Source organism: Malania oleifera, chromosome 3 (assembly GCF_029873635.1).
Source record: "Malania oleifera isolate guangnan ecotype guangnan chromosome 3, ASM2987363v1, whole genome shotgun sequence".
Lineage (NCBI taxonomy): Eukaryota > Viridiplantae > Streptophyta > Magnoliopsida > Santalales > Ximeniaceae > Malania > Malania oleifera.
The window spans coordinates 11,772,985-11,845,073 of NC_080419.1; the positions used below are offsets into that span (position 1 = coordinate 11,772,985).

Below are 72,089 nucleotides of genomic sequence, written 5' to 3' on the forward strand. Positions count from 1 at the left end.
TTGATGACTGAGATAGCATGAAGTTCTAGGGAGCAAGGTCACCTGGTAGTGGATCAGGGCTGCACTATAGAGCAGTTCACTCAGATGAATCCTCCAACCTTTTCAAGAAGGGCAGACCCGATTGTGGCAGAGAACTGGATACAGGAGATTGAAAAGATTCTGACAGTACTACGCTGCACTGATGAGCAAAGAGTTTTGTATGCCACGTTTAGACTGACAAGGGAGGCTAAACATTGGTCGTCTGCAGTGAAGCTTTTGGAGGAGCAGAAACCTGCACCAGTATGTAAAAACCCCAAAAAGAGATATAAAAGATTAGTGACTCACTCGAAAAATGAGCAGTTCAGAAGCTATCTCAAGTATAGGAGTTACGTTGTGTAATATTAAGCCCAAGGGCTATATCGTCTCCTCAGGGAATGCGTTTTAATCTCAAAATTTACGTTCTTCCAATCGAAATTTAAAAGGTACTGAACTCAGTTCAGATTCGGGATTTTCAAAATTGTGGAGACCTGATTTAACAAATTAAATACACACGCAAATTAAAGTCCTAAAACTAGCACGCACTAAATTAAATAACAATAACAGAAATCCTAGTCTACTTAAGGAAACACTGAAACACGCTTAATTAAAGATGACAACTTTGAATAAGGAATTATAACATGCAGGAATGGAAACTCAATCAAACACACACACGCGCGGAATAAAGATCAAATCTTTAACATGAACTAAAAATTACGAACCAAAATCACAATTTACTGAACTTTTATTACGAACCAAGAACTCGAAACAAAGTTTAACTATCAATTGACTTAAATGAAAATAAAACAAAATAAAAACATAAATAAAAGGAACTAAAGGAATGATAAATAAATAAAAGGAGTTAAATTAAATCCATCCAATCTAATAATAACATTAATTAAAAGAAACATAAATAAATAAATATTAAACTCCACTAAACAAATTAAAATAACTTAACACCCATTCAAATAATCTTTCAAAATTCTAACAAACAACTAAATGAGAGAAGAAATATATTATTGCAATTGAAAACAAAAGAAAGAAAAGAAAAGAATAAAGAAGAAAGAGAGAGAGAGAGAGAGGGGCAGCCATGGCAGCAGATGCAGCTGCTGTGTGTGAGTTTGGAGCTGCTGTGTTGCTACTCTGCTGGAGGAGAGCTGGAGCAGGGGAAGCTGGTATGGGGCTGTTGCTATGGCAGCAGCAGAGTGCTCGGCTGGTATTGCTGCTGTGCCGTGAAGCTGCTGCGGCTGTAATGGTGTTTGTTGCGGGGAGTTGCAGAGGGAAGAGGAAGCTGAGTGAGAGAGAGGCTAAAAAACAAAGAGGTTAGAGAAAGAAGAAAAGTAGAGGAAGATAAGGTGAAGGAAAGAAATAACTGAGATGCAGAGAGAAGGAAAGATTGAAAAAAGAAGAAGAACAAAAACATGAAAGAAATAAAAGAAAGAAGGGAAAGGAAGAAGAGAAGGGAGAGGGGGAGACCTCGTGGGCTGCTATGTGTGGGGAAGAAACAGAGGAATAAAAAGGGGAAATTGGGTGCCTTAGGATCCGTGAAGCCACGACCCGACCCGTTTGGAAAGAGTTGACCCGTATTGTTATATTTTTTCATTTTTTTCATTCTCTGTTCATCGCAAATCTGACTCTTTTGGAGCCCGTATCTCATAAAACTCAAAGCACGAAAGTTGTAGATAATCCTTTCCTCTTTCTCTAGAAATTTGAATTGTCTCGATCGGAATTCAGACAGAAAATTTATGCATGAAATACGAACAGGTGTCGGTTTTGGTTCCCGAGAATTTTCCTGCGACAAAAAATTACCAAAACTTCATAAATAATGCAATAAAGTTCAAGAATGATAATTTTGGTACTTTATTAAAATATTAAAAAATTTTAGAAATTTAATTAAAAATATAAATCGTAAAGTTCGGGTTAAGTTGCCCAATTACGCAGTTTTGACGCGTAATCACACCCCCCAACTAACGTTTTGCTAGTCTCTAGCAAATGACGTGAATGAATTTCAGGATGGTGTCTATAACTGCATACTCCGGTGATCATGAAATCAATGCACATGCAACACAAGCATACCATTTCACATACGAGAATACTACTGAATTTCACACAAGCTCGTTCATATTCAATGCACACGACTCCAAAGCACATCACTCATGCAAGTTTCATCGTTTATATGTGATTTTAAAGTAGTATACTCACATGAAGTTAATCAGTGGCACATTCAGAGTTAATGCAATCATATAAGTTTGAGTATAAATAGGTAAACTCTCGAGGTGTGTGTGATGTGTGTGACTCAATACACCTAGGAAGCCAGTGGACACCTACAGAACGGTCGCTTTGACTCGGCCTAACTGGTATACCCTCAAGAACACTCAAAGAATACTCTAGGAATGTGTTAATGATACGGATTTTTATAATGGAAAACCGGCTTAAGGGCTGAGATTTTGATATGATTTGTCGGTGTACGGGCCGAGCTATGTGTATGATTTGCCGGCGTACGAGCTGAGCTATGGATATGATTTGCCAACGTACGAGCTGAGCTATGTATATGATTTCCAGCGTACGAGCCGAGCTATGGATGTGATTTTTCAGTCTACGGGCTGAGCTATGGATATGACTTGCTGGCGTACGGGCTGAGTTATGGTAAAATATGAAATACCGGCGTACGAGCCGATGATTTTCATAATATACGTAAATATGCAAAATGATATGATTGATTTGAAAATTAATGATATGAAATATCCATGTATCACACTTTCAGTATATGTTATATGATATCAGAACTTGGTTGGCTTGGTCTAGGCTAGCATTTGCATGATACCGTTGCTATGTGTCCATGGTCATCATGATCATAATATTTGTGTTAACGCCGCTGTACGGAGTGGTGTGAGATTGGATGGTCGATATGGTTTTTAAGAAGTGTGTGAGCGCCCTTGGTGTACGGAACAGGTCTGGTAGACCCATCAGACTTATAGACTGTACTTTTGACTTGGCAGTGATCGGCCAACCATTGTCAGGTCCCGCTTTCGGGCTACACAACCCAATTATATGGGGGTAATACATGACAATAGCTAGCTAACCTACCAGGATTGTTTTCGTACTATTATTTATATGGGATGAATTATGCTATGGAAACCATTATGTTCTGCTATGTTTGATTATACATGTTTTCCCAGAAATGATGTATATACAGTTTTACTGGTTACGTTTATGATTATATGTATATTACAAAAATTCTTATGTTGTCACACACTAGTGTTAGTTTATTTCCCTTACTAAGAGGTGTCTTACCCCGAATTTTATAAACATTTCAGGAGTCTCTAATAGGAGAGCGGGTAAAGCCCCGCTGATCTAGTACGGTTGATCTGCCCTTCTAGAAAGGTAAGTGTTTTGGTAGGATCAGATATATTTTGTGGGATGGCGCTAAGATATCTTTTGGGTTGTGTACTGTGTATATAAATACAATGGTTGAAGTAACTCTGGTATTGTGATGTATGGTATAATGAGATGTATATGATTGTATGTTTCCTACTGCTTAGGCTTCCGTTATATGTTCTGATATATCCCTGGTACCCACGGGTCCAGGTGAATTATGATCTGCTGGGTTTTGTGATATTGATTCTATTATATTATGGAAAAAAATATGAAAATTAAGCAGGTCGTCACACTTGTACTCATCAAAATCTCAAAGCAATGATGGGTTCTCGAAGATGAATACTCATACTAATCCAAGAACCCTTACTCAACCATGAACTTTAAGTGTTAGTACAATATAATGTAATTTGAACATTCATGGTTGATTCAAAAAGGGGAGAAAAACTTCATCTGCACGTTATTCTAAATTCATTATTCAGTTATTCCTTAAGAGTATTTATGCATACTCCCTTCATGATCTCTCAACTATAAATTAAATCAATTAGAGCTCTTAAATGGCTAAGATGGTTGTGATAGGCACAATCTAGAAGAAGGCACATATTTTAATGAGACTTATGCACAAGTAGTTAAAATGGAAAGTCATTCGAACTTGAATCATTCATAAGAAAAGAAGCAAAATTGACTTGCTACACTAATGGGATATTCTTCGAGACTTTTTGGTCATTTAAGTTTAAGCATTCAAAGTCAAAGCTAAGTTATTGAAAATTTAGAGCACGTGGCTAAGAATTTGAAGCATAAAAGGGTGAAAGAGGAGAACACAATGTAATGATGTTTAGGCTGCTACAGTGAGAGGGGGGCAACAAATTGAATATTCTTATCTCATAAATATTTCAATCTTGTGATACACTTATATGATTTTATAAGAACAGTATTGCAACTCACTATCCATAACTTGCTTAATGCTCACATTTATCTGATGGATGATTAATATATGGTATCATGAAGTGTTATTGACTATATTGAATTGGTTGGATACCATCCGCATGGTTGATGCAGAATGTATCCTATAGAAAATTTTAAGATAGTTGCATGCTACATGAATTAAATGACATCTGCATGGCTAATGCAAACCTTGTGAATACATGCTGGTAGTTGACTAGGGTGTTGCATGTTGAATTGAATGATCAAATATAGAAATACATGCTAACTAGTTGATTGAAATTATGATTCCATAAGACTCTTTTTAAACTCCAATCTCTACAAGACTTATGTATTATCATAATTGTGATGGTTTATGGATTTTTTCTAGCCTTAATATGTTTAACATGTCAACTTGATTTTAAATGGCCAGTTCTACTATTGTTTGTGTACCAAAATGCCAATTTTTTTTCAAACAATCGAAAGACTACTTTTTAAGCCCATTTTTTTGTGTCAAAAAGGGGGAGCTTTTCAAGCTAAGGAATTTTTTTTAATGCTTAAATGCTACTATGGTTAGCTTAGTCCATTTGTTGATGACAAAAAGGGGAGAAAGATCTGAGAAAAATAATTGCAAAATTCAAACCTCTCTTATAACTCTTACCCTGCTTTATAACTCAAATTTGTTGATGATGAGGGAGAAATATCTAAGCAAAATGAAAATTGTGTTAATAATTTTCTCAAGTTGAAAAGTTCAAAAGTCTTCATTGTTTATGTATGTCTAAACTACATTGTAAAATTTTACATTATACATATTATAAAGGGGAACCTTGTCAGGCTAACCTTATTTTGCTCTCGTAAGCAAATTGAAAATTATGTTGAAATTTTATCAACTTGAAAAATTCAAAAGTCTTCATTATTTATGTATGCCTAAAGTACATTGTAAAATTTTACATTATGCATATTGTAAGGGGGAGCCTTATCAGGCTAACCTTATTTTTCTCTCATATTTGTCATTATCATAAAGGGAGAGATTGTTAACTTTTTGAATCTGATCCCTGTTTTGATAATGGCAAATCGTAAGAATCTTATTTGTGCATTTAGTGTATGTTTCATAAGGCACAAATGATCATTGCAATATGAAAGCCATGAGGTTTTTAAGGCTCACTTCACGCATCTTACATGGCAAATTGAAGAGCAAAGAATGAAGATATTTATTATTTTCAGTTGTATTGTATTTAGTTTGAATTGTAAATGCATGTCTTACATGATCTAATGAAACTCAATAACGGCTTTAGATTGACCCTAGGAACAAAACTTTTTCATGAAAAATTCATATATACTTGTCCTAGCATGGGTTAACTCATTAGAGGCTTGTTTAGTAATGAAAAATTGGGGATTTGTCGACTAAATGAATCTTCAAATTTGCTGGAGTAATCCGTTGGTCGGGCCAACTTGGGAACCATCCCAAAACTAGGGTGAGTGAATTATTTGAGCATTTTCAGTATTACCCAGTTTATTTGAAGTCAGATTCTGCATTATATGAGAAAATACTCGGGTTTTGTGAAGTAAAATTAAGATATTATATTTTTAGGTATAGGGTGTTTCGGGACCCTGTGGACAAGGGTTTAGGACCCCAGTGGGTGGTATTTTAGGAACTTAGGTAAAATGATATATGGATTATAATTTAGGATTTGTGCATGTGTGGATTTTGGGAGTATGAATATGATAATTATTTAGGTTAATTCAGTGGTTTGACTTGGAAAATGTACGTGTGATATCTCAGGATGTTGAAATTATGAATGCCGCATACGTGGGATTATAAATAGCAGCTAGTGTTTAGATAGTCATGTAAGAGAAATATGCTATGCTAGGAATTTTAGTATGATAGTCCACAAAAATTATATGTTTTACCAAATTATTATTATTCAGATTATAATATATTTGTATAGCAGAAAATACAGATTTTAGAACAAGTGAATTTATTTATTTAAATTGTGTGGCATGAGTCTACAGCAGACTAGTACAGTATTTATATAGTATACAAATACCATGTTTTACAGTATATTAAGTAGAAAATATCATGGAATAAATATATGTTTTATAAAAGATGATTTTCAGTATACATACAGATATAAATTTTACAGAATATTCAAAATACCATGATTTATCTATTTTCTATGATATAATGATTTACAGTATACGTATAGAAACATATATTTACAGCATATTCAGAATACCATGATTTCAGTCAGATAATCAGATATACTGACATTAAATGTTTAACCAATTATGCAAATTAGCAGATCAGTTTTACAATATTTTAGTTATTATAAAATTATGTTAAAACAGCAATATAAATATATCAGTTACATATGTATATAATATCAAACCCTGATGGACCAAATTCAGTCAGCAGAGCACGGTACCGTAGTTATATTCAGTTTAGAGTGCAACCACACTACTCAGATAGTATGCGGTATTCAGCAGTCGATTGTGTAAAGACCCCGACCTGCCACTTGGGCCCGGAGTGCTACTTTAGTGACGTCAGTGTACCAAATACCTTATTCATCATATATAAAACACCTATATGCAGCGAAAATAAAATATTAAATCCTGAAATTACATTACCAAAGTTCTAACTATCTTTATACACAAATATATTCATTTTCACATAATTACGTCTCATAAAACTAAACAAAAAGAAAATCTCTATCTACACACTACCTACATAAAATTTTCACCTCTAGCCCAGCTCCTCTAGCCCACTAGACCCGATTTATTAGAATTCCTTGAAAAGACAGTTTGTAAAGTAGGGGTGAGGCACAATTCAGTAAGGGAAAAACTAAGTTAATGTCAGTGTATGGCCAACATGCATTTAGTGTATAGAAAATAACCAGTTCACTAAACAAATAATCATATTTATGAAAACATTCTTATTTTATACTCACACACACAATTAACCGAGGATAGGCAAGAGTACCCGCCCATACAAGTAGCTTTCCTCTGCTCTAGTACCATTACTGTTACTAGGGCAATTACTTTTCTCAGTAAGCCCTCGAAGTTATCTTATTAATTATTCGTATTCACATAAATTAACAGATATGCATATAAGACACGCCCTGTGACAAACACGCCATTTACATCCTTATGGCACAGGTTATGCGGCCCGAAGGCTGGACTAATGTCCTGGGTGATCCACCCAGACAATATTCATCTATACTCTCCGCTAACATACTCTGCGGGTACACGCAGCTCCAACTACTGGTTTGATTGCCCTCACCTAGGGGTGCATTCTCCTCACGTAGGCAAATTGGACAAGACCACCCTACACCTCTCAGCACAGGTGTGGGCGCACATGGCCACATAATAAATCTCTAGTAACGGTACCGTGCTCACAATACACTAGTTCCCAGGGTTCCTAAAGCATATCATGCAATTTAGATAATAAAAAATACCATTTAAAATATCATTTTAAATATATTTCTTATTATTCCAAAAACCCGGCCCCTAGCCAAAAATACAATCCGATATATAGCCATTAATTAAAACTCGGCCCTCGGCTGTCAAATAATAATCCTGACCCTTGGCCAATCAAACGATACCCGACCACTGGCTGTTAGTTCAAACCCCTGCATTTCATAAACAGTTCCAATATTTTCACAATTTCCAATATTTTTCACAACCATCCTAGTATTTCTCAAACAATTCATTATTTCAAACTCACAAATCCAGATATATAATAATCCATTCAAATTAAATCATTTGCCACACAATTTTCTACATTTTAACAAATCCATATAAATAAACAAGCATTCCACCGTTCATTTTATTCAAAAATATCATATCGTATATCCTACGTTTGTAAAACCCATTTTGAATAGTTGGTTTCCAAAATAGTATTTAAATTCCCAAATGAATAAATATATATATCAATTTAATTAGTTCAAATTAAATAAAATTCCTAACTTAACTTAATCCCTTTACCTGATTCCTGAAAAAAACATGCTAACACCTCGACCTACGCCCCAGGTATTCAAAAAATCCCTAAACCCTGAAATTCAAATTTCACCATATTATTCGTCATAATTTCTAGAACAACTTTTCCTAAAATTTCCCTAGGTTCCGAATACCCTAAATAGCCTAATAAAAGCCTAAATTATTAAACTTACCCCCGATTTAGGATTGGTACCCCGGAGCTCCAATTCGAAAACTCCGTCTGACTAGATTGTAGAGAATCTCCCCACGAGTCTCCTGGTAATTTCCATTCGTTAATTAGGCTTATAGTTTAATAGAAATTGAGGTAAGTTTGAAATTTGGCCTTACCCCAAGAGATATGCCTACGTTGCTCCTATGACAAATCCGCTTCAGTAGAAATGTTGGTGGCGGCAAGCAGAACCCAACGATATTTTCGGATTTTTGATTGGACAAATAACGGAGACATGATGGAGGAAAGTGGGAGAGAGGGGACGAGGAGACGGAAGGGGGGTCTCTGTCTTTACTTACGCTTGAAGGATTCTGAATGAATCCTTCAGGATATATGTAACGACCCGAAGAATAATAGTATTTTAGTAATAAAGAGGGAGGAAAATGGAAACAGGAACAGAAGAAGACAATAGACTTCGTCGACGACATTGCACTATGGAAGTAAAAATAATTTCAAGAAATTTCCAGACCTCGTCGACAAATGCAGGGGTTCGTCGACGAGGGTTCTTTAAGACCTCATCAACGAGGTCCCGTCTCGTCGATGAGAAAATACCAAGAGAAGAATTTGGGCTACTCTGAATTTCATCGACGAAGGGTAAGGTTCGTCGACGAAATTCCTTAAGGACTCGTCGACGAGATGACGTGGCTCGTTGACGAATCTCACAGTATAAATAGCCTTAAAGTGATTTTAATCGCTGAAATTCAGCCGCAAACCCTCTCCTCTCTCTCTCTCCTACAACCCTTCCCCCTTCTCTCTTCGATTTTGGCCCCGTCAGTCACCGGATCGACGATCTGAGGCCACCACGACGTTCCTAACGAAGTTCTCTTCAAGTCTGCTGGAACGGATCGTTGGTGAAACGAAGTTGGAATTCATCCTAAATCTAAGATAAGGTCTTTTATTCAGTTTTTGGTCTTCTGACAATTGTAGAAAATGATGTAGGCCAAGAAATATTGATGTTTTATTCCGAAAAATGTGATTTTCAGGGTGTTGAGTGGAGAACCTTGCGAGTGTTGGACCCGTTATAGTAGGAGGGTTTAGCAGAAATCAGGTAAGGGAAATATGCTATGCTAGGTTATTTGAGAATGTTTTCAGTATAAAATTATAAATGTTCCATCAGAATATTGTTTATAGCAGATATTTATACAGTTTATCAAATATGATTAATATGTTTTAAAATTACTGTGTGACTTGAGAATATAGACATAGTATAGAAACATGATTTACAATATTTTTCATATATGTGTTTTACAGAATATATAGACAGTGAATGTATTTTATAACAATTATACAAATACCATGATTATACAATTTTACAATACCATGACATACAAATTTACAGTGGATTATAGAAATACAGTTGATATAGACACAGCTTTCTACAATGTCATGATTTATATAGTTATTATAGAATCATGGTAAAACAGATAGTTGTATATAAAGATGTATTATATAGTATCAGACCCTGTTGGACCAAACAGTTACAGATCACGGTATCGTAGCTACATATAGTTTATAGAGTGTAACCACCTATTCAGATAATACGTGGTATAAAGGTCGATCGCATAAAGCCCATGAGTGGACAGGCTCCCCATCAGATATGGGTTGAGGAGGGTTGATCAGAGTATAGAGTATAGTGATTTATTCCTGGTTGTCCAGTCAGGGTAAATCCCGCATACGGACCGCACAACCTTGTCATGAGGGGTTAAATCATGACACACAGTTATCCACAGGGAAGTTTACAGTTATTACTATGTTTATACAGGTTTATAGAAACAGAATATATATATGTAGCAGTATTTTGAGTAGAAACCTAAAGTACAGAAAAGTTAAGCAACAGGTAAAAGATGAAGATTATATTAATGGTATTGTACTTTATAAATTTAGTGATACATGTCTATATATGGTAATAGATTTTCACAGTATTGTAACTCATTCGCCATACACTAGCAATAGCATATTTCGTCTTACTGAGCGTTGGCTCATCCCGTTGCTTTAACATTTTTTAGGTGATCTAGGTAGGCGAGCAGACCAGGCTCGCAGATAGAGGGGCCACAATACTGCCCTAACAGTAGAGAGTGGGTATATTTTTGGGAGTATTTTTGTATAACCCTCACCATTTGAGGATATTTGGGAAACCTGTTAGCACTCTAGTATTGTATATAATTATATATGGGCATGTTATTTGATTTCTGTTTCTCACTGCTTAGGTTGATTGTTGGGTTTAATCCAGTTTGGTATTAGAGTATTATAAATGTTATAGTATAAAAATAAAATAAAAAACCAAGTTAAATAGCAGGTCGTTACAATATATATATATATATTTCATTATAATATTATATTATTTAATTAATAATAATTATTTATTTAATTAAATAATTTTTGATTTAAAATTTAAATTTAATTTAAATTTTTTAATTTATTTTTTAAATTTTTTAAATTTTTATTTTTTATTTTTTTTTAGGATCACTACAGATCGTGCCTACGTTGTGAACATGCTCCCCTTCAGATAAGGGTTGAGGAGGCCGATCTGACTTTCGGAGTTCAGTTGACTTACCCTAGTCGGCCAACCAGGATAGGTCTCGCCTTTGGTTCGCACAACCTTGTCATGAGGGGTTAAATCATGACTTTCAGTTATCCATCCAAGGAAATTTTCTCAGTTATTATATTTATGTATATTCAAATTTACAGAAACCATAGATATACCTATGAATATTAGAAGTATTATGCTTAGAAAATTCAAAAAAACAGATTATGTTAAACAGCTTAGGTATGAACTATATTGAAATGTTTATATGGGTTTCACAGACTCAATTATTTATGATAATTCAAAATTAGTTTTATAATATGTAAACCCACCTGTCATACACTAGTAATAGCATATTTCTTCTTACCGAGCGTTGTCTCATCCTAGTGATTTAATATTTTTTAGGTGATCAAGCTAGGCGAGCAGGTCAGGCTCGCAGGTAGAGGGGACTACAGTACTGCCCTGACTGAAGGGTGAGTATTTTTGGGTAGTTATTTTGAGTAGTCCCTAGGTCCAGATGAGGGTATTTTGAGTACTACTGTGTATACATATTTTGGGAAATATTCTAACACTCTGGTATTGAATATATGGTTATGGTTGTATGCATACTACTTCTCACTGCTTAGGTTGTTTATGGAGTTTCAGATTCCACGGGTCTAATCTGGCCCGTGATATTGGTTTGATTTATATTAAAAGGTATCAGAGCAGTGAAATCTCATAGTATGTAAAAAAAAAAAAATTAGTAAGAAAAAACAGGTCGTTATAGTTTGGTATCAGAACCTAGGTTGTTAGGTTTTATAGACTTTAGAGTGCAACGGAAGCAATACCAGAGTTTATAATAGAATTTAAGGTTTTATTCTGTAGTCTGGGTACATGATTTCCGTGGTGGTTTCTGTATCTTTCCTAGGGTGACGATTTCAGAAAAGTCATAGTAAACTATTTTCGGGTCGTGTGTCTGAGTTATAAGATTTGATTTTGAATTTAGAAGAGGGGGGATAGTTAATAATGAATCTGAGATTTTAGTTGAATGAAATAAATTAGATTTGTATGGGAGTTAGGATCCTTAAATTGTGTTCTTTATTTTTTCAGGATGGACCTAGGGAGTAGTGGTACAAATGCTGGCGGTGATAAAGCATAACCTTCCAGTATAGGAGGTGGAGATATTGATACAGTGTTGTGCAGCGTCACCCAGCAGGTGATGGTTGAGATGCCTAGGAGCTTAGGGGAGCGTAATTGTACGATCGATCATTTTACGTGGATGAAGCCCCCATATTTTTCTGGAGGATCTGACCCAATTATAGCTGAAAATTGGGTTCAGGACATTAAAGAGACGTTGACAGTGTTTCCATGTACAGACGAATAGAAGGTGGCATTTGCGGCGTTTAAACTGACAGGAGAGGCAAAATGCTAGTGGAGATCAATGAGGTTGATTGAGGAGCAGAGGCTAGATCCAGTTCCGGTGACGTGGAGTCGATTTAAGGAGTTGTTCTTCGAGCGATATTTCCCTACTATAGTTCGGAGTGCGAAGACAGTAGAGTTTATGCACTTAGTCCAGGGGAAAATGACAGTATCTCAGTACGCAGCTCGATTTATTGAGTTGTCTCGATTTGCCCCACATTTGGCACTAGACGAGGAGAAGAAGACAAGAGAGTTTGAAGAAGGCCAAAAGCAGAACTTGTTTGAGCAAGTTATTGGTTTCCGGGCTCAAACATTCGCAGAGGTCGTAGATAGGGCTGCGGTTATTGAGAGTGGCATGTAAAGAGACATCGCAGCTCAGAGTCAGAGAAAGAGGCCCACACCTCAGGGTTTTCAGGTAGGTTCCAGTCGAGGCCCATGGAGATGAGACTGTTATAGGGGAGGTCAGAGGCAAACGACAAGACCTCGTGAGAATCAGGGAGTGCAGACCTACCATGTGTGTCAGACATGTGGGAAATGACATCTGGGAGAGTGCCGAGCTGGGAGAGACATTTGTTATCAGTGTGGGAGACCTGACCACATGGCACAAGCATGCCAAAGACTCCCGATCCAGGTTTTAGCTCCCAGACCCTACCGTGGAGGTTATCAGGTGCCTCGTGGAGGTTAGAAGAGGAATATAACTCCGGCGAGGGTATATGTTGACACTAGGAGACATTGAGGCAGCTGGAAACGTCGTCATAGGTATATTTACTACTTTCCCGTATCAAGCTGTTGTTTATTTGATACCGGTGCCACCCATTTTTTTGTCTCAACGGGGTACACTAAGTTAGCTGAGATTGAAGCACAGTTGTTAGATGTTGAATTGGGTGTAGCCATGCCGACTGGATCTACTGTGAGATGTGGGAAGGTACTTAAGAATTTTCCAGTGGCCATCTAAGGGAAAGTATTACCAGCTGATCTTGTGATACTAGACATGCAGGGATTTGATGTAATACTGGGGATGGATTAGCTGGCAGCAAATCACGCCAGTATTGATTGTCATAAGAAAGAAGTAATTTTTAGACCCCCTAGTGAGCAAGAATACAAATTTGAGGGTACGCGTGTGCATGCCTCACCACAGTTGGTATCAGCCATGCAAGTAAGCAGACTACTTCTGGATGGAGGTCAGGGGTTTGTGGCTTTTGTAAAAAAGGTGTTAGGAAATGAATCGAAACTTGGTAGTACGCTAGTGGTAAGGGAATTTCCAGATGTTTTCTTAAAAGAACTACCTGGGTTGCCTCCCGATCGTGAGGTAGATTTTGCTATAGATTTACCTCCAGGGACAACACCGATCTCTAAGGCTCCATATCGTATGGTTCTAGCTGAATTAGGAGAATTAAGGGACCAGTTACAGGATCTATTGAATAAAGGGTTTATCAGACCTAGTGTATCGCCCTGGGGAGCACCAATGCTATTCGTAAAGAAGAAAGACAGGTCTATGAGGATGTGCATAGATTATAGGGAGATAAACAAGGTAACCATTAAGAACAAATATTCTCTACCCTGTATAGATAATTTATTTGATCAGTTTCAGTGTACGCAAGTTTATTCTAAGATTGACCTTAGATCAAGTTATCATCAGGTGAAGGTTAAGGCAGAGGACATATCAAAGATAGCATTTCGAACCAAATACGGGCACTATGAGTTTTTGGTGATGTCATTCGGGTTGACTAATGCACCAGCAATATTTATGGATTTAATGAATCGAGTATTTCATTAATATCTAGATCAGTTCGTGGTGATTTTTATTGATGATATACTGGTCTACTCGAGGAGTTTTGAGAAGCATGAGACACATTTATGGCTGGTACTTAAGACGCTCAGGGAAAAGAAATTATATGCCAAGTTTAGTAAATGTGAATTCTAGTTAGAGAAAGTTACATTTATGGGGCATGTTATATCAGGGGATGAAATTTCAGTGGACCCCAATAAAATAGAGGCAGTGGAAAATTGGGAAAGGCCGAGGAATGTTCAGGAAATTATGAGTTTCTTGGGGCTGGCGAGATATTACCGTCGGTTTGTAGAAGGATTTTCAGGACTATCAAGACCTTTAACGTGACAGACCAGGAATAATATCAGATTTGCATAGGATGATGAATGTGAATAGAGCTTCTAGGAATTAAAACAACGGCTCGTCACTGCACAAGTACTAATGATTTCGTCTAGAGGTGATGGCTATGTAATTTACAGTGATGCATCTTTGAAAGGGTTTGGTTGTGTGTTGATGTAGCATAGTAGGGTTAACTTATGTTTCCCGACAGTTGAAAGAATATGAAAAGAACTACCCTACCCATTATCTGGAGTTGGCTACAGTGATACATGCACTAAAGATTTGGAGACATTATTTGTACAATGAGATATGCAAGATATTCTCTGATCACAAAAGTTTAAAGTATTTCTTCACACAAAAAGAGTTGAATATGCGATAAAGGAGGTGGTTAGAACTTATCAAGGATTACGATTGCACCATCAGCTACCACCTAGGTAAAGCAAATGTGGTGGCTGATGCACTGAACCGTAAATCAGAGGGTACAACGCAGTTAGCAACAGTAATTCAACACCTAATTCAGATGGACTTGGAAATGCTCGACATGGAGTTAGTGGAGGATGACCCTCAGGCATTTATTGCTAGCCTGGTTGTGCAGCCTACGCTATATGAAAAGATTAAAGCAGCTCAGGGAGATGACCCAGAATTAGCAGAGGTAATAGTCAGAGTACAGGATGGTCAAGGAAAGGAATTCAACATTTTTTATGACGGGGCTCTAAGGTTTCACACCAGATTGTGTGTGCCTGTGGATGATATTAAGAGAACGATTCTAGAGGAGGCTCATAGATCTCTATACACAGTTCATCTTGGAAGTACTAAAATGTATAGGGATTTGCGAGAGTATTTCTGGTGGAGTGACATGAAGAGGAAGATTATAAAATTTGTGCAGTAGTGCTTGATGTGCCAACAGGTTAAAGCTGAGCACCAGAAGCCGATAGGACAATTGCAACCACTTTACATCCTTGAGTGGAAGTTGGATCACATATGTAATGCCCTGAACCCTTGAACCCGGGTCTAGTGCATTATACCTGATAAAATCCTGATAATCCATAATCTATAATATACGCAGCGAAAAACATAAACATAATCTTCATATATAATATCATAATACCGTAATACGTAATACCAAAGTTTACTATTCCTATCTAAATTCCATATAATTCATCCATCACTTGCATTTCCATAAATATACATAACTCCCAAAAATATTTCAGTATTTTCACAATCATTCCTTACTTAACATCCTTAAAATATAATGACATAAAACATAAAACATATACTTAAACTTAATACAATCCCATAGTATATAAAAAATATATCCATTCTCTTTTACAATCCTCAAAAGACTATAAACCCTAGAACTCCCTAAGCCTGACCTCGAGGATGTCCTGAAAAAGAAATAATCATATTCGGGTGAAACACATTTCAATAAGAGAAGAAATATACATATTAAAACAGCGTGTGGCTAACATGAGGTATATGGATATCATTTTAAATACATTTACAAATCATTAACGTAACACTGAAAATATTCTCTGAACCTAATCAATTACAAGCAAAGATTTAACCCACGAGATTACCCAAGGATAGAAGTGATTACTCGCTCATACAAGTAGCACCCCTCTGCTCTAATACTTAGGCAACCCTAAGGTCACAACTAAATCATACCAGAGCACTCACCTTAATCAGTAAGTTCTCAAGTGTTAGATTGATCTCGTACTCACACAGTTCAACAATGGTTTACTAGCAAAAACCCTAAGAATAGGAAAATCTACCCACCCATACAAGTAGGGTCCTTCTACCCTAATACGTTATGTAACTACTGTCACATCTGAAGTTACTAGTGCACTCGCCTTACTCAGCAGGCTATCAGGCAAAGAGTACGGCCCGCTCAATCATAACATGTTCTACATATATAAATACTTCTAATATCATAATACATTATTCTTTTTGTCATTATTCAATCATACACATCTGTTCATGTTCATAACTTAAATATTGCATTGCGTTTCACTTTACATAATCTTAAACATTATATTATTCACATTTGTCATTTCATTCCATTGTCATTCCTTTATCATTTTATTGCATTTTCTTTTCTTTCATTCATACTACAACTGATCTTTAGTCATCATCAGTTAGTCTACCGCTCCTTTTAGCTGTCATAAGTTAGTCTACATAAAAATGTGCTAGATCTACTAACATATTTCTTTTCAGTTGTCTTACATTTACATGATTGCATTAACGTACACAAGTAGCATAGTCCATAACATATTTTATCCTTGATGCTTTACTTACTTAGCCTGCGTCTTATACATTTAACATATATTTGTACAGAATTTACATTAACTCATGTCATATAATTTAACAGTAAAATTCATACGTATTCATGTAAAATAGGTCAACCCACATTTAACATTGATATGCTGAAAATACATTTCATTTCTACATAATTCCTCAGAAATTACTTTTCACTTTCATTCGTTTACTTTCACATATATAAGAAATCCTAAACTCAGAAAACATAGTTTTAAATGACTAACATTTTATAATTCACATCAAAACATACATATAATATAACATAATAATTACCTTTAATTTCATAAAATCATATTTAATATATAATTTCCTCTTACCTGACTTCTGAACTACGCTTGTAGAATCCCCGAACTGATACCCACAGTGTTTACTTGGACCCTGAACCAAAAATCCTACTTTAATTAAAATAAATTCCAAATGACTCAAATATTAAGAAAAACACTTATTTAATGCTTCTTAGGCTCCAAATAACAATATTCATTAATAAAATCCAAAAATAATTCACTTACCTTGATTTTGGGATGTTTCCCAAACCTCTCAAACCAACGATAAGCTCTTATAGCCTTATAGAGAATGATCCTACGAACCTCGTGGTAGTTCCGGATCGTCAAACCGGGTCAAATCCAGCTCGAAATCAAAGAAAGAAGGTTGGGAGATCTTTTTAGAGAGAGAGAGAGAGAGAAGAAGGTTCGCAAATTCTCGCTGAAAATGAAAGAAAACTGTATTTATAGGCAGAGCTTCGTCAACGAGAAGATACTTTCGTCGATGAAATTCAGAGTTTCAAAATTACTCTCTCGAGATTCCTTTGTCGACAAGGAACTGGAGTTCATCGACGATCTCTAGAAGGACACTCGTCGACGAGAACAGGACATTCGTCGACGAGACCTGCTATTCCTTCTAAAATCCTTCCTTTTTCCCTTATTACCTATTAATTCATTTCATTTATTGTATTTCCTAATTATTTTAAATTTTCGGGTAATTATAACATATCTATGGATTTTGTTACTAGGTTACCGCCAGCACTGCATGGTTAGAATGTCATCTGGGTAATTATTGATCGACTGATGAAAACAGGTCACGTTTTACCCATTAAAATTAGTTACCCTATTAACAGATTAGCAGAGATCTACATTCAGGAGATTGTTCGATCCCATGGAGTGTCAGTATCTATAGTTTCGGACCGTGACCCATGTTTTACATCACGATTTTAGAGAAGCTTGCAGGAGGCTTTGGGGTCTCAGTTAGCATTTAGTACTGCTTTCCATCCTCAGACAAATGGTTAGGCAGAGAGAATGATCCAGGTGCTTGAGGATATGTTGTGAACGTGTGTATTGGATTTTTGGGGTAGTTGGACCCAGTATTTGCCGCTGGTTGAATTTGCTTACAATAATAGCTATCAGACTAGCATTGACATAACACCTTATGAGGCACTTTATGGTAAGAAGTGTCGTTCTCCTTTATACTGGGATGAGTTAGGAGAAAAGTGAGTTTTGGGGATAGAAATAGTGCAGCAGGTGTACTATAAAGTCCGATTTATTCGAGATAGAATCAGTGCACTACAGAATCGGCAAAAAAGTTACGCAGATACTCGCCTCCAGGAATTGGAATTTGAAGTGGGTGACCATGTGTTTTTGAAAATAACACCACTAAAGGGAATCATGAAATTTGGGAAGAAGGGTAAGTTGAACCCTAAGTTTATTGGTCCATTTGAGATACTTGAGAAGGTTAGGTCAATTGCCTATTGACTAGCTTTACCACCCGTTTTGTTTAAAATACATGACGTATTTTATATTTCTACGTTAAGGAAATACGTCACAAATCCTTTTCATATTATCAGTTATGCAGAATTAGAATTCAGTGATGCTTTGGCATATAAGGAAGCTTCAGTGCAGATCTTAGATAGAAAAAAACAAGAATTGCGTAGTAAGAAGATACCACTAGTAAAAGTTCTGTGGAGAAATCACGCGGTGGAAAAAGTTTCTTGAGAGCTTGATAAGGAAATCAGACAGAAATACCCGCACCTGTTTAGTGGAGTACAGTAGGTATATGTAAGTTTAAATAATGATAGTTTTAATTTAGTTTGTACAGTGTAATTGTAATTTAGAATATATAGGATAGGTAGTGTTTTTAGTTTTGGGAGAATTTTCTTTTATGGTATAATTGTAATCTCCCAGAACTGCTTATGTAACCATGGTATTCCTCTGCTACAAGTGAGGGTAAGTAATAAAATAAGTAGCATATTTTCTTTAAGGGATGGTGAATTGCTCAAATAATAAATTTCGAGGACGAAATTTTATAAGAATGAGAGAATGTAAAGACCCAAAGAATTATGATATTTAAATAATAAAAGAGGAAGGAAAAGAGAATTGTAAAGGGGGTCACAGCAGGTTCTCGTCGACGAACGCAAAGGTTATTAGGATCTTTGACGGGGAAACGTGTCTCAACGATGAGGAGTTACTGAGAGGGCTATTTCGGGGCCTGAAATTCGTCGACGAAGGTTATAAGTTCGCCGACGAACTCCCTTCTTGACCTTGTTGACAAAGGCAAGTGTATAAGTATGCTAAAATTGAATTTCAGCGCAGGAAATTTGCATATGACTCTTTCTCTCTCTAGGTTTTCGTCCCCTTCGCTTTCTCTCCTCGATTCTGGCCCCGTTTTTCACCGGATTGACGATTCGAAACTGTCACGTCACTCTTGGGAAGATTCTCTTCAAATCTACTGGAGTAATCCGTTGGTTAGGCTAACTTGATAACCATCCCAAAATCAGGGTGAGTGGATTTTTTGAGCATTTTCAGTATTACCCACTTCATTTGAAGTCAAATTCTGCCTTATATGAGAAAATATAGGGATTTTTTGAAATAAAATTAAGATATTATATTTTCAGGAATAGAGTGTTTTGGGACCCTGTGGACAAGGGTTGAAGACTCCAGTGGGTGGTATTTCAGGAATTCAGGTAAAATGATATATGAAATATAGTTTAGGATTTGTGCATGTGTGGATTTGGGGAGTATGAATATGATAATTATTTAGGTTAATTCAGTTGTTTGACTTGGAAAATGTACGTGTGATATCTTAGGATGTTGAAATTATGAATTTCGCACACGTGGGATTGTAAATAGTAGCTAGTATTCAGATAGTCATGTAAAGGAAATTTGCTATGTTAGGAATTTTAGTATGATAGTCTGCAGAAATTATATGCTTTATCAGATTATTATTATTCATATTATAATATATTTGTATAGCAAAAAATACAGATTTTAGAACAAGTGAATTTATTTATTTAAATTGTGTGGCATGAGTCTATAGCAAACTAGTACAGCATTTATGCATTATACAAATATCATGTTTTATAGTGTATTAGGCAGAAAATATCATGGAATAAATATATGTTTTATAAAAGATGATTTTCAATATACATACAGATAGAAATTTTACAGAATATTCAGAATACCATGATTTATCTATTTTCCATAATACCATAATTTACAGTATATGTATAGAAACATATATTTACAACATATCCAGAATACCATGATTTCAGTTAGATAATCAGATCAGCCAGTTATGCAGATTAGCAGATTAGTTTTACAATGTTTTAGTTATTATAAAATCATAGTAAAACAGTAATATAAATATATCAGTTACATATGTATATAATATCATACCTTGATGGACCAAATTCAATTAGCAGAGCACGGTACCGTAGTTATAATCAGTTTAGAGTGTAACCACATTACTCAGATAGTATGTGGTATTCAGCCGTCGATCGTGCCTATGTTGTGGACAGGTTTTCCTTTAGATAAGGGTTGAGGAGGCCGATCTGACTTTCTTAGTTCAGTTGACTTACCCTGGTCAGCTAGTCAGGATAGGTCCCGCCTTCGGGTCACACAACCCTGTCATGAGCAATTAAATCATGACTTTTAGTTATCCATCCAGGAAAATTCTCCCAGTTATTATATTTATGTATATTCAAATTTACAGAAACCATAGATATACCTATAAAGTATTATGTTTAGAAAATTCAGAAAAACAAATTATGTTAAACAATTAGGTATAAGTTATATTGAAATGTTTATAAGGATTTCGCGGACTCATTTATTTATGGTAATTCCAAATCAATTTTATAATATGTAAACTCACCTGCCACACACTAGTAATAGCATATTTCATCTTACTGAGTATTGTCTCATCCCAATGATTTAATTTTTTTTAGGTGATCCAGTTAGGCGAGCAGATCAAGCTCGTAGGTAGAGGAGACTACAGTACTGCCTGACGAAAGGGTGAATATTTTTGAGTAATTATTTTGAATAGTCCCTAGGTGCAAATAAGAGTATTTTGAGTACTGTTGTGTATGTATATTTTGAAAAATATTCTTACACTTTGGCATTGAATATATGGTTATGGTTGTATGCATACTACTTCTCGCTGCTTAGGTTGTTTATAGAGTTTCAGATTCCACGGGTCCAATCTGACCCGTGATATTAGTTTGATTTATATTAAAAGGTATCAGAGCAGTGAAATCTCACAGTATGTATAAAAAAAAAATTAGTTAAAAAAAGAAAGTCGTTACATATTGCACTTGAGATTGATTGTAAAATACTGCACTTGTGAAGCCGTAAGATAGAAATATTGTGTATGTATAGTTTCGTGATTATTTGATTAAGCAGAAACTTGAAAGTGATTGTGTATTAAAATTAGGGCAAAAAGTGAACTAAATTTTTTAAATATTCAATTCATCCCCTTGAGAATAGACCATAGCTCACACTGTATAACAACAAATGAATTACAGGACTCGGAATCAAACTCAGAACCTGCGTGCCTGGCTGGCAGACCTTGATGTATATATATACACATTGGGAGAAGCTGCTCGAGAGAGATTCAGTGATTTGATTCAGCACATTTCAACAACACCCGCTGCACAAGCTGGGGAGGTTATGTTACACAACAGCACCTTCGCTTCACTGAGTGGTCTCAAGTCATTCAATTCAGGGCATGTTCATATAACCTTGAGGAACAAATAAAATATATTGCAAGAAGCAAGGGCTGGAACCCTGAAAATCATACTCAAATGGTGCATTGATGACTGCTTTCCTATGAATCATAAGCAATTGTCGGTGCCAGTTCAATAATGGCACCCAACCTTCTCAGAACCATCAAACCAATTATGAAAGCATCATTCCGGCAGTGTAATGATGTGAGTAGAGAGGTTATGAAGCTGTCAGCACGAATGTTGAAATGTCAAACAGAAGCAGTGGCTTCAGTCTTCATTACACATGCATCAGTCCCTGAGCTTGCAGCACATGCATGTAAGGCACTTTCTTGACAATTTGTTCCATCAGAAGCTTGTGAAGGCACATGGGATTTGCTTTTCATCTCAAACACATTCTGGCGATGCAAATCAGAGTTATAAATTGCATCATACTTTAATTTGTGCTATGAAAAGTAGAAACAGAAGTGGCGTTCTGGTTTTCATTTATTTCATCAGCAGAATATTAAATAAGATTCTCTGCATAAGTTTCACCTGGAGAATCCCGGGTGATTTCGACACTAGCAGCTTCAATGTTTCCTTCTGGAGCACCAGCTTCAACTACTGCAGAAGACCGGATAGTGTGTTTAATGGTAGAATCTGGTGCATGTTTTTCCATCTCAAGAACATTGTCATCCACATCAGAGGGAAGGAAAGGCTTTCCTACAGAAACAGATTCAGCAAACTTATCCCTTAACTGAGAACTAGAACATACATTCCCTTCAGCAAGGACTTGGAAGTTATCCCAAGGCGCATCTGAAGAACAACTCATCGGGGATATATCATTTGAGGGAAGATCCACAGCCAACAAACCAGAATCAGCTGCAGCAGCTTTGTGGTTTATCCCATCAGAATCAAGTATGCCATTATCACTGCACAAATGGAGACCATTCGCCACAGATGTATCCACAACAGATTTAGTGGCTAAAGCAGTCGTGGAATCAGCACCAGCAACTTTGTCATTCATCCCATCTACACCAAGCATGCCATTGCCTCCGTGGAGGCATGCAGAGGACTCCACATCAGATTTAGTTGCTACATCAATAGCAGAATCAGTGGCAGCAACTTTGTCATTTATTGCATCTGCATCATGCACGTCATCATCATTGCAAACATGGAGATCATGCCCCACAGAAGAATCCAAATCTGATTTAGTAGCTAAATCGGTCACAGAGTCAGCAGTCCCACCTTTGTCATTTATCCAATCAGTATCATGCAACTTGGCATCATTGCAAACATGGAGGTCATGCTCCACAGAGGAATCCATATCAGATTTCGTTACTAAATCATTCGCACTACAGTAGTTGCCTTTAAATCCAATGGTCCTTGCACCTACAAAAAGAAGATATGGTTGGTGAATCATCATATGGAAACAGAAAGTTGGAAGTTAAATATTATGCATCACGATCTTAAAAACCTGTGCTTGCAGTTATGTTTGCCTCGGTAGTCTCTTGCTCCAATAATTGTTTTTGTAACATATCCATACCAGGGAAGGCTAACATGTTCAAGGACCTCATTTCTTGCTTATGCGATTCTTCAAGAGGATTGAAACCAAAAACTCCAGTCCATGTGTGCATGAGATCGGATATGGCAGGTATAATCAGTCTCTTAACTTTAAGAGAACTGAGAGCCTGAAAACAGGGACAGAAAAAAAATTAGTCACTGGCATTCCAGTATCAGAAGCAGATAAAATAAGGTTCAAGAGAATATCATTTGATAGAAAGAGAAAATCAAAAAGCAGAAGAAGATGCAAAAAAGTAGTAGTCCTCAAACAGAACAACAAAAGAAAAACTACAACTTAATAAAGCATTCCAGTCTCTGGTAACATCTTGAGAACAGCAACCCTCAAAACAGCCAGCACTATAAACCCAAAGAGAAGCCAAGTATCGAAGCCAGTCCCAGATAAATCCAACCGATAATCTCTTCCCTGTAAAAATTCTAGCATTTCTTTCCAGCCATATTCTCCATAGGCCATAACACAGCCCCAAGAGCACATCTCCAGAGACTTAGGCCCGTTTAGTTGTGGAAAACATTTTGCATTTTTTAGTTTTCCAAAGAATTATAAAAATCTCAAAAAAGACCACAGAGTTTTCATTCGAATCTTATGAGAATTTACAAAATCTTCTCAGTGAAATGTGCATAAAAAATAGAAAAAATCCTGAATTAAATCATTATCTTACAATATAGGCCTCAAGAACTTAAAAAAAAATATATGTTTTGAAATCATCATGGAATATGTGTTCTTGGTATCTTGTTCACATTGTCGTTTATAAGTGAATTCACCAAGCAATTTTCAGAGTGTTACCGGTTCAATGGCACAAAAAAGCCGACGACACATCCCCTGGCGCCTATAGATATGGCGGGTTCCAATGAAAGGCATTTCTGCTAGTTGTGTCCCATGGATCCTAGAATAGAAATAAAGAATGTAGCATTTAAAATTTTTGCAATGCTAATAAACTTATTACATCAAGACCCTGCCACCATGAAACTCATCCGTCCTTATAGAACTTAAGAAGTTAGAGGGCATGATAAAATTATAAACAAACTACACAAAAATCATAATGGATAGGGCATGACAGAACATAAAACTATTTAGTCCTTCCTGTAACAGTAAGCTACATAAAATCATAGACAAAACATGCAAAACATTGACACATAGAGTTATAGGGCATGATACCTGATAGATGCAGCAGAGATTATTTCATCACCCTTCTCCAAAATGGCTGTGTAGAAGCCACTATAGTCCAACCGGCTGAAGTTTGATCTACAGAAAAAATGCAGGGAAGAGTAATCAATTATAGACCTGATTCCAGGAAAAGAAAAAAAATAAAAAATTCAGAAAATATAATCATTATGATGGTTGTGTTTAGATAGCTTTTTTCTATTCTGCTTTTAACTTCTAAACAAGTATAGAATGTCATTATTGCACACTGAATGATTGCAGAAGATTGTAATCCTGCACAAATCCATGTATTTCACATATCCACGCTCAACAAATTCATACAATCTGCGAAAAATTGGGAAATTAAATGGGCAAAAATAAAATTTGCCTCCGTGTATATCTATGTGCTCAAAAAGACCACCAAATGGAGGAGAAAATAGCAACAGCCATGTAATAAAGAATATTAAAGCCCAGGTTGTAAGCATGAAGATCCTACAATTTAAGAGTATGGTAAATTATACCTTACCCATATGCATTTGTGTGCACCAAATGAACACCAAATGGTAGGGAAACTAGCAACAAATATATAATGACTAAAAGCCTGGGTGATAAGCATGAAGGCCACAATATAACCAAGAACAGTAAATCATAGCTTACCCGCAATTATAAAGAACATTATGAATCAAATTGATTCCACTCCTACGGTCAAAAATAGGCAAAAAACATTCATCCATAATACTCAGTGCAACAGCCAGCTTAGAGTTGCACTCTACCCTTTGAGGAAAGCCTCTGAGAGATGTATCTGAGTCTGGATCTGTTCGATGAATAAGGGACCATGTAAATCCTGCTTCAAGTTCATGCTTAACACCAAGGAACTTCTGTAAACGCTCATAAAGCTGTAGAGGCAAGAAGAATTTAGAGTCAACTCAATGTCTTCAAAACTAAGATACAAATTAAGATAATTACCCAGGAAAAAAAAGGTACAAATTTGTAGCAGAAAAAAATAGAGAGCCAAGAAAAACACAAACCGAACTAACAAGAAAAGGCAGAAAACAAAACAATCCCTCTCCATTCACATTGAAAAAAAAAAGTATTTCCATTTATGTACTGACATTCCTAGTCTATTGGTATTAGGATGATCGAGACAAAAAGAGATGAATTATGGCCGGAGGGATTCAAAAGAAAGCTCCATGATAATGTTCTGTTTGAATCTTTTAACCAACACTCTGATTATAGTGAGAAAGGAAAACAGAAGCAATAAATTGAAATAGAGTTCTGCAGATTTATACGTCAAAAAATGATGAAAAAAAATTGCAGATCTTAGAATTTAATCATTTATTCATTTTCATTAGATTTAAGTGCACCTTTACAATGCAAAAAGAATTACACACAAAATGAATTTTTTTTTTACAGATTTATGTTAAAGCTATCTTCCATTCTGAGAAAGTTATGGCTATACTCACCATAGGATCAAGGCAGTTGATATTTCCTTGATGAATGAGGAAAACTAAAACCTCACAATAAAAGACCAACTTGCAAGTTGCAACTACACAAGGTTACAATGTCACACTCCAGCTAATGTTACTAGAGACCTAACTTCAGCCATTGAATATTGAAGAGAGAAACCATGTATTGAGATTATTATTCTTATGACTAGATCATAGCTGACAGAATCAGTGTCAAACTTACTAAATTTGCTTTGCCTTTGCAGCAAGTCAAACATCTTCCAACATACGTAACATTGTCAAAAACAAATTATCAGATCAATTAGATACTAGTAAATATGTTTGTGGTGGTAGTGCCAGGTGGCGGCAGCAGCAGAGTGGTGTCACTGATAGTGGCATGGTTGTCAATTGTGATGTAGGTGGTCTTGATGTCATCATGTGTCATGATGGGTGGCACTTGTGAGATGGTAATGGTGGTGGGAAAATGATCACATGGTTGTGGTGATAGTGGTGCTGCCATGCCAGTAGAAGGAAAGTCATGGTGACAATCGAAGAGATGGTGGAAATGGGGAAGCACTGGTGGCATAGTAGAGGTGATGGTTGTAGCATGGACAAGGCAAAAGTAGCCAAAGTGGCATTGGTGGTATGGCGAGGAATGTTTTTTAACTCATTTGTCTGTCTAAGCCCTCAAATTCCATTTCAACCAAATGCAGCTTCTATTAATAAAGCTTCAATTTGCACAACTGAAATGAGGTTCAGCAGCTAGGCCTTCTGAGAAATTAGAATATCTGATAACTAGGAAAATTGTGGACAAAATACCTCTCTACAGTTCTTCCCGCAGAAAGAAGTTGGTAGAGTACTGGAACCCATTGGTACAGCATCATTCTCTGGAATGCATGATTCATGATCTAAAGAAGGCAAAAGCTAGGTTCAGATGAATACACTCAAATGCATTAAAGAAAATAATAGAGGAGAAGCATTATGCTAACAAAAAAGAACTTGAAATATGATCAAGGGGCAGGAGGTACATTTTTTCTGACATAGACTGCACCTTAGCAGTGCACCTACAGTAATATCATTTCCTTGAGAAAAATTCCCATCCAGCACTCCACAAAATTTACATGAACAATTTGGACAGTGCCAATCACCAGGGGAAGGCATCTGCAATGAGAAGAATGATATCAATATTTGAACTGATAAATCTGCAAACAATTATAAAGCAAATTCAATTCTACACTCAAAGAATACAGCAACATATTATCTCAACATGCACAAAAAGGAGATGACCGATAAATCTGCAAACAATTATTAAGCAAATTCAATTCTAAATTCAAAGAATACAGCAACACATTATCTCAACGTGCACAGAATGGAGATGAAAGTTCAGTTTTAGGTTACTTTAATTTCAAATCAAACACAGGGGACTCAATTCTGGAATGAAAACCAAATCCAACTTCTAGCTAATTTAGCTAGAATGCTCAGAATGCAAAGTATTAATTCTCATTATGATGGATGACAAATTAACACACAGACATCAGATGCTAAGTTTGAGTTCCCATAAAACTATAATTTTGCTATTGAATCATTCTGCATGACAGTCTTAGATACACCGCCATACCAACTTTGCAAACAGGTCTTGCATGATTACACAAAACAAGCTGGCTCATAAAAAATTCACACCATAAAAACTTCACAAACAGGCCTTGCATGTGTTAGACGAGTACATTTGTCATTTTGAGCAACAAAGTTATTTGGAAAAGTAAGGCATTAGATCTCTTCCTTCATCTTCATGTAAGTTACCACCAATTGACTTTGTTTTTCCCTTTTTTTTCTACCTTTTATTTGGTTTGTTTTGGGTGGAGCAGAAGCATAGAAAGGGGAGATGAGATAAAAAGTCATCCATCTATATAGTTGATTAGGTTTTAAGGACCGCAAAATATAGAGCAGTCCTTTGCTCAGAAAAGAAAAATCAATCTACAAGAAACATATAGTGCTTACTAAAATCGTTTAAACCCATCCTCTGCATACACCCTATCCCTACCAAAACCACCAAAAAACTCATTCTCATAAACAAATTAAAGCAGTCAATGCATGATCACATCAATTAGTACAAACAAACATTCAATATTCTCTATAACCTGCTATCAATATTCAACGCTTCCAAAATCTGTCACCAAACTCTGGAATTTCTTCCTTCCACAATAACATTTAAGTCTCTTCCCTCTACCCACATTAACATCCTATAACTAATATAAAACAACTAAATAATTGAATTGCACACATGCAAACAAGTTTTTTTTTTTTTTTTTTTTTAAGAATTATAAATTATAAAAAAAAAAATCCAACTGTTCATAAATGTGATGGCACTCTTTTCTCTCTAACAATTTGTGAATATACCTGTATGTGTAAGCAGCTCAGATGAAATGTTGATGGACAACCATCACAACAGATCAAATCACCACCATCTGCACAGATGCCACAGGTATCATCATTTGGATCATCGCCATCAGTGTCTACATGGTGGAAACCGCAACGTTCAGACTCCTCTTGCCGGTTCCATGCTTCTAGCTGGCATTGCAGAAGGGAATCTCCAGATTCCAAAAATATATTTTGGAATGGCTGACGCAATTTGCTTCCAGCATGAATCTCAAACTTGGAGACTGTGAGAATTTTACTGCAGCAACCACAATGAATGCCATCTCTTGTGATCCAGCCCTCCAACATTATTCGTGTGCGTCTGCGATTCATATACTGTACTTTTTCACTCAATTGCACAGTTCCAGAGTCAATCATCCAGGACAGCAGGGTTCGCTTCCCTGTATACGGAACAAAGCCATCAGTTTCCAAATGCTGACCCTTACCAGAACTGCGTACCAACAAAGTACATCTGCCAATTTTTCGACTTTTCCTTCCTAAAAGCACACGAGAATTGGATGCAGAGGAAAGTCTTTCAATCCTATCGTGCTTGGTTGCTCCCTTGTATGTGCTACTGGTTGAATTACTCACATTCACATAATCTATTTCATGTGGTCTACCCTTCAGTGACCGGCCATTGTGCCTTATGAAGGAACTCAATTTCTCTTCGTGGCCACCACTGTCACTGCTCTCTGTATGTTTCTTGGTAGTTGCAGAATTTCTCACAGCCACTCCTTTTGCATTCTCACTCCAACCACCTTCTCTTTGCTTCTTTTTCATTTCTTTCTCTATTTTCTTCCGGGTTTGCCTAGTTAATTTACTGAGTACCTCCTCTGATATTGGAGTGAATGGAGAAGAGTCCCCACTAGGTTTGAAGCTATTGTCCTCAAAATCTAATTGTTTTTGAAGTGCATCATAAGCCTTGATGATGGACCAATAAGCTGTTCCTGTGGGATTAATGTAGACTGCATCTAAATAGTCTCTGTTCCTTCTAGGTCTATAATCAATTGTCCAGCCTGCATTAATAAGCATCTTCCTTATACGCTCTCGTAGCAATTGCTTCTCTGTGCCGCTGCCACGCCTAACTTTTCCTTCCTTGCATCTTGGTGGAGAAAGCTTTGCAGTTTGATGTGTTCTTCCTCCCCCATACCTTGCCCTTGCCGTAGAAACACTGGTGGTTCCCACATTGTCTGATGCCAACCTCAATGATGCATCACTGTCATCTGAATCAGAATCACCTGCCTTACTTTTCTTACTTGGCAATGATTTTCGAACATTCAACTGACCTTTCTCAGTCCTAATGGCAGAGCCGGGTTTCTCGAGAAGCTTTGGTTCTGAGTAAGACGAAGGATGAATCAATAAACCACCTTTGGCAGTATCACCCAAGCTAGAATCTTTTCTGTTTTCTTCAACTTTCCGGCGATCATAACTTTTCGTGGATCCACCCACATTATTCTTTTTATTTACCATCACCTTCAAAACACCATTCTTTCCCTGCAGCCTAATTGCTTCATCTGAAGGAACCCTCAACTTCTCTCTTATCAATGAATCTGGAAGCCGAGCAGCCCCATCCCTCTTCATCTCAAACCTATTCTTATTAGAATACTCAGCTCCCCTATTCCTTTCACCAGATAAGCTGTCACCACTGTCAAAAAAGGAATGCTTTTTCCTGTCAACTCCAGCATGTCTACTAGAACCAGTCTCAAATGCCCGCAGGGCACCACTTCTTGCCATTGATTTTGAACCCAAAAACCTTCTCCCATCGAGTTCATCCTCATCCAAGTCTTCATCCATCATCTCATTTCCATCATACTCGTTAAACTCAAACACATCTAACTTACTTCTCTTAGTTTCCATCCCACCCTCATCATTCCCACAAACTACCCTATTCCGCTTAACATGCTCCAACCTGTTCCTCTTCCGACCAATTTTACTCTCCTCTATAAGACCCTTATCAAAACCAATTGAACCATTATGTACTTGATTCACTCCGTGACCAATGCTTCCACGGAAAGGCTCCAAAAGAAGCTCGTCACTCGATCCTGAATCACTGGGAATCAATCTAGGCCTCTTCTTCTCTTTCTTCGATTCAAAAACCTTCCTGGACCCCGAAGAACCAATCCCACTCACCCCATCCCCTTTCTTCCTAACAATTAAACATCCAGAGGAGTTCCTACTCTTCACTACGGTCCCCGAACGTTCACAAGATCTCGCGCCCTCCTCCATATTCAATAAACCAAAAAACCCTAAATTTCAAACATATCCGTCAAATTCAATTCAAAACTCACCTCAATTCATCGCCAAACTCACCAAAAACCCCGTCCCTTCCTCCATCAATACGAATACCAAACCAAGCATCACCAGATCTGAAACAGAACGAACCAAACCGTACGAAAATCGAAAGACCCAAAATTTGCAGCGAGATTCGCAGATTCTTACCTTCACCCGGAAGCTCCCCGAATCCGTCGCCGGCGCTCAACACGCAAGGTGCTCGCAACCACAGATACAATTTCCGGCGAAGAATCCGAACAGCTGCGAACGAGGATCAAACAGCTCCCGTACGGCGAGACAGGGAGGTAGAGGGGGAGAGAGAGAGAGAGAGAGAGAGATTGTGAGTTGAATTGTAATGTTCCCTTTTAAGTACCCAACCTTTGTGCTCTGTAATTTATTGATATTTTTTCTTTTTTAAAATTTTTTATTTTTTCTTTTTGCCTCTGAAAGTCTTCTTCCCTCCAAATCCTTTCACGGGAGGGGCGGCAGGGTGGTCCAGCACGGCCCTGATATAGCCACGTCAGCATTGGCCCAACCGCGTGGCAGTCCCGTGCAGACGTGGCAAGATCATGGAACCCCCAACCGCAACGGGTACCTGTTTTAACAGTTTCACTGTCCCTCTTATGATGCTCACGTGACTGCGGGAACAAAAAGGGCTGTTACCTAGTGTCGCGCGTGGGAGCACGTGCTAGCGCGTGTGACGCTGTTGTCCTAAACAACAGTATCCCCTGTTTAGATTTTTTATTAGGAAAACTTGGTGTCAATAATGATGTGTTCGGTTTTTGTAGAGTCCCATGCTGGATGTGGTTTGGTTCCTCTGGACATCTGATTAATATGAGAAATACTATGATTTAATATTTAACCCTTTTATTTTTTTTGCTCAGGCCCCCAAAAGACAGTTTTATTTCCCCCTTTTTTCTTTTTTCTTTTTTACATCCACATGCTATGCATATTTTATTTAAACTAATTTTTTGAAAAAAAAAAAATCATAAGAATCGATAAAATGCCTGAAAATATGAGATGTAATTACAAACTTCTTGAGATTTTTTTTAGTTTATATAAATTAATTTTGATGCGTGAAATTAACAACATTAAAATTTATATTTATGTAATAAAAATAAAATTTTGTATTAAATATGTGTGTGTGTGTGTAAGAGAGAGAGAGAGAGAGAGAGAGAGAGAGAGAGAGAGAGAGAGTAATTTTTTTTTTATAGTATCTTAAGTTAATTGAATTTATTTTAGAGTTACAATTAATTTAGTGGATTTAAATATTGTTGTATTTTTAGCATTATAACTTTTACGGGAAGATCTCTTTAATATCGTAACTTACAATTAATTGAAACAATTCAAGTAAAATACAACGTAAAATAAGCCATCAGCTTAATAATGACTTTAAATTTTAGAATTTTATGTGCATTGTTACTTGATCTTTAAATTCATGCCTTGAACTCTAAAGAAAATATTACTTTTCTGAGCTTTATACTCAGGAAGTAATAACATAATGGTAAAATTACTAAAATTGCTTTTTAATCTAGTACTGTTACTGAAATGCATACAGAAATAATATGCTCTGAGACACTTTTTAAGCGTGAAAATTTAACATTTGATCCCTTTGACTAAAATAAACAAATAGTTTTAAAAAATTTAGAAGCAAGAGTCTGCAATTCAATGTCAAATACTTTAATCATACAAAATTCCTACCCATTTGTTATTTATCTTCACTAATTTTAAAAGAAGACGAAGAATTTTTGGTTTTCTTTTCTCTTTCTTCTTTTTTATTTCTCAAAATATAATCAAATATCTCCTATCATACTTTTGAAAAAAATGAGGAATTCTTTAAAAAAAAAAAAAAGAACAATGTTTAATTGCTTAAATAATGCACTTATATTTGTAGTAACTTCAAACTACTCGCAACTAATCACTTCCAAAAATTTTTTTAATAATTTATTAGATTTGTCCAATGCATTGTACTAAAGTAGGACTACAACGTAAATAAAAATTATATATATGTATATATTAAAAAGTAAAGGACACATTAATTCTTCTTTTTGACAAAATATGCGGCGTGTCGTATTAGTGGATTGCAAAATAAGACCTTGTGCCTTAATTCGAACAATGCTTCCACTTAAAAACACTTGTCGGAGCAATGTTCCACTAAATTCAAAAGTTGTTATAAATTGCACATGATGTGTATAGAGACACGGTTGACCTTTTATTTTTAGCATTTACACATGATATTTCATTAAAATTAGTATTATGCCTATTATGTACCCAACTGCTAACTCTCTTATTCTTTCAACTTCACCGTATTATTATTATTATTGTTCAACAACAATTGCCGACATAACATGTGTAATTTTTAGAAACATTTTGAATCCGCAACAGACATAACCCAAATAATATTCTTATCATTAGAGAGAAGACAATTATCCACAAATTTTGTATTAAATTTGGATAAGATATAATATAAGATTGTAATAAAATCTGAATAAATCCACCAAAATCTAAATCTAAAGTTCGAAATTCATACTCTCAGACACAGTTAAGAAGGTCTTTAAGAACCGAACCTCCCAAATATGCCACGGAATTATGATGGTTTATTGCAAATTTCTTATTAAATAAAAGGGCAAGACATTAATTAATTGAAAGAGTTAAAAAGAGTTAGCGGCCAACTCCATCATCATGATTCATAAGCGGAAGAGGTGAATTGTCAATGTGAATAATTGAATTCACATTTTCACCTGAGGTCATGATCCACACATGCTGCAATTTTTTTGGTGGTGAAGAATGAAGAACTGGGTGAGCCCACAGAACTGGAATCCTCCCAGACACACCCACACCCACACCCACAACGCCTTGATCAGTGCAGCACATTGTGCTATTTCTTTTGATTTAAGGGAAACAGGGGAATGTGAAGAATGAGGCCTTTTCCACGCAAATATTGGATCTGGCTCCTCCCCATTTCAAAGCGTATTCTTCTGCTTTGAATCGTTTTAGTATATAATAGTTTCAAAAGAATGATGGACTACCAATTTGTCCCAATAAAGATCACCAGGCCCAAGGTTTTCAAAGTATAGCTCAAAATTTTATAATGCAGTTTTAGTGATTTTATTTTCATAATAAAATGATATTAATATAATTTGAAATGGGAACAATGGTGAATAAAAAAAAAATGAAAAAAACCTTACATGCAGATACCGAGGAAAAAAATTCAAAATCACCGATATATTGGCAGTTAAGAGGGGCATCTAGGGTCAGTTTATGATTTAAGAGACATTCAACCTGTCTTGTAGTCCAAGCAATTATAAATGGCAGCATTGAAAAGATGCTAAAATATGAATCACTAGTACAAATTGCCAGGAAAGATTTACAAGATGAATAAATATTTTGATATCATTCCAATTAGTGATGCAATTGAGTTGATGATTGGTATTAAGTGGAAAAGGGTGGATGAGTGTGAAACCTTTTCAGAAGATCCAAAGGGTTTTGTCAGAACATTAGGGGCCATAAAGCTAGGACAGGAAGCTATTTTCATCCAAAAATCTGACGCAATTCCATGAAGTCAAATTGCCAAAATTGTTTTAACTTTGTCCAGCGATACAATGAAAAATTCCCCACATGATAGGATTACCTCAACTGGTTTAGGTTCAGAATTCAACAATTATACCAGATAATGCTCCTCAATGGAAATTTCAACACTTCATTCTATGCGTAAAATGTGACAAGAAAAATGATAAATGGCTTTAGGGCAGAGCTGTCCTGTGAATCCACAAAATCAGTGCACCTTCTCTAAAATCTCACTTCTTCTTACCCTTGGCAGCATCTCCGGCCTTGGTCTGCACGCATTGAACAGCAACAATTGCATGAGTGGCAAATTATAAAGTATGAAGAAACGGAACTGCAGAAGCAAGCTCCTTTATTACCTTCTTTACACCCCTAATTTTCTTAGCCCTGTTCTTCCTTTCCTTCATCTGCTTCCTTGACTTCTCCACTTTAGTATCCAGTCCGTTCTACAACCACAAGTATTTCACTCAGTAATCACACATTAAAACACATTGCAACCACATCATGACAGAAGCATGCAGATGACTAAGGGAGAATCAAACCAAAAATGTCGTGGAAATCATGCATCTCATTAAAAGAAATGCTATTTCAATTCCTTTGCTTGAGAAATACAATATTCAAATAAAATCATGCATCATGTGGTCCAACTTATTCTCTGTAAGTTCTTGGGTTAAATACTTGAATAAACTGAACTTATATTTTCACCAGAGTCAATAGCTGCAACAAATGGTGCATATACACAACAATAGCTATGATAAATGGTAAAAGCTTGAGAATTGGTCCATGGTATAGCCCGTGGTCTGCAAAAGGAAGTAACACCAGAACGACACTCCACAGAAATGAAAAGAATAAGGAAAAATAAAAATGTTCACAGTTTCATAAGGCATGAGCATACACGGAAGAACTCCATGGAGCTCATGAACCTGTAAAATTGATGAAAAACTAAAAAGAATAATAGTTCACTAGCATCTCCATTATGATTAATGCAATTCGCCTGACAAAAAATTACCAAGGAAAATGAAGGTACTTCAACAACTAGGTTGAATTTACAAGCATATTTAAATGGATCTGTTAAAAAATTAACACAAAATAGTGATTGGTCCACTCAGGCACTCATTCAAGCATAAATAATGCCCCCACAAAGGTGAAAGGCGTGATTACATACTCTGAGAAATACTCAACTTTGAATTATTCAAGTATTTTTTGCAACATCTTGTTAAGGAAGAAAGTGATTCTTAGTTGTTAAGGAGCTAGATCATCAAGAGCCTAGAGAGGGCCTTAGCATAGAGAATAGATCCAGAAGGCTTGCTCTTAAAAAAGATCTCACTGAAGTCATCACTTTGGAGGAAATAGCTTGGAGAGGAAAGTCCAGGTCCCTGTGGTTGAAGGAGGGGAAAAGGAATGCTGGCTTTTTCCACTGAGCTGCTAACGTGCATCGAAGATTCAACATGCTAACAAGAATCGAAGTAGAAGGAGAGATTTTGTGGAGGAAGGGGTATCAAAAGTGGAATTTGCACTTTCTAAAAAAACTTGTATTCTGAGCAAGAGTCCAGGAGATCAAAAGTTGATGCCATTACTTTTAGATATCTAAGCTCTTCCACCCCTCGGTGGCCCAAAAGATGTTCAAAGGAAGAGTTCAAGCCCTCAGGAGTTATAGGGGAAACAAACTCCTAACCCTAATGGTTTCAACATAGCATTCTTCCAAAGTTACTGGGACATCTTCAAACAATACATTATCGATGTTTTCAAGGACTTACACATATCTGGTAGATTCATGTCCAACCATCAACTCAATCTTTGTCTCCTTGATCCCTAAAAATGCAAAAGCCTACAACATCAAAGACTTTCGCTCTATCAGCCTCGTTGACGGCCTTTATAAACTCCTCTCCAAAGTCCTTGTGGCTAGGCTCAAACTAGCAATTTGGAAGTTACAGGGAAACATCAGCATGCTTTTGTTGCACGCAGATGGATCTTGGATGCCTCGTCAATTGTGAACGAGGTGGTTACATTAAAGGTAGTAAAAGAGGCACGACATACAAGCCGGATATGGAGACGGCTTTTGACCATGTGAACTGAATTTTCTACTGTATCCTCAACCTCAGGAGAATGAGCTTTGGGGAAATCTGGTGCAACTAAATTAGTTGTTGTATTCCCACCCCCTCATTCTCAGTGCTCATAAATGGCTGCCCTACAGACTTTTTCATATCTCCACCAGGTCTGAGACAAGGAGACCTCCTTTCCCCCTTCTGCTATAATGGTGATGGAAGCCTTGAGCCTACATAATGCCAACAAGGGGGACTGCTCAACAGTAGGAACAATGAAATTAAGATAGTCACTCATCTTCTTTTTGTAGATGACACTATCACATTCTGCAAAGATGATGATCAATTTATCAACCTTAGATGCATCCTCCTCAAGTTTGAAGCAGTCTCGAGGGTGTTTGTTTTATCCACATGACCTCTAAACATCTGAACTGGTTAAGCATCAAAGTGTTTGGTGGAAGCTCTGAATTTCTTAAATTCCTCTGATTGAATCAAACATGGAAATATGTTTGATTTAGATTTAGAGGTCTCTTTTCCAATTTTATTCCTCTTAAAAAATAAAAAATGACAAAAAGCTCAATACCCAAGTGACTAAAATTAAAATAATAATTTTTTGTACAATAATAAATTATACTGTTTTTATTTATAATTAATATATGACAATAAAATACTATTTATATCAAATTAAAAATTTTAGCTTATGTAATTGCTCATTAATTTTATCAAATATTTATAATCCTAAGCGTTGAGAAGGTTAAAATTGGAAACAACATATATTTAGATATTAAATACCAAACAGTTAAAATAATTTAAATTTTAGATTCAGTGACCAATTCAACTTCAATTCAGAACTGGTTTCTCAAAATCATATTTTAATTCAGTGTTCAACACTAAACACTTAATTTTACCAAACGACCCTTTAGGCCTAAAAGTGAACTTGGCAAAATTGAAATCATTCCAATCAGGGCGGTATGATCATGGGCCTTATCTTGCTGGAATTTTAGGCTACAACCTTGGAGCTTTTCTTATCATTTACATTGGTCTCCCACTAGGAGCCAAGTCCAAAGACGAGATTAGGACCTTAATCAACAAATTCAAAAGAAGGCTGGCAAGTTCGAAAAGGTATTACTTTGTCGAAAGGGAGCAGACTCAAGCTCATCAAGAGCACACTCTCCAATATTCTCGTCTACTTCACGTCTCTTTTTTGCATTCCCAACGTCGTAGCACAAAGGTTGAAACACAGTCTTTTTTTTTCCTTTTTTATTTTTTCATAAAAGAGGGCGGCACCTCCTTTCTTTATTAGAAAACCCTTCACTTATGGCGGAGGAATACTGTGGTTCTAGCAAAGCAAGCTACAAACAGATAAAAACCAAATGTAACGAAAACTAAACGAAGACAAAACGACACATTTATACTCTTAAATTAGGAAGACCAATTTTGTCAAGTCGTATCATGCCTCTAATTAGACGAGGTAAAGAAGCAAACTCTAGATATCTCATAGTGGTGTCTTCCTCTCCCTGACGTGCCAATAAGTCCGCAGCCTTATTTTCTTCTCTGAATTGGTGAGCAATGGTAAAATTAATCATAAAAAGAGCCTCCTAAAATGCTTGGATTCTGGGGGTGAAATACCTCTCAATAAGTGGGATAGATTAGCATCAATGTGTGGCACATGAGCATTATTGTGTTATAAACAAAGCAGCTCTTCCCAAAAATCCCACAAATACCAAACCATGCATCTCCGAGAACGAACCCAATCAACCACTACGTTAGAGTCACATTCAATCTCCACATTCATATAACCCATCTCTTTGCACATCCGCACTCCCTCCATCAGGGCTTTAAGTTCGGCTTTATTATTAGTGTCATAGCCAAAGAAGGAAGAATAAGCACCCAGGAAAGCCCCGCTGCAATCTAGAATCACCCCACCCCCTCCACATGTCCTTGGGTTCCCACGACAACTACCAACTATGTTCAACTTTACGGACCCAACCCGAGTGTTCCCCCGCCTAACAACACAAGGAGTCCGAGCCTTCGGAGTGATAATTGGAATCTCAAGAGCACTTAGTACTTTGCTATCCAGAGTGGAAAGGGATCCTTTGGATCTCATATTCTCCGAAATCCTCCAAAGCCAAACCTTGATTGCCAACCAAACTCCTTCAGCCGATTCCTTAGCACCTTCCATTCGGACTGTACATCGACACACCCAAAGTCTCCAAGTTATTAAACTCAGCACGATACCAATGTTACACCCCTCTGATTCAATTTCTTAACATAAGTAAACCATTGTTGTACACAACAAATCCAAGAAACTACAATCGTGCAAGGAATCCCCAAGGCTGTAGCGGCAAAATTCCAAACCTTCACAGCAATCTCGCTCGAACAAAGCACATGATTCAAGGTTTCTGTTTGCCCCAGCTTGCAACAGTTACACCGAAAAGCAAGAGCAATTCCCAAGGATTGAACTTTCTCATCCAACGGCAAGTAGTCAAAACGAGCTTTCCAAGCACATATGCTAACCTTCTTTGGCAAGAGATTGTGCCACAACCAATCCATATCCCTTACATGTGGCCCTTCGACTCTAATTAAATCCCATGCACTTGACGACGTAAAGCTTCCTTTATCATTGAGTTTCCAAATTTGAATATCCTCACTTGGTCTCCCACAAACAATATTCTGTATGACTTTTTCGGCTTTGTCATTACCAAACAACTCCACTAAGTGTTGCCTATCCCAGGCACCATCCACCCACACATCTTTAATATTAAGCAGAGGGTATTGAATATTATTAAATTGCAAACAAAGTGGAGGCCACTAGCCAACCAATTATCAAACCAAAATGAACCCTTGCCATTCTTTACCTTCAGCTGCATGTTCTCCGTCACTTGAGGTAAAACCCGCATGACTGATTTTCAAAACCGAGAACTCGAGTCTTTAGAAACCACCATGGAGATATGTCCTTGTTTCACATATTTAGCATGGAAGAATTTTGTCCAAAGATTATCCAAAGTCATGAGCCTCCATGCAAATTTCATATGTAGAGATTTTTGAACTTCACCAAAATCAAGAACACCTAATCCACCCTCCCTAGTGAACATGGAAGATTTCTTAGGGAATATGGCCAAGAACTTTAAATATCATCCTATTAGATAGGGAGTAGTCAAACAAACCATGCAAAAGGGAGTCTTAGGCCTTAGGTCCTTTCTCAAATTCAATAAGGCTCTTTTGGGAAAGTGGCTTTGGAAATTTATAATTGAGGAGGGGCATTTCTGGAGAGACATCATCGTCAATAAAAACAGCCTCCATGACAATGGATGGATTTCAAAAGAGGTGAATGAATCCCATGGCACGGGTATTTGGAGATACATCATGAAAGGATGGAGCAACTTCTTCCCTCTCATTTTCTTTCAAGTGGGAAATCTATCTTTGGCATGATATTTGGTGAGGTGAATCTCAGCTCAGCACCAAATACCCCTCTATCTTCAAACTAGCCTGCAACAAAGATGCCCTTATTAGCCAACACCTGAAGCTCTCTAGTCAGGGGATTTTCTGGAATATTCCTTTGATTGGGAATGCTTTAGACCGCAAGATGGATACTCTTACAGAATTCTACAGTTGCCTTTATAAATTTCAATGCTAGGTCACCTCCAATAAGCCCAAGTGGGAACAAAGATTGAAATTTCAGGGCCACTTCTTACTACAATGACCTCAGATCCCTGGCAAAGTGCAGTATTAATTTCCTTTGGCTTCTCATTTGGAAAACAGCAGCCCCCTCAAACGTCACTTCTTTCACATGGTAGGCAACTCTTGGCAAGATCCTTACCCTTGATAACCTTCAGAAAAAGGGTTTACCGCTTGTGCTAGGTTCTCTTTATGCTTTGAGCAAGCTGAAATGGTTGAGCACATCCTTCTGCATTATCCTTAGACCAGAAATTTCCAGAGCTTGGCCATTTTCATGGTCACGCAGATAAGGGTCACTGCAGCTACACTGGAGGGTGAAGTTATGGGCTTGGGCAGGGATGCGAGTAAATAAGTTCAGAAGGAAATCCCTTTCCCTCATCCCCCTTGCTGTTTTCTGGATGGTCTGGAAGGAAAGGAACAATAAAGCTTTCAAAGGAACAATTTCCCCTCTGCAGGTTGTCAACGATCGTTGGTTAGCTATGATTTCTAATTACCACAGAAAAAGATGATTGGGATGGACATCTATGTAATCTTTGATTTACTTGACACCTTATAATATATTGTCTTCGTTTTTCCCGTTGTACTTAAATGACATCTTCTTGATGCTTTTTTTCTTTATTAATAAATTGTCCAATTGCTGATTTTAAATTTTATATTAAAAAAAAGTGTCACATTCAATTCATTTTGCCCTCCAAATATGGTCGGAATAAACAACCTGGAGGAATATTCCTCAAAAACTCCAAATAATCTCATAATATTAAGTTTAAGAACTTTCCAATGCAAACTTTAAACCTACAAAAATTTAAGCTCCCAATTGGGAAACTTTTCCACACAGTTACATCAATCAAATGTTTGAAGTGTATGCTTCAATAAAATAATGATTTTTTGTAGGAATATTGCAGAAAATCTAGTCATAATGCTTTATTGAATTAGAATTTAATTTAAAACGAAAACTAGAGAAGCAAAAGTATCTGCCCCTGCCTGAAAAGCATCTCCATTCTCACTGGAAAGTGCATATTGCACTTTTCTTCCACATCCGTTGCCTGTAATGCCAGAGCATCATCCTTCCTTTCTATTAAATCAAATTTTCTTTCAGTTCATTCCAAAGAGTCACTAATTTTAGATGGGAAGATGGGAAGCAAATGGAGTTCCAATCTCAGGAGAACAATAGGGGCTAGCAGTGACAACAATAAATAGAAGCACCCCCTCAACTACAGCTTCCTTCTTCCTGAGTCCCCCAGTTTCGGTTTTCTTACAGCTCAAATGATTCAAATACGCACTATCATAAACATTCCATAACACAATCCAGTCCAATACTATTATCAAAATAAAGTTTGAAACTTCAAGATTTTGGTTAACTCATGATGTAGGTTAAAGCAGCCTCTTGTGCCTCACTATGCTGCCTATATGGGTCAAAAGAAATGGAGTCAAGTATAGTAGGGTTCTGGTCAGAATGTGCCACATAACAATCAAGTTAGTGTACATATCAAACCCATTCGCTGTTTCCTGCAGACTAAAATCTATGCAACCATGTGGTTTAACACATGATGGCAAAATCAGATCTGCCTCACAATACTCGAAAGGAAATTAGCTTTGAGCTGCCTTTCTTCTTTTGAAAATTTCATTTCCATACAAAAGCATTGAACAATAATCCAATCAAACCATAGGTGGAGCATCCTATAGTCGCTTGTTCAATGTTTCCCTCCAAAAGTCCATGGTTTGAATAAACAATCAAGCAGAATATTCCTTAAAAATCTCCAATAAATAATATCCCATAGTGTGAGCATTAAAAGCTTTCCAAAAAACCTTTTAAGCCTGTAAAAAATTAAGCCCAAACTGGGAAAGCTTCCCAAAAGAATATAGGCGCTTAAATTCAAAAGTTAAATTGTTCTGATAGAGTTTTGGAATCTGGAAGAAGGAATGACGAATGATACCTTGACAGTGCTTGTTCCAGGCACAAGACTGGAAACAAATCAAGGTTCAATAGCACCACCCACAAAGGTGGTGGCTTTATCATGTTTGGAGAAATAATAATTGTAAAATAGTTGGTGACAACAGTGGACATAAAACATTGGTAAGACCCGTAACATTATTGAAATTGTGTCAAAGGGCTCAAAACACAATCTTGGACATGCTAGTATGAATTCGCTTGCTAAACTTTCTATAACAGATCTTGTAAATTGTTTGAATTAAATTTGATAAAAACAAAATTTGTGATGCATGTCTAAAGGAAAACAAACAAAATCAAGTATTACTTACCAACTATTACAATCACTTGATTTGGATTTGTTTGGTCCTATTTAAACTTATAGCTTGGGTGATAAACATTATGATTTGGTGATTGTTGATAATTTCTCATCCTTTACTTGGACATTTTTTTCCGCTAATAAGGCTAATACTTACTCCTCCATTAAATTTTGGCACAAGACATAAATAAGTACTAATATAATATGCCTAAGAAGTAATCTTGATAAAGAATTTGAAAATAAAGATTTTATAAACTTTTGTGATGAACATGAAAGTATGAAGCATGGATTTTCTCCTCCTAGAACTCCTCAACAAAACAATTTTATAGAAAGAAATAATAGCACTTTGTGTGAAATGGGTATGCTACAATCAATGATTACGTGTTGCCAAAATATTTTTGGATTATGGTTAAGGGTTGACAAAAATGTTGCATGCTAAGTTCTTAATCATGCCTTTGATTAGACCGTTCGTCATAAAACTCCTTATAAGGATTGTGAAGAGATAAAAAAACCTTTAATTATCATTTTCATGTGTTTGGTTGCAAGTGTTATATTTTAAATAATAAATATCATTTACATAAATTGACTCAAAAACTTATATGAAGGAATTTAGAGAGGTTTAAGGTCTCAATGAATTCATCTCTCTAGATTGACTGATTTCCTATCTTGGTATCCTTCTCAAATGCAACCCTAATTTTGTGACCTTTCGAGATCTTGTGATTACGAAGGTCAGTGTGAGGCTGGAAGGGACGAAGAGGGCAACTTATCTCCTTGTGATCGTATTCCACTCATTTTTTCCTCCCTCTCCAACATTCCTATTTATTTCTCATATCTTCTTAGAGTTCTACATGCGTTCCTAGGGTTCTTAAAAGGCTGATCCATGACTTTCTTTGGTTTCGTTTTGGAGAGTATTAAGAGGGATCACCTGGTTAGTTAGGAGACTAGGAGGTTCCTCTTGGAAGTTAATGTCATATGGCACAAGATGAGTATGAGGCCCATCAGAATATGTGGCCACTAGAGGAAGTGCATGGTTTATCATGCAAGCCCCTAGAAATTTGTTTCCTAGATTGCTCATCTATTCTTTCATCTCATCCATTTCAGAGTTGGAGGATTCATTTGGGAGGATCCTTGGGCAGGTGAGAGATCATTGGAGTTGATGGTGCCTCGTTGTTTTAAGATTTCCATGCTTCACAATGTACCTAACACTCTTTCTTTTCTTCAAAGGGCTCTCTTTCTTGGGTCCATTTTTTTAGGAATCTCAATGAAAGAGGTTGATGAATTCAACACCATGGTTCACATTCTAAAGTCTTTTGTTCCTTCAAATAAGGATGATGATAGAGTTAAGAATAGTGTATTCTTCAAGTCCTTTTTTCTACTAAATCCTTTTTCATTCACCTCTTTAAAACGCCTTCCCCCAATCATTCTCCCAAGAATTTTCCTTGCAAAGATTCCTGTTAAGATTGGGAAGTTTATTTGGATTGTGTCTTCCCATAGGCTTAATATGCATGACCTATTACTGTTTTGAAGATCCTATAAGGGCCTTGGTGTATCGTGAGTAATGAAACAAACACACACCTTTCCCTTCATCACCTAGATAACCATCTTTGGAGTGTTCTCTCTTGTTTGGGTGAAGCATTGGTGGCTTCACAGATTGTTAGGGATTTCTTGCAAATGAGCTATAAGGATTTTGGCAAAATAAAAAAGGGAAGAGCATTTCGGAAATGCATGATTTTACCACCTTGTAAGCCCTTTGGATTGAGAGAATTTTGAAGCCTTTAAGAACCACACAATTTCCCCTCATTTGTTGGATAGAGCAGTGTTTCTTGTATTTTCGGGTTTTTTGAGGGATTTCCTTGCCTGCCTGACCTACAAAGGAATTGGAAGCAGCTCTTTTGTAACTGCTTATAACTTTGCTTTTGTTTTTTTTTTTTTTGACATCTTGTTCTCTCCTTTGTTCTTCTATAAAAAAATTTTCTTTATCCAAAAAAAAAAACTGAAGAAACTTCTCTTGGATATTCCATGAAAATTAAGGGCCTATTTGGTATCCTTGTTGCTTCCTATTTTCTATTTCCGTTTCTTCACAGTAAAGAAACAGATTATAAAAACGAGTTTGTTTATGTTGTCAGTTTTATTTTTCTATTATCGGTTTTCAGTTGTTTTCCAAAAAACTGAAAACCAAATTTTACGATTTTCAGTTGTTTTGACAATCTATTGTCAGAAATTTTAATATCCAGAAAGAGTTTTTTTGGATTAAATTATTCATTTTATAAACTTTTAAATTAAAATCAAAATTAAATGATCATATGAGTTTGAATATAATTAAAATAAAAATACAAATATATTTCAAATCATAATAATAAAGCCAATTATAAATACTTTTACTATTTTTCAATTGTCATGTCTAATATAATTTTTATGGTGAAGTAAAATTTGAAAGTAGAACAATAACATAAAATAATTATAATAAACTTTATTTTTATTATAGTAATTTTTTAATTTATATTATTTTAATCATATTTTTATAATATTACTTGATTTCAAGATGAAAATAACCATTTTTAAATTAATTTTTTAATTTATATTAGTTTTACAAATGTTAACCAAATAGGTTGCCGGTTTCTAGTTTTTTGTTTTTGTTTTTGGTTTTTGGTTTTCATTTCTCTAATTTTTGACAGTGATACCAAATGGTCCCTAAGCATTTAGATTTTAGAGTATTTAACAAAAGTCATGCTAGTGAAGGGGAGCTTAGATGCAACTGTAAGGTCGTCACCATGTGATCTGGAGGTCACGGGTTTGAGGTGTGAAAACAGCCTCTTGCAAAAATGCAAGGTAAGACTGCATTCTATAGACACATTGTGGTCCGCCCCTTCTGTGCACCGTGCTGCCCTTTTTTTTTCTTTTTAACAAAAGCCATGCTAGTACAAAAATTAATGAATGTTATACTTGATGAAAGTAACCTTTCTCCAAGAAGGGAAAAGAATCATGATGATTTTCTAGGTGAAAATCAAGTATTGAAATGACCAAGAATGAAAAAAGAAGCATCAATAGCGTTAGGAAAGAACCAAAAAGTAAAATGAGTTAAAGTTCTGTAAGAAATTGTTGGTTACGAAGGAAATGATTTTGATGAGCATGTAGCTTAGTCTTGGCATTTTTATGAAAATTAAACAAGGCAAAGTTGTTGAATGAATTTTACTCCAAATGAGTCTTTTGTGTCAGGAATGCCCCCTGCTATGGTTGCACAGGTCTGAGGAAGGGGATTTCACCCCCCCCCCTCCTCCATCTTCAAATTATTATTATTGAGAGAGAGAGAGAGAGAGAGAGAGACATGCATGGATCCCAAGGCTACTGCATAGGCAGGTCTAATAGAGAGTCGCCTTCCTTTGACAAAGTAATGAACGTTGCAACACTTTGTGAAGTTTAGTTAATTAAAACAATTGAAAGTTTATGGCCCCAATGACTCATTCAAGAATTAAGGAAACAATGACGAAATTTAACCCTGCATCTATGCTAAAAATGTGAAGTCATGTTTTGAATTTTGAGCATTGCAGCAGCACCCGTGGTCAGCAGACTGCATGACAAAAATGAGCACCAAATGACCCAAAAGTTTAAAATAAAATAGACCTTGGGTCGATATAAGCCACTACCCCACTAATTATTCATTATTCTCATCCTAGGAAGCATCAGCACTCCAAGAAACTCAAAGTGTCAGTGTCTGATCCATGGTGGAAACTGACACTTGTTCAATACGGTCTGACACTTGAAGGCTTGCCAAAAATTTAATTTTCCAACACAGCCTGTCAAACTTTTGGACACAGCCCTAACACTACGTAAGACTGTCCAATACGCCTTCTGTACTTTTCTTATATATTTTTGCTAAGTTAATACTTGTTCTTGATTGATGTTTTTTTTTTTATTGTATTCTAATTTTTTGGTGTTTTTTCATTCATGACACTCATTAATATGTTATAAATCTAATAGTACTTTTATAGAAGTGGCGTCAATACATGCAACAAAACTAGACAATTTTTTTTGTTGAATGTAACTTAATAATGCCTATAATTCAACAAATTCATTGTAGATTTGCTTTACCACAGTATTTTACATCTAAAAGGAAAAAATAAGTACTAAATATATATATATATATATTTTAAAATTAACTAATTGAGGCATCTGTATGTCCCATCCTTGCTTTTTGAAAACTGTTGTGTCATCACATTGGATGTGCCTGTGACCCGCGTTAGTATCAATGCTTCTTAGTTCTCATCCCTTTTACATGTGGGACATTTTACCATTCACACACCCACATTCTGATAGTTTCTTGTACAATTAGTAAGAAATCACGATATCACTGCAACAAACAACAGAAGCAAGCTTGCAAACCATCAAACACATAGGTAACAAACTCCTAGAATATGGCCCTGTCTTCCAAGCAATGTAGCAACAGTTTAAATAAATGAGATGTTCAAATTCCAACTAAAATCTAGCTATCCAGACTGATTGTATAAAGCAAAAGAATAGCAATAGTCAAGCCAGTGTTACCCTGATGAGCCTGTACTTGGGCTCGTACTTCTTCGCATTCTCAACTGAATCGTAAATCAGCCCAAACCCAGTCGACTTCCCGCCTCCAAAATGAGTTCTGAACTTGAATACAAATATGGCATTCGGATCTCTCACTTCGTACATACTCGCCAATTTCTCCTTCAGCTCAGCCTTTTTCGAAGCAAGTGTGCAATTAAATAAAAAAAAAACACACACACAAAATAAATAACACAAATTTCGAAACAAATCCTCGTGCAATTTGCTTCATAAATCGACAAATATAAAAATGGAGAAATGAGAGAGAATTTTACTTTGGAAACATTAGCTCTTCCTGGATGCAGAACGTCAATTACCTGTGAACAAACCAAGCAGTACAGTGCATGAAAATATAAATGAAATTAACAAGATGAAATTAGAACAATAGAACGGAAACTCACGAACTGCTTCCTGGACAAAAGCCTGTTGGTCATGAACTTCCTTGTGCGAATCGTCACAGCCTTGCTTTCCGCCATTGTTCTGAGAACAAACTCAAAATTCAACAAAACGCAAAAGAGAACGAATATGAGGCCTGCACAGCAAGAGGGGAAATCGAAGCTGAACGTTGCTCTGATTCCTTCAGTCCTCTCTCTCTCTCTCTCGGGTGCCGCTGTGTCGAGTTTCGGGTTTAGGGTGCGGCTGTTTTCCAGTTTAGGGTTTAGGTTGCGGCTCTCTCTCTCTCTCTCTCTCTCTCTAGTAGGGAAGGAACTGATGAAGAAATAGAATTAAGATAAAAATAAAATAATTTTAAATTACAATCGCTTTCATAATGAAATTAAAAATTAGTTATTCTTTGTAAATGTCGTTATTACAAAATTATTTAATTTTATAATTATGATTTGTATTTTATAATAGTGATTATTACTAGTGTTAGTATTTTTGTTTTTTTAATTACTTTTAATAATTATTATCCTTAAAGTAATTATTATTATTTTATTATTCTTGTTATTATTATTTTTATAAATATTTTTGTTATTATAATTATTATTAGTTGTTATTATTTTTTTAAATTATTTTAAAAATAATTATTATCCTTAAAATTACTAATATTATTATTATTGTCATTTTATTATATTATTGATATTGTTGTTGTTATTATTTTTATAGTAACAGATATTATTGTTATTTAATTATAATTAATTGTTATTATTTTTATAATAATAGTTTGCATTATTATTTGTTTTTTATTATAATTATTTTTTATTATTTTTATAATCGAAACTATAATTAGTGTAATTATTTTTAATTGTTATTACTTATTTTTTTTAATATTTATATCATAATTATCTTGGCATTTTTATATTATTAGGATCCTATTGTTATTTTTATTTTATAATAACAAATAATTATTGTAATTATTATTAGTTATTACCATTTTTTAATTATTTTACTTATTATTATTTTTACCTTTTTATTAATATTATTTTTTTATCATTTGTACAATAATAAATAGTATTGTAATTACAATTATTATTAGTTGTTATTATTTTTTGTAATATTTTATTATAAAATTAGTCCAACAAAAATATTTATTTAGAATTTAAAAAATTGAAAACAGATACACAACACTTGCTCCAATCTTGGTTGATTAATCTAATCGAAACATAATATATAAAAAATCCCCCTAACTTGACAATACACCCACAAAACCAACAACCTTCCCGTGCTCAACTAAGTGTGACTTCAATAATTTTTCAAGACTGGTTCAATTGGTGCAAATTTGTCAACATTACTTCCCCACAATTGAAGAATTGAGGTTTCACAAGAGAAGACATCTCTTTATAGTTTTCACAACTAGATAAGTATTGGATTTCAATAACAAAAAATTCAATATTATTGTAAAGATTGTGGCTCGCAAGTTTCAAACTTAGTGTGGGTAAATAAAGTGGTGCTTTACAAGTATTTGTGTACATGTGTGTGTGAATTTTTATAATGGTAGTCAATTGTGTTAGTATATCTCCTAGTTAACTTAACTGCCAAATCTTCATGATTAAGGCAAATTTCCATGATTTGTATAATTACTGAGTCCTTTACTTATAAAAGGATGGTACTTGTATAGTTTAACATACAAAAAAAAAATATACAGAGGTTTTAGTTTTAACATGTATAGAGCCCTGGATCTTAACCTATTTTTTTCTTTTCTTTTCTCCTTCTTTGCCGTCGCCGTCGTCCTTCTTCCGCTCGGCTAGTCTCAGTTGCAGCTCCGGCATACGCTCAGCTTGTCTCTAGTTTCCACTTGGCTTGTCTCTAGTTTCTGCTCGGCTCGTCTGAACCCAATCGCGGCTCGCCTCTGTTCATCAATCTCCAGCGTCGTCTCAGTTCTCAGCTGTCTCGTGGACCCTGCTGCTGCAACTCTCGGTGGCCTTCTTGATTTTTCCAGCGACGTTTATCACCATTGTCACTCCGCATCGTCTTCATCCCTTAGCGTCGTCTTTGTCCTCTTCTCACCGAACGCACGCATCAGTCACTTGTCCGGTCGTCCCTCGTCTTGTCTGGCGTCGCCTCCGTCCTGCTCTGTTCCTCAGCGCCACAGTTCCTGGCCTAAACCTATGGGGCTTCTTCATGCCGCCAGTGGCTAGAGACGATTTCCGCACGACCTTCATCATCTAGGGATCCATTAGCTCTGTCGGGACAATATTAAGCATTGTTCTCCATCTTCGGACACGTGGAGCCTTCCCTTCGGTCGATTTCCTCGTCGTTTGCTTTGTTCAGGCCATCTCCGGAACAAAATTGAAGGATTGATGCTAGCCTAACACTGATTCAAGACTTTATTATTTTTTTTACTGCGATTCCAATTTTAAATATTGTCCCTACATTTTTTTTCTACATGGCCATCATGTACGAGATATAGATAGCTCTTCGCAGCAAGTTGCCTCACCTCTGACCAGTTCCGTATTGGGCTCTCTACGGCAGCGTTCTTTCTCTGAGACGCACCAGTTTTGCTCTACACTGGTCAGTATTATTGTAGTAATTCGAAAAAAAAAAAATTAATTAATTAAAATTATTAAATCAATTAATTAGTTAAATATTAATAAATTAATGTATTAAATAAATAAATAAAAAAGAATAGTATGAAAGAAAAAAATATTAATTGGAATAAAAATATACGTAAAGATATATATATATATACCTAAAGCTTCTTAAGGAAGCAACCTTACAATCCAATTTCAAAATTGGACTTACACTGCGCCTCACTCAGTCTCTAATATTTCTCACACCACTCCTCTGTTCCCATCTCTCTCTCCCGTCATTTCTCGATAGATATTTGGCCAATCGGGAAACGGAAGGTACTGTTGGGTTCCTAACTCCGCCACCGATATTTCTACTAGAGCAAATTTATTGTGGGAGCGGCGTAAGTACCATTCCTGAGGTAAGATAATTTTTTTCCAATTTCTCAATTTCTCTTTAAATATGCCACTAAATTGACGATCGGACACCACCACGTGGTCCTAGTCGCGATTGTCATCATTTTGGAGTAAGTAAATTTTCAATTTGGATTTTCTAGGCACCACTCCAAAGTAAGAGTGGGATTTGAGGAATTAAGTAAAATTAATTATATTTGAGGGTATAACTATTTATTTGGAATTTATGGTCCTAGAAAATATTAAAATAGTATTTTATTTATGATTAATTTAATGAAACTAGAATTTTTTATTCAGGGTTCGGGTGAGCGCCACAATTATTTTTCGGCATCCTATTGACGTAGTTCAGGAAGTCAGGTAAGGAAAAATTATATATTAAATCAAATTTTATGAAATAAAAGATAATGAATTATGTTATACTTATATATATGTTTTGGTATAGATTTTAAAATGACAACCATGTAAATTATGTTTTTTGAGCCTAGAACCGCTTATTTAGCTATGTATATGTGAAAATGGACGGATGAAAGTGAAATGTATTTTCTAGAAAATTATATAAGAAATGGAAATTATATTTTCAGTATTCAAATGCTAAATGTAAGTTGGCTTATTTTACAAGGCATATGTATGAATTTTATTATTAAATTGTGTGGCACGAGTAAATGTAAGCTCTGTGCAAATATATGTTAAATGTATGAGATGCAGGTTAAGTAAGTAATGCATTGAGAATGAAATATGATATGAACTATACTGTTTGTGTATGATAATGCAACCATGTAAATGTAAGATAGCTAAACAAAATCGTGTTAGCAGATTCTAGCGCATTTTTATATGGACTAACTGATGAAAACTAAAAGAAGATGTGTTTGAGATGTGTTAGTAGATTCTAGTGCATTTCTATGTGGACTAACTAATGACGACTAAAGAGCAGTTGTAGTACGAGTGAATGAAATGAAAATGGAATGAAATGACAATGGAATGAAATGTGAAATGTGAACAATGTAAATAGAAAAGAGTCATTTAAAGAAATGAAATGTTAAAGTTATGAACATGAACAGATGTGAATGGTTGAATAATGACAGAAAGAATTATGTATTATGATATTAGAAGTATTTATGCTAATAGAATATGTTACAACTGGGGCCATACTCTTGCCCAAGGGCTTGCTAAGAAAGACGAGTGCGCTAGTAGTATCAGATGTAACAGTACGCTACATAACGCACTAGGGTAGAGAGAACCTACTTATATGGGCAAGTAGATTTCCTTATCCTTGGGGCCATTGCTGGTAAACCTTTGTTTGAACTGTGTGAGTACGAGATCAATCTAACATTAGAGGGCTTACCGAGTAAGGTGAGTGCCCTGATATGCTTCAATAATGACGTTCGGGTTACTAAATGTGTCAGAGCAGAGGGGTGCTACTTGTATGGGCGGGTAATCACCCATATCTTTGGGTAATCTCGTGGGTTAAATCTTTTACATGTAATTGATTAGGTTTAGAGAATGATTTCAGAAATTATGTTAACGATTTTCAAATGTTAAATACTATGTTGTATTCCTCCCACACAATTTATTTTCCATATATATATATGTAACGTCCCTCAATTTCTTAACATAAATTATCACATAATAAATAAAATGGTCAACCCGAACCTGTGGGTAGCGGGGACACCTGTCAAACACAGCGAAAAACCTAGCAGCAGTAAACATAAAATCTCAAACATCCAATCATAAAATATAATACCAGAACTTTCTATAACATCAAAATACTGTTATGATATACAACCTCCAAAAGTCAAAATAACACTAGGATTAAATAAAAAAAAACTCCCGATCCTAGTTCAATGCTTACCCTTCTAGTAGGGAAGCTCCAATCACTCAATGGCGGCTATAGCCCGCCGGTCTCATTGGATTTCCTGAAAATCATTTAATGTTCGGGGGTGAGACACTTCTCAGTAAGGGAAAGTAAATTAAATACAGCTGTGTGGCAACATGAATATTTAATGCATTTATACGTATACAGTACATTTCATAATTCTATAAACATCATCATATCGTACTGGGTAAACATATATTTTCACATCTGTTAATAAATCATAACATACATAAAATCATCTATTATAACTGTAGTACTGAAAACAAACTCAGGATGAATAGCTAGCTGGTGTCATATATTACCCCCCATGACGGGTTGTGCAGCCCGAAGGCGGGACCCGACAATGGCTAGCTGACCACTGCCGAATCAAATATGTTTGTAAGTACGATGAGCCTGCCACACCCTGGTTCGGACTGCCAGGTGGACGTCCACACTCTACTGAAAGCCACATCGACTATCCATCTCCCATCCCCTCGTGGGATGGTTAGCACTAATCTGACGTAGATATCTGATCTACACATATAGCTACGGTACCGAGCCCCTGAACTAAACTAAACTAACATCCTAGTGGTGATAACATATAATACATGATCATATATATAACATCATTATGGCCTCGTGCCGAAAATATAGTAATTACGGCCTCGTGCCGAAAACATAAATACATGACCTCGCGCCAATAACATAAATACGGTCTCATGCCGATAACATAAATATATGATCTCATGCCAAAATTGTTTCAGGTATATATATTCTGAAAATACATCATTTATCATATAATCGTCAAAACCATCACAACATAATTCATCTTTTCATAATACCTGAAAACATGTTTCGTTCGTAAAATTTTTCAAATCATAATACATTCCACGTAAAATAATATTCATGCCACACATGTGCTGTAAAAAAAAAAGTATATTCTAAAATTATGAATTCCTTACATCTCATACATACATATACATTTTAATCATCATAGAAGTATTTTTCCAATCGTACATTTCATTCGTAATACATAATATAACATATGTTTTTCTGAAAATAAATTTACTCATAATCAATAATAATTTGTATGAAAAATTATTGTTTTAGTTTATTTCCTTACCTGGCTACTGAGAAATTCATTAGGACCCAAAATTTCATACCATTGGCGCCCGAAATTAACTCCTGCAATTTACATTTTCCTCAAATTAATTAATCTATTTCTCCAAAATAATACTCATTTAGTCTTCCCTAGGCTCCATATACCTCAAATTAATATTTAAACTATTATTTAACATCCCCACGTAATTTTCTAAATTTTACTTACGGGTCCCAAAATTACACCTGCGGCGCTCACCCAGGCCCTAAATTCCAGAAATCCTACTTCAGTCCTAGATGCTTAATATTTTAGCATTTTTAAATTAATGCTAATTAATTAAAAATAAGCCCCTTAATAATCGCCGCACCCCAAATTTGGGGTTTTAGCCCGACACCCCCACGAGAATTCCCTTCCACTAGACTTATAGAGAATCATCCCTAGATTCTCGTGGTGGTGTCCGTTCGTCAATTGGGCTTATATTTTGTAAGAAATTAAAGAAAAAAGGAAAAATGACTTAATACGCCTACGCCGCTCCTACCACCGATCCGCTCTGGTAGAATGATGACAACGGCGAATGGAGACCAGTGGTATTTTTGGATTTTCAATCGGGCGAAAATTCATCATGAAATCGAGGAGAGAGGGAGAGAGAAAGCTGCATTGCAGCAAATAAAGAAAAGTAAAGAAAAGTAAAGAAGAAGAAGAAGAAGAAGAAGAAGAATGAATGGATTTTTATAAAAAGGTCTCCTGAAACTTCTTTAAGCTTTAGGAGATAATTCTAATAATAATAATAATAATAATAATAATAATAATAATAATATATTTAATTAATATTAATAATAATATATTTTATTAATAAAATAAAATTAATTTTAATTAATTTTTTTTCTTTTTCTTTTAAATCTGATTAATTAATTAATTAATTATTATTCTTTATTTATTTATTTTTTATTTTTTGAAATTAATCCACTAATATTTTATATCTTTTTTTGGGATTTTTACAATATATATATATATATATATATTAATTATATTCTCAAAGTAACCAGTTTAAACTTTAATAAAAATCCTACTATAATAAATTCCCCTTACCTGTTCTTCTAAATTACGCCTACAAAAACCCCGAAACGACGCTGACGGTATTCACCCGAACCCTAATTCAAAAAACTCGAATTTATCAACCCAAACTTCAACAAAATGCTATTTTATCACTCCCTAGACCCTATATATTCCATATTAACAATCTAAAATATCCTATTTACCCTGATTTTGGGATGATTCCTAAACTCCTCAAACTGAAATTTTGTTTCAGTTAAGTTGTAGAGAATCTCCCCAGGATCAACATGGTAGCTTCTGATCGTCAAACCGAAGAGAAATGGGGTCGGAATCGTAGAGATAAGGCAAAGAGACCGAATTTTAGAGAGAGAGAGACAGAAGAGAAATGTATTCTTCGCTGAAATTTTGATTTTTGCCTATTTATAGGCAACTTGCCACGTGGCCTCGTCGACGAGACATTTGGACTCGTCGAAGAGCCCAAGAACACCGTTCGTGGATGAAATTGGGAGCTCGTCAATGAAATTCGGAAATATAAAAACCTCTCTTGGCAAGTCCTCATCAACGAGACATGCATACTCGGCGACGAGGCTCAAAAAATTGCTCGTCGACGAGAAAATCAAGTTCGTCGGAGAGTGTCTGCTTGTTACCCTTGTTAAATTCCTTGTCCTTTTCTTTGATTTCCCTTTTTTTTAAAGTTCGGGTTAATAAAAACAAGGGTTCACAAATTATAACAAGGATTTAAACATAAGTGCTAAAATTAACAAGAGAATTATTTGGATGACTTGACGTTGTTCCACACGTAGTTAGATCACACCGTAAATCCTTTGTACAAGCTTTGAAACACTAAGACAAATGCAGCTATGGAATGTTGGGGATGTGACCGTGTGGGTGTATGTTGGTGGTGGCCGTGTGGTGTTAATGGAGGTCGCGATAGTGTTAGATAGAGGAGGGAATGATGGAGTTGCTGAATAGATTAGTGGTCTCTCACTACTTGATCTCTAGAGAGAATGTTGTAGCCTCACACTACTCACTTACAAGGAGAGGAACAAACTTAACAAGCTCAAGAAAATAAATATGTCTTCTATATTCAACTTCAACTTCATGTCTTTGTTCTTACAATAAGAAGACTATTTATAGGCATTGCCTAGGAGACAAAACATTAAACACTCTCAACAACTTTCAACAACAACTCTTTCAACAACTCTCAATAACTCTCAACGTAACACAATTAATACTTACTAAAAAACAAGGAACTCCGGCTCATAGGCACACAACTCAAGCTTAGTTGTCTTACACTATTACAATTCAAATTTGAAACTTAAACATGTGCCAAAAAGGAAGGCCAAATTCATGTGGGGTGTAATGCCCCGATTTTCATACCAATTTTTTTCATTAAATAACAATATTCAAATCACACATCGGCCACGTCAGAATCTTTGATACCGTATTAGCATCACTTGACCCGAAGTGGGATACCGGGTAATCAGTCAAACTTATATAACAATCCTATCAGCGGAAGTCAATATACAAATCATCCAGAATACAAATAACTAGAGTACTAAACATCCACACACACACACACACACATATATATATATATATATATATATATATATATATATCTAACACACTCCTAAAAATCAATCAAAACTCTAGGGGATAACATACATCCCTAGGTCAAGCACTCACCTTGGCTATCAGGGTACCAACTCCCCTCCATCTCGGAGCTCTATCATCTGGTCTTTCTCGATTTCCTGAAGTATTTAAATGATTGGGTGAGACACATCTCAATAATACGAAATAAATTATTTACAGTGTATGGTAGTATGAGTTTCATTATATCATAACATATATTCATTTTAGTGATAAAACATTTTGAGAAAAATATACCAAATCTGCATTTATAGTCATATAGATATAAAACACAAACTTTTATAAACTTTATTCCATTTTCAAATTCATTCACACGTAACCCACTTTTACCAGCGAAGTTCCCGAGAATAGGGGAGATTACACGCTCATACATGTAGCTCCCATTTGCTATGATATCGTTTGTATTCTTGCCCAAATAACTCGGGTTCGGGTACAACTGATACTTATCAGGGCACTTACCTTACTCAGTAAGCCCTCAGGCGAAGTATTTTACTTCGATTTAATTATTTATGTTATTAACTCAAGCTCTTTTATTTCCCATTTTCATCATTCTTTCATTTCCCATTTACATCTCACCATCCAACCCATAAGTGTCCTCGGTAACCAGTGCATATCGCGTCTGTAACTTATGGCTACTCTGAGGATATTTCTCCACACCATGCTTCACCCCATGGTCGAGGTTATGCTACCCTAAAAATATTCTCCACGCTATGTTTCCTGTAACGACCTGAAAAATTTTAACTATTAAAATAATAAAAGAAAAATAAATAAAAATAAGAAATCAAAGAAAGGGAAAAGGAATTTAAAAAGGGTAACAAGCAGGTACTCGTCGACGAACTTGTTTTTCTCGTCGACGAGCGATTTTCTGAGTCTCGTCGCCGAGTATGCATGTCTTGTCAATGAGGACTTACTGAGAAAGGTTTTGATATTTATGAATTTCATCGACGAGCTCTCGTTTTTGTCCACGAACGATGTTCTTGGGCTCGTCGACGAGTCCAGATGTCTTGTCGACGAGGCCACGTGGCAAGTTGCCTATAAATAGGCAAAAATCAAAATTTCAGCTAAGGAATTCATTTCTCTCTCTAAAATTCGGCCCCTCTGCCTTTTCTCTACGATTCCAACCCTATTTCTCCTCGGTTCAATGATCAGAAGCTACTACGTTGATCCTGGGGAGATTCTCTACAACTTAGCTGGAACATAATTTCAGTTTGAGGAGTTTGGGAATCATCCCAAAATCAGGGTAAGTAGAATATTTTAAGTCCTATTGTTAATATGGAATGTATAAGGCCTAGGGAGCGATAAAATAACATTTTGTTGAAGTTTGGGTTGATAAACTCGGGTTTTTGAATTAGGGTTCGGGTGAGTATTGTCGGCATTGTTTCGGGGTTTTCGCAGGCATAATTTAGAAGAACAAGTAAGGGGAACTAATTATAGTAGAATTTTTATTAAAGTTTAAACTAGTTAATTTGAGAATATAGAATATATATATATATATATATATATATATATAAGGAAAAGAAATTGTGTGGCAAAAATACAATTTTCATAATTTTAACTGGCTGATGTGAGTACAGATTGATGAAATTACTGTTGATTTGTAAACTACTAGTTAGCTGTGAGTACAGTTTATGGTGAATATTGAATCTTGTGAATACTGGCTGCTTGAGATTGTTGCGTGATAAATAATGTGATTTGTGTGTATGGAATTTTTGTGTGGTTATTCGTGTGCATCACAATATAACGTTGGTAGGCCTGATGAGTTCATTATATTGCCTAGATGTAATCACGATATACATATGCAGGCTTGAGGAGTTCGTATATTGTCATTATATATTGGGGTAGAGCATTGGCAGGCCTGAGAAGGTTATTCTACTGATATACTATGGGTAGGTTATGGGGATTTGTACTAGTGGTTAGTGGTGCTTGAGTGGGCCATATTGTGTTCATGTGATGATGTTTGTTCTGTGTGGACCAGTCCTGTATGGACCATGTGATGATGTTTGTCCTGTGTGGATCAATCCTATGTGGACCATGTGATGATGTTTGTCCTGTGTGGACCATGTGATGATGTTTGTCCTGTATGGACCAATCCTGTGTGGACTGTGTATCGTTTATGTGGAATGTGATTTGATAAGATGAATAATATATTAATTTAATTATGTGTATATATAAATGGAAAAGTAAAACTTTCTGTCAAGAGTTTGCTGAGAAAGGCGAGTGCCCTGGTATTTTCAATTGATGCCAGAGCAGAAGGAAGCTACTTGTATGGGTGGATAACCTTCCCTATTCTTGGAGACTTTGTCTATATACATAGCCTGAGGGCTTATTGAGTAAGTTGAGTGCCCTGATACTAGTATTAGAGCAGAGGGAAGCTACTTGTATGGGCGGGTAATCTTCCTTATTCTCGGGTAACATTATTAAAAATAATTATAAATGTGAGTATGAAATTAGAAGATAGTATTTATGCATGTGAGTGTGAATTCAGAGATTTATGTTGATATTAATTATGTGTTTTCTTAGTAGGGGTTGGTGATGATTGGCAAACGATAGTATATTTTGTAATATTTAAACACTCTGCCACACACTACTATGATTTGTTCTTCCTTACTGAGATGTGTCTCACCCTAGTGGATGATATGTTTTCAGGTCCATTGGAGATTAGGCTTAGGGCTTTGGCAGGGTAGTATTTTTGGTAAATCTTGGAAGTCTGTAAAAACAGTTTATGTAAGTTTATGTTTTTTTTTTAAATATTGGTATGTAATATAAACAAATGGTAGCGAATGTTTACGGGGTATATATATATATATGTATGTATGTATATTGGTTGACTCTGGTATTTGAATTTGAGGTTATATGTTTTTATTCCGCTGCATAATTATGGTGTATGGTATCAGAAGCAGGTGAATGTAACACGTGACCTCCGGGCCCCACTTGGCGGGTTCGAAGCATTACAGTTGGTATCAGAGCCTAGCGGTCTTGCGAACTTTAAGGATAATGAATACCAGAGCATAGGTTCGAGTTAGGATAGGAATAAAAGTGGGTAGGTTAGGATGAATAGTGGTCTGGAAACTTGGAGGCAGTAATCCCTTGATGGTCTTCTGTATTTTTCTAGGGGTGACAATTTTTGGAAAACTATGATAAATCCATTAATGGTTTCGTTTCTAGGTTAAGAGATTGGAATTTGGGCACGTAAGTTGGAACGATACGTCGGTTGAGCATGTGGTTTTGTTGGTATTATGCTTTTGTAGTAAGACGGTATGAATGAATTGTGGATTAGAACTTATATGTTATGGTGAATTTTTGTGTTAAACTTGTTTCAGTTGTGATAAATGAGGGATTATAAGCTTATTTTTATTCTATCTTCAGGATGGATCCTAGGGGGAAGGGCGTTGATAGTGGAAGGGATATACATGTGGATACCTCTAGTGAGGATGACGTTGATGTTACGGTAGTGCTGCATAGCATAACACATCATGCTAGGAAAGAAGCACAGAGAGAGCAAGGACAGCCACTGGTAGTTGGGGGTTGCACATTTCAACAATTCACCCAAACGAATTTGTCGACCTTTGAAGGAGGTGCAAATCCGATCGTAGTTGAGGACAGGATTCAGGAGATGGAAGAACTCCTGACTATTTTGCACTGTACTGAGGAGCAAAAGGTACAATACGCCACTTTCAAACTGGTTGGGAAGGCCAAAAGATGGTGGAGGTCGGCAAAACTAATGGAGGAGCAGCGACCAAGGTATACATCTATTACCTGGAGTCATTTCAAGGAGGTGTTCTTCGGCAGATACTTCCCGGTTGCCACCCAAGAGGTGAAAGCAGAGGAGTTTCTACACTTGACTCAGGGGTCCATGACGGTGCAACAATATGCGGCCAAGTTTGTGGAGTTATCATGTTTTGCTCCACACATGGTTCTGGATGAGCTGCTGAAAGCCCGAATGTTTGAGAAAAGATTGAGGTCGGGAATACGCACTCAGGTGGTGATATAGATGACTCAGAGTTTATCTGAGCTAGTGGACAGATCCATGGCAATCCATCCATCAGGGTTTTCATTTCCACCTTTCCACTTTCACATATCAGTATTCACCATACAGTATTCACGTTGCATTATTCACATTTCAATATTTACATTGCAACATTTACATTGCAATATTCTCATTTCCAGTATTCATATTCCAATATTCATATTGTAGTCTTCACATTGCAATATTCTCATTTTCAATATTCACAATCCAGTATACACATTTCAGGATTCACATTAGGTTCTTATCCTCTTCTATTTCATTCTCAACATTTCAATACACACTTCATCTCATACATACATACATACATACACACACACACACACACACACACACACACATATATATATATATATATATATATATATATATATTTCATTTCACGTTTTTCCACATATCTTAGTAAAACAATATCAACATTTCATATTTCTTCCATTTTCCAGCATACAGATTTATGCTCAATTTTTCATCATTTCTTAGAAAGTACTCATTGACTTATCACTTTTCATCATTTTCCACATTTCAAATCTCATATTTCAATATACATTGCATAACCTCATTATTCTCAATGTAAATTATTTAACCCAATTTCAAATACATTTCAATATAAATCATATACCGCACAATTTTCATCTGATATTCATGTCATAATAATTTCAAGTAAAATATCATATTTCAATTTCTCATATTTTCCAACCAGTAATTTTCAGAAAAGACTGCTATAATTTATTGCCCTTACCTGACTTACTAAAATCTCACTAAAATACCCAAATTCTATGCCCGTGGCGTTCAACGCTCAAAACCCTGAAATTCACATTTTCCCTAGATTAATCAACTCAACTTTCAGAATAATAATAATTTTAGTATTTTCTAGGCTCACACACTCTCAATAGTCAATTAAACTTTAACAATAATTAACGGATATATTTCCACTATCCTATAGTAGCCTTGGAGTGGTGCATAGGAAACCCAAATTAAAAATCTGCTCTGGCCAACATGACGAGGATCGGAGCTAGGACTCCGTGGTTATAACATCCCTTAATTTATTAATCTAAAATGTCGCATAATAGATAAAATAGTCAACCCGAACCTGTGGGTAGCGGGGACACCCATCATTCACAGTAGAAAACCTAGCAGCAGTAAACATAAAATCTCAAACATCCAATCATAAAAGATAATACCAGAGTTTACTACATCATCAATATACTATTTATATGTACAATCTCAAAAAAAAAGTTAAAACAACACTAGGACCATACAACAAAAATCTCCTGGTCCTAGTTCATTGCTTACCCTTATAGTAGGGAAGCTCCACTCACTTAACGGCGGCCTTGACCTGCCGGTTTCTCTAGGTTTCCTGAAAAATACATTAATGTTGGGGGTGAGACACTTCTCAGTAAGGAAAAATAAACTAAACACAGGTGTGTGGCAACATAAACATTTTAGGCATTTATACATATACAGTACATTTCATATTTTCATAAAAATTCATCATATCATACTGAAAATTCACATGCTTTCATATTTTCTAATAAGTCATATCATACATAGAACATCTGCTGTAACTGTAAAACTGAAAATATACCCAAGATGAATAGCTAGCTGGTGTCATGCATTACCCCCCATGACAGGTTGTGCAGCCCGAAGGCGGGACCCGACAATGGCTGGCCTACCATTGCCGAATCAAATATGTCTGTAAGTACGATGGGCCCGCCACACCCTAGTCCGGACTGCTAGGTGGATGTCTACACTCTATTGAAAGCCACATCGACTATCCATCTCCTATCCCCTCATGGGATGGTTAGCACTAATCTAACGTAGATATCTGATCTACACATATAACTACGGTACCGAGCTCCTGAGCTGAACTAAACTAACATCCGGGTTCTGATAACATATAGTACATGGTAATATAGCATCTTTCATAATTTCATAAGTACGGGCTCATGCCAAAAACGTAAATACGGCCTCGCATCGATAACATAAATACGTGGCCTCGTGCCAATAACATAAATACGGCCTCGTGCCGATAACATAAATACATGGCCTCGCACCAATAACATAAATACGGTCTCGTGTCGATAACATAAAATATGGCCTCGTGCCGAAATCATACATGTGGCCTCGTGCCAAAATCGTTTCAGGTATTTACATTCTGAAAATAACTCATTTATCATATATTCGTCAAACTCAATATAACATAACTCATCTTTTCAAAATACCTGAAAATATGCTTTACTCGTAAAATCATTCATATCATGATTCACTTCATATAAAATAATGTTCATGCCACACATATACCGTTTAAAGTCATACCTCATATTCTAAAATCATCATTTCTAGCATCTTATACATACATGTACATTTTAATCATAATAGCAGTATTTTCCAAACATACATTTCATATATGATAAGCAAATATAGCATATGTTTTTCTGAAAATAAATGTGCTCATAATTAATAATGACTTGCATGAAAAATAACTGCTTTAGTTTACTCCCTTACCTGGCTACTGAGAAAGCCCCTAAAGTATCCTAGCCTAACCCCCATGGGATTTCCTGATAAATACCCTGAAACTCAAAACTCCTAGTATTAAAGATCAGTATTTTCATGCGTACATCAATTTCTATAACTATCATAACGTCTAATTTGGCTTAAAAAGCCTTACATCAACCCAGGGATGATTTCCAACTTCGTTTTCCCAACGATCCGCTCCGGCAAACTCGTAGAGAACTTCGCTAGGAGTATCGTGGTAGCCTCAAATCTTCGATCCAGTGACTAGCGAGGCCAAAATCGAAGAGAGAGAATGAGAGGGTCGAAGAGGAGAGAGAGAGAGTGGAGAGGAAGCTTGGAAATGAAATAAAAATCGGATTTTTACATATATATAGGGTTAGATTCATCGACGAGACACGTCACCTCATTGATGAGTCCTTCATTAAATTCTTCGACAAGACCTTGTATTCATCGACAAAATTCAGGCTGCCTCAGAACCCCTCTCGGTATTTTCTCGTCGACAAGGCCCTGTATTCGTCGGCGAATTTTCTTCTGCACTCGTCGACAAACCCCTATATTCGTTGATGAACTTAGGCAATGTCTTGAAATCATTTTTATCTCCTAAATGCGATGTCATCGACGAACGCTCTGCGTTTATCGACGAAGTCTACGACCTCCTTCTGTTTCTGTTTCTATTTCCCTCCATCTTAATTATTCAAATTTCATTTTATTCGGGTTGTCACATTATCCCCTCCTTATAAAATTTCGTCTTCGAAATTTACTATTCATGTAATTCATCATCCCTTATGAGGCAAAATGGTCTACTTATTTTATTACTTATCCTCACTTGTGGCAGAGGAATACCGTGGTTACAACTCAAGTTCTGGGAGATTACATATATCAAAAGAAAATTCCTCCCAAAACTAAAATATCTCACGCTATCTAAAACATTACATGTACCTGTACAAAACCATTACATATTCTACTTACATTTTTAATTACATTTAAGCTTTTGGGAATAGTTGCGGATATTTCTGTCTGATCTGTTCCTCGAGTTCCCAAAAAGCCTCTGCTATTGCATGATTCCTCCATAGAACTTTTACCAGAGAAATCTTCTTACTACGTAGTTCCTGCTCTCTCCTATCTAAAATTTGCACTGGTACCTCCTCATAGGCTAGTGAGTCACTGAGCTCCAACTCACCATAATTGATAATATGAGAACGATCTGTGGCGTATTTTCTCAACATCGATACGTGGAATACGTTGTGAATTCTAGATAATGAAGGTGGTAAAGCTAACCTATAGGCCACTGGTCCCACTTTCTCTAAAATCTCTAACGGACCGATGAACCTAGGGCTAAGTTTACCCTTCCTACCAAATCTCATAACTCCTTTCAGTGGAGCTATCTTCAAAAATATATGATCACCCACGTCAAACTCTAAATTCCTGCGGCGATTGTCGGCATAACTCTTCTGTCGCCTTTGAGCTGCACTGATCCTGTCCCTGATAAGCCGAACTTTATCACTCGCTTGTTGCACAAGCTCTGGTCCTACTACTTGCCGCTCGCCCACTTCATCCCAAAACAAAGGAGATCGACATCTCCTACCGTACAATGCCTCAAACGGTGCCATGCCAATGCTAGACTGATAGCTATTATTATATGCGAATTCTACTAGTGGCATGAACCGAGTCCAACTACCCCCAAAGCCCAATACACATGCTCAGAGCATATCCTCTAATATCTGTATCGTCCTCTCAATCTGTCCATCTGACTGTGGGTGGAATGTCGTACCAAACGATAACTGAGACCCTAGAGCCTCCTGCAAGCTCCTCCAAAATTATGACGTGAATCGCGGGTCTCGATCTAACACAATATATACAGGCGCTCCATGAGAATGAACTATCTCTTGAATGTAGATCTCTGCTAAACGGTGATTACGCATCAAAACTGCATAATTGGACATCTTAACCCGGGCTTTACGGTTTATATTTTTAATTAGATATTCAAAATTGTCCAATATTTTAATAAAGTGCCAAAATTATCATTCTTGAACTTTATTGCACTATTTATGAAGTTTTGGTAATTTTTTGTTGCAGGAAAAATCTCGGAAACCAAAACCAATACCTGTTTGTATTTTATGCATAACTTTTCATTCCAAGCTCTGATCGAGACGATTCAAATTTTTAGAGAAAGAGGAAAGGATTATCTACAACTTTTGTGTTTTGAGTTTTGTAAGAAATGGGCTCTAGAAGAGTCAGATTTGCGATGAATAGAGAATGAAAAAAATAAAAAAATATAATAATTCGGGTCCTCTAAATGGGTAGGGTCTCCTATCCGGGTCTTGGGTCCTAGGGCACCGCCCCCCTACCCTTTAAATCTCCTCTTTTTCTACGCACCATCTTCTTCCTTATCTTTTCTTTTCTTTTATTTTCTTTTCCCTTCTCCTTTCCCAAAACTTTATCTCTCTGTTTTTCAATCCCTCTGCATCTCAGCCTTTATTCTTTCTTTCCCTTCTTCCTTTTCTAACTCTTCTCTCCCCTTGTCTTTCTTCCTTTCCTTTGTCTTTCCTCCTTCACTCTCCCCCTTTCCTCTGTTTCTCTCGGCCTCCTTTGCCTTCTTGCAGCAACCTGCTGCCATAGACACCATCAACCCGAAGCAGCAGCAATACTAGTAGCCTCCCTTCGCCAGCTTGCTGCAACAGCCCGTGAGCCACCAAGCCATGCAACCAGAGCAGCAACTCTAGCCCCTGTTCTGGTATGGCAGTAGCTCTGCAACTCCAAGAGCTCCACCATAGCTATATCATCTTCCTATCCTCAACTTCACAGCAGCCCCGAAACCCCCCTGTTCAGCAGCAATTTCAGCCGAGAACTTCCATCACAACAGGAGCCCTCTGCACAGCTGTGACAACATCTAGTTCCCCTCGGGTCCTCTGCAAATATAGCCTTCAACTACTGCAGTAGACACCCCGGGCCACTCCTCTGCAACTCCATGAGCAGCTCCACCCGAGAGCCACCATCATCCCCTGCAAATTTCTCTCTCTCTCTCTCTCTCTCTCTCTCTCTCTCTCACATCTTCTCTCTATCATTACTTATTATTAATTAACTATTGAAATTTTGGATTTTGAACATTAGTTAGGGTGTTTTATTATTGTTGAACTTTGATTGTTTATTTAATATTCTCTTAGTTGAATTTTGCCATAGATTTAATTAATATTTGAATTATTTAATTAGTTTGGTAAAGTTTTAATTATTTAATTTTTATTGTGTTTTGTCTTCATCGTTAATAGTTTAATTTTGGTTCGAAGTTTTATCTAGTTAAAGGTTTGGTTTTTATTGTGTGCGTGAGTGTTTGATTAAGTTTCCATTGCGTGTTTTAATTCCGTGTCCAAAGTTGCCATTTTTAATTAGCGCGTGTTTTGATGTCTCCTTAGGTAGATTAGAGTTTCCATTCGTACTCTTTAAATTGAAGCATGCTAGTTTTAGGACTTTAATTTAAGTTTTTGTTTAAGTCTCCAAAATTCTGAAAAATCCCGAATCTGAACTGAGTTCAGTACATTTTTATTTTCGATTGGGAGAACGTGAAATTGAGATTAAAACGCATTCCCTAAGGAGACGATCTAACCCTTGGGCTTAATATTACACGATGTAACTCCTATACTTGGGATAGCTTTCGAGCTGCTCATTTTTCGAGTGAGTCAAACAGTTGAGAGAGTAGCTGATCTTAATAGGTATAAAGTGGGCGGTCTTCGTCAACTGGTCAACAATCATCCAAATGGCATTTTGGCCATGTAACGTAGTCGGTAGTCCTGACACGAAGTCCATAGATATATGATCCCACTTCCACTCTGGGATAAATAATGGCTGCAACTGCCCTGCTGGCCTCTGGTGCTCAGCCTTTACTAGCTGGCACATCAAACACTGGGCTACATACTCGACGATCTCTTTCTTCATACCACTCCACTAGTACGACTCTCGCAGATCTCTGTACATCTTCGTACTACCGGGATGAACCATATACAAGGATCTGTGAGGCTCATCTAAAATAGTCCTCCTAATGTCAGCATCAGCAGGAACACATAGTCTGGAACTGAACCATAAAGTTCCGTCATATGAAATGTAGAATTCCTCCCCCTGACCACTCTGCACTCTGTTTATCACCTCTACCAATTCTGGATCATCTTTCTGGGCGGCTTTAATTCTTTCTTGCAGAGTAGGTTGTACCACTAGGCTGGTGATACATACTAGAGTATTACTCTCTATCAACTCAATGCCAAGTCTCTCCAGATCCATCATGGTCGGACGCTGGATCTCCATAGTTGCTAACGCTGATATTCCAGACTTCCTACTCAGTGCATCAGCTACCACGTTTGCTTTCCTTGGGTGGTAACTGCTTGTACAGTCAAAATCCTTAATCAACTCTAACCACCTTCTCTGTCTCATATTCAATTCCTTCTGGGTGAAGAAATACTTCAAACTCTTGTGGTCAGAGAAAATCTAGCACTGCTTACCTGTTGATTAAGGTGTAATCCCAAGAGAGGGGGGTGAATTGGAAATTAAAAAATTAATTCACTTAATTTTCTTTTACACACTTCTTATAAGTTTACCAACTGCTTCTAGTTGCTCAATTATGTATGAGTGTGGCAATCCTATCTATGCATGCAATATACTTAATTTAAATACAACGCGGAAAATAAAGATTAAAAGGAAGAGAGATGACAAATGCGATTTTACGAGGTTCAGCCGACTTGGCCTACGTCCTCGCCTTGAGCAACCACTCAAAGATTCACTAAAACCTTGCTCCTTAAAGTGGGACGGAGCTTCCCTTACAAACTGTTGCTTACAAGAGGTACAACTCCCTCCTTATCCGTTGCTCACAAGAGGTACAACTTCCTCCTCACACCCGTTTCACAACCCGAACTGTGTTTACAATGAAATTTGAGAAATAACACTCAAAACAATGCTTCCAACAAAAGCTTGTGAGTACAATTCAATGTCCTAGTACATTATCATATGATATAACTTGAAGCTCAAGAATGTATGAAAAACGATACAATCGTTTGATGTATGATATGTGTCAACACACAAATTCGTATTTAATCAAAATTTCCCAAATGAAAATATATTTGGAATGCTTTGGAGTCCACTAGGGTTCTTGATTCACTTTGTAAAGATGCTCAAGTATATTTGAAGTGAGTTATTTAACAAAAATTTGACTTGAATACAACTCAATAAAAAATCACAAAGTTTTCCTTCAAGTTCCAATATTTTAATCAAAGTAGGTTTTTCAATAAGAAGCCCAATGAACAATATATATGAATATGTGTTTATCTACTTCTTGAAGTTCAAATCAATCAACCAAGCTAACAAGTTTTTCTCAAAACATGATCTTCTCGAAATTCAGTTTTTATATGTGAATACACACTCAAGATCAAATCCTCTTTCTAACAATAAACAAGCAAAGAGATGAGAGATTCTTGAAAAATGATAACTTGACAGATCAAACCTTAATACTGGATCAAAGTTTAGTTGGATGAATGAATGCTCTTTTGATTTCAGTAGAGATTTTCCCAAACGAAGATGGAAGAAGATTGAAGTGTAGAAAAACCGGCTCTAGGGTTCAAATCTTGCAATGAGAAGTATATCTTTCTTGGTTTGTCCTTGTGCATATCTTCTAGGGTTTAGATATTCATAATATATATTATATTACTCTTAGAATTAATCTCAGCCGTTGGATCAATAAGAAACTTTGCGTGTCTTTTTAATAAAGAGCTGATTTTTAGGCTTTCCCGCAAGTTCAGGCAACCGAACTCGACTTCAGGTTCCTGATGTGTTAACTTTAGGTGCCTGAGGTTCCAAGGTCAGGCGACCGAAGAGCCTCAGTTAGGTTCTGTCTTCTCCATTTAATTCTTCTGTTGACTGAACTTAATTTTCAGGCAACCGAAGAAATTCTTCAGGTTACTGAGGTTTGAGTTCAGGCGACCGAACTACCCATTCTCTCAAATTTTTATTTCTAACTGAAAATCTGCTTGACTTCTTTTCCTGGATCTTTCATAAAATATATTTTTCATGATTTTGAAAATATTTCAAGGTCCATGAGAGTTTCGTAATGATGTACATGAAATGCATGAATCCTAAAACCATTCTAAGTTATAATAAGTTTCAAAATAAATCATATGCCAATGTAAATACATAAGCTCTAAATACCCATTCCTAAGAGTTTCTTGAACTTTGCCGCTTGCATCTTGATTCTCGTACTCTTTAAGTTCCAAGATGCTTTCCACGATTTGAAGGCATCCATAACTTGTTATCTTTCTGTGCATGGTTAATAGAGGTCCTGTACACAAACTCAATACATAGATCAAATACCAAGTGATTTGTCATTATCAAAACAAGATTGGACTCGTAGAGTCAATAATCTCCTCATTTTTGATGATGATAAATGCACGAGCAAAAATATATAATGGATTACGCCCAACTAAGGCTCCCCTTCAATTAATGCATCAAATATTCAATGAATGACAATATGCTCATGTTCATACACAAAGTGTTTATCCTGAATCCAAATGAAATAAGAAATATGCTAATAATAAATGTAATATGCTAGATTTCTCCCTTTGAATATCTCACCCTTTGCAAATTAGTTTTACCACCAAGTCTCTTTGCTTCCATTTTTTAGTTTTGCAATATGCTAGATTTCTCCCTTTGAATATCTCATCCTTTGCAAATTAGTTTTACCACCAAGACTCTTTGCTTCCATTTATTAGTTTTGCTTTTCTAGATTTTTGCCTTTTTTAGATTTTCTCCCCCTTTTGACATCAACAAAAAGGTGTAAACAAATAAAGTATGAGTAGATGCAACCTTATGTTCTCTTCCCTTTAACGATCTTAAGGTTTTCAATGTATCCAAAAGTTGATACCAAATATTAATAATATGCACGTTCAAGTGATTAAGTCGTAAGAGATGTTGCTCCCCCGAAATTATATCATTTAATCATGATTCTAAGCAACCTCTCGACTATGCATGAGACCTAATTCACGTCTAATTTGTATAAATTTATCCTCTGCAAGTGGTTTTGTGAATATATCGGCCCATTGTTCATCTGTGCATACAAACTCAAGTCTTACATCCCCTTTTTGTACATGGTCATGAAGAAAGTGATGTCGTATTTCTATGTGCTTAGTTTGTGAATATAATATGGGATTCTTTGAGATATTTATTACACTCGTATTATCACATCTTATCGGAATTGTTTCATAGCTTAATCCAAAATCCTTCATGTCGCGACGTCTCGGCGCGCGTGTGCCCCGGGGCGGCGAAATAAAAATCAATTTTAATTTTCAAGGAAAAATATTGGAATGTCGGAGTCGCCACTAACCTTTTAGTGTGGTTAGAACACATGATTACTACCCCGTTAGGGGTAGAATCGGTCTACGTTATCAGAGTTGGGTTCGGGAGTTTGGTTACGCGAGGGGAAGGTACAAGCACCCCCTACGCGCCCGTTCTTACGAACGGTACCTAAAAAATTTGAAATTATCCCTAAGTTAATCTAATAAGTCTTTAAGTTACTCCTTTTATGAGTTTATAAATGCACATGAAAAATAAATTAATAAATGAATGTAATATATACATATATATTCCCTCAAAACTTAAGGTACGTGAAGCCCGAAGGCTCATACCCCCGCATTAAAATCATAGGGATAATACATACGAAAATACTTAGTAAAGTAATACGAAAATATTAGAAATAATGGATATCTCAATACAAAATATAAACATAGGATATAGTTGAAAATTCCATAAATATGTGAAAATAATAGCCCTAATATATTATAATGATAATACATTATCTGTAATAATAATACTACTATAATAATAACACATATATATCTCATAATATTAATAACACATAAATACCAATACGATATTATAATACCACTTTAATATATATATATATATATATATATATATATATCATAACACGTAAATATTAATACTATACCATAATAATACTACTAGACTAATAATACATATATATCATAATTTTACTAACTATACAATATGATAATAATATATCCTAACAAATACAGGCAAAAGCCCTAATTATAAATAATTAAAACTTTGACATAACACTAACAAAACCCTGATATTAACAATAAAGGAAACATGACAATAAATTAAACCCTAAAAGTTAAATATAAACAAATATGGAAACAAATAAGACGGAATTATGGCATTTAGACAAACCTACAAATAAATATACAAAGATATGGAAATAATCAAACCCTAAAAAAATTCAATGTGCAATAAAATGGAAATAAATCAAAAATCCTAAAAAATATGTACTAATAATTTGGAAACATATGAAACCCTAAAGTTGAAATGTGATAACAATATGGAAACACTCATAACCCTAAAATTAATAAACAATTTATATAGAGGCAATTAAACCCTAAAAATATTAAAAACATGGAAACCAATCAAAACCCTAAATATAATAGGCAATATGTATAATAATAATAATAGCTTGGAAATAATTAGAGCCTTACAATTAATGTACAATAAAAATGTGGAAACAAATTAAACCCTATAATACACATGCAATATATACAATAATGGAAACGGTTACACAAGTAATATTATGGGAAGCAATTTAAACCCTAAAGTTAATAAATAAAACACGTGACAATAATTATGTAAATAATTTAAAACCTTACCATTAATATATCATGACAATATGAGAGACCAATCGAACCCTACATAAAACATATAATGAATAAAACCCTAAATATACCATTAAAACCCTAAATACAAAATGTAATAATTTAAACCCTAAATACACAATACATAAATAACATACCACAGGATAATATACAATAATAACAATAATAACATAGATACAATTATTAATTAAATGCTACAACAAACAATGTATTATATACACACATACATAGCGTAGATATAAATATTACCTAAATATTACAACAAATTATATATTAATATACATATATACATAGCCTATATACAAATATTAATTAAATGCTACAGCAAATAATGTATTAATATACACACATACATAGCATAGATATAAATTTTACCTAAATATTACAACAAATAATATAGTAATATACACATATACACAGCCTAGATATAAATATTAACTAAATATTACAACAAATTAATATACATATATATACATAGCTTGTATGCAAATATTAATTAAAAGCTACAACAAATATTATATTAATACACACACATACATACCATAACCAATATTATATTAGTATACACACATGCAAATAAAAGAAAAAGAAAAGAGAAAAAAAAAAAAACTTAAACTTTAAGAATTAAAATAAAACCAATATACATATAGATATAATTATATACTGTATGTGTGTGTGTGTGTGTGTGTGCGCGCACGCGCGCGAGTGAGTGGCCGGGAGCAGCAGGAGATTTACCAGATACTTACCATGGGCTGACGGAGAGGAAGCAGGTGGCCGGAGTTCGCGCGTCTATGTTGCAGCTGTGGTGGTTGCAGCTGGTTGTCTGCAGGAGCCCTGTTCGGGTGCTGTAACTAGGCTTGTGGCCGAGAAGCAGCAGGTTGGCGGCCGCGGCTGTGGCTGGAGCGGAGAAGATCCTCGGGTGGGTGTGCTTCCGGCTGCTGGTGTTCGGAGTTGCAGAGTTGTGTCGGCTGCCGGAGTGGTGATGTTGGTGGAGCACGGAATAGGGGCTGCTGTGGCCATGTATCTGAGTCGAGGCGGCTTCGGAGATC

General features: G+C 36.0%; 3 protein-coding genes across 5 annotated transcripts; all 3 read right to left on the reverse strand.

The window, feature by feature from the left end:
- Nucleotides 1-21,567: 21,567 nt before the first annotated feature.
- On the reverse strand, nucleotides 21,568-31,040 carry LOC131150437 (uncharacterized). 2 transcript variants are annotated; one of them, XM_058101151.1, is made up of 9 exons: nucleotides 28,391-31,040; nucleotides 27,022-27,154; nucleotides 26,813-26,901; nucleotides 25,206-25,444; nucleotides 24,564-24,650; nucleotides 24,192-24,291; nucleotides 23,304-23,517; nucleotides 22,382-23,218; nucleotides 21,568-22,245 (listed from the first exon to the last, which is right to left on the reverse strand). In XM_058101151.1, the coding sequence occupies exons 1-9, from the start codon at nucleotides 30,632-30,634 to the stop codon at nucleotides 22,235-22,237; spliced, it is 3,954 nt and encodes a 1,317-aa protein (XP_057957134.1). In that variant the 5' UTR covers nucleotides 30,635-31,040; the 3' UTR covers nucleotides 21,568-22,234. The 2 variants fall into 2 exon arrangements, with proteins under 2 accessions (XP_057957134.1, XP_057957133.1); XM_058101150.1 differs by having other exon boundaries at nucleotides 21,568-23,218.
- Nucleotides 31,041-34,236: 3,196 nt separating this feature from the next.
- LOC131150438 (small ribosomal subunit protein eS24z) lies at nucleotides 34,237-47,526 on the reverse strand. Of its 2 annotated transcripts, XM_058101153.1 has the most exons (5): nucleotides 47,186-47,526; nucleotides 47,060-47,101; nucleotides 46,749-46,919; nucleotides 34,603-34,689; nucleotides 34,237-34,515 (listed from the first exon to the last, which is right to left on the reverse strand). In XM_058101153.1, the coding sequence occupies exons 1-5, from the start codon at nucleotides 47,258-47,260 to the stop codon at nucleotides 34,477-34,479; spliced, it is 414 nt and encodes a 137-aa protein (XP_057957136.1). In that variant the 5' UTR covers nucleotides 47,261-47,526; the 3' UTR covers nucleotides 34,237-34,476. The 2 variants fall into 2 exon arrangements, with proteins under 2 accessions (XP_057957136.1, XP_057957135.1); XM_058101152.1 differs by having other exon boundaries at nucleotides 34,237-34,689; nucleotides 47,186-47,522.
- A 1,449-nt stretch (nucleotides 47,527-48,975) lies between these two features.
- Nucleotides 48,976-49,390, reverse strand: LOC131151164 (uncharacterized). Its single transcript, XM_058102414.1, has 2 exons — nucleotides 49,233-49,390; nucleotides 48,976-49,147 (listed from the first exon to the last, which is right to left on the reverse strand). Exons 1-2 carry the CDS (start codon nucleotides 49,388-49,390, stop codon nucleotides 48,976-48,978), a joined length of 330 nt encoding a protein of 109 aa, XP_057958397.1.
- Nucleotides 49,391-72,089: the final 22,699 nt, after the last annotated feature.

Coding starts and splice junctions, on each gene's coding strand:
- LOC131151164 (XM_058102414.1), bottom strand. CDS start 49,390: ATGATGAAGGTCGTGCGGAAATCGTCTCTAGCCACTGGCGGCATGAAG. Junction 49,148..49,232: donor GTGACTGATGCGTGCGTTCG/GTGAGAAGAGGA, acceptor AAAATCAAGAAG/GCCACCGAGAGTTGCAGCAG.
- LOC131150437 (XM_058101150.1), bottom strand. CDS start 30,634: ATGGAGGAGGGCGCGAGATCTTGTGAACGTTCGGGGACCGTAGTGAAG. Junction 24,651..25,205: donor AATGTTCTTTATAATTGCGG/GTAAGCTATGAT, acceptor TTTTTTCTGTAG/ATCAAACTTCAGCCGGTTGG. Junction 23,219..23,303: donor AAACATAACTGCAAGCACAG/GTTTTTAAGATC, acceptor TTCTTTTTGTAG/GTGCAAGGACCATTGGATTT.
- LOC131150438 (XM_058101152.1), bottom strand. CDS start 47,260: ATGGCGGAAAGCAAGGCTGTGACGATTCGCACAAGGAAGTTCATGACC. Junction 47,102..47,185: donor TTTTGTCCAGGAAGCAGTTC/GTGAGTTTCCGT, acceptor GTTTGTTCACAG/GTAATTGACGTTCTGCATCC. Junction 46,920..47,059: donor GAAGAGCTAATGTTTCCAAA/GTAAAATTCTCT, acceptor GCTTCGAAAAAG/GCTGAGCTGAAGGAGAAATT.